Source organism: Acomys minous (genome assembly GCF_964271855.1).
Source record: "Acomys minous genome assembly, chromosome: 8".
NCBI classification, from domain to species: domain Eukaryota; kingdom Metazoa; phylum Chordata; class Mammalia; order Rodentia; family Muridae; genus Acomys; species Acomys minous.
In genome coordinates, this window is record NC_140489.1 from 47,948,891 (window position 1) to 48,020,979 (window position 72,089).

Here is a 72,089-nt window from a genome sequence, read left to right on the forward strand (position 1 = left end):
CCTGGTGCGATTGGCTATTCTTGCCTGTCAACTTGACTGCATTTGGAACAAACTACAGTCCACAAATGGAGGGCGCATGTATGAGAGACTTTTTTTTTTTTTGCCTTTAATCTGGCTCTTGAGGCAGGAAGACATACACTTTTATTTCTGGATCTTGGGGTGGGAACACACACCGTTAGTTTGGACCATACTTCTGCTGGAAGTTTCTATAAGGTCATAAAGAAAAAAGTTTTTGCTCTTTGCCTGCTTGTCCCCACCTTGTTAGCACTTGCAGTCCTTCACTGACATTGGAGCCTACTTCTTCAGAGTTCCAGCATATGCTGGAGGCCGGCTGAGACATCCAGCCTTGTGGACTGAGCAGCTACTAGGTTCTTGGACATTCCATTCACAGACAGCCATTGTTGGATTAGCTAGACTGCAGCTTGTAAGTCATACCAATAAACCAACCACTCTTATCTATCTATCTATCTATCTATCATCTGTCTGTCTATCATCTGTCTGTCTGTCTATGGAGATTCATTCTATAAGTTCTGTATTCTAGAACACAACCCTGACTAACACACCTAGACACTACCCTCAATGCGTTTGTCACTTTCATGGTTCACTTCTAATTAGGTTTTCCTTTCTACTCTATTTTCTAAGGTGCTCACCACCTCCTCTCCACGCCTGCTTCTTCTCCTCTGAGTTTAGACCTTTCTGGCTTCCTCTTTTCAAAAGAGGTTTATGAAGCTGTGGGACCTGCCTCCTGCAGCTGTCTCCCCTGCCCACCACCAGGCCTGTTCAGAGTCTCAGGGCTCCCTCCTGGGTACCACACACCAGCTGAAGGCTGGTTCAAGGCTCTCAAGAAACCACCCATGGGGGGCTTTTGACTGAAAAGAAAAAAAAATCTGTTACTTGACTTTTTCAGGGATCAAAGAGGCCAATAGAATGGATGAAAGCAGAAGAACCCTGACCCTTTTTCTATTAAAACCCAATTCAAAGGCTCTGGCTCCTTAAGACCCCTGGAAGACGATCTTACTGTCGGACTCAAAAGTAGACCCAAGTGGAGTGCCTCTGGACTAGTCACACCTTCATATTCTGCTGGTTTTTTTTTTTTTAAATCTTAGTGGGAGAAACTGCTGGAAGTTTAGGTTCACGATATACCTTATTCATCATTTTTCTTCTTAAATCTTAGCGTGTCACCCATCGTCCTGCTTCCCATTTCTCAGTGTCGTCTCTACCATCTCCCCAACATGTAATCAGGGAGTGTATACTTCCAGTGCAAAATTGAGAACTCTGTAATGTCTTCCCTCACGCCATGAGGCCAAGCTCTGGTCGTTCTTCCTGAGCCTCCTCCATGACCCTCCTAGCATGTCACCCTTGGCCCTCAATCATCAACACTGTGCCAGCTTCATTTGCTTTCCAGCAACTCTTTGCCTGGGTGCTTTGCCATGGCAGTATAAGTTCCACAAGGGCCAGGACAGACTTTTTAATCATGATGCTATTAAGGTCAATCATGTCCTGTGTACTTTATTAAACTGGTTTAGTGAACAAGTCAAACCTCCTACCCCTATCCACTAATGATGCAAAAGTTAAATCAACCAGAAACCTGATAGCATATTTTTTTTTATTAGATGCATCAGCATCTATTTGGTTACCTAATTAGAAATCCTCAGATTCTTTTCCTTATTTCCTAAATCCCAAAATCAACATTCATTGTTTTCTTCCTCTTCTTCTTCTTAAATGGCCTGGAGTCCATTCTGTATTGTCTACAACACCAATACCATGCTTTATTTACCCAGGCTCTGATTCCTTTTTCTTTGTATTTTTTCCTCCCTTTTCTCTCCCCCCCTCAACATGGCATCATTGTATAGCCTAGGTTAGTCTCTAACTTGTGATCCTCCAACCCCAGCCTCCTGAGTGATCCACCTCCCGAGTGATCCACCTCCCGAGTGATCCACCTCCTGAGTGATCCACCTCCTGAGTGATCCACCTCCTGAGTGATCCACCTCCCGAGTGATGGGCTTACAAGCATATGCCACTGTACTTGGATGCAGTACTGTCCTGATTAATTCAGGATGCTATCATAAAAATGCTACAGACTCGGTGGTATTTTTTATTTGTCATGGCTCTGGAGAGTTCTGGGAAGTCTAAGATCAAGGCGCCAGCAGATTTCACTTTTGCTGAGGGCTTCTTTTCTGGCTTGTAACTGTTTGCTTTATTGCTGTGACCTTACATGGGGAAGACAAGAATCTAAGACGTCTCTCTGCTTATGAAGCCACTAATTTCAACCATGGGCTCTCTAGCCTTTTGACCTCATCTACACCTAATTATTTCCCAAAGGTCTGGCTTTCTGATACACGTATCACTAGGACTTTCGCAGGGTTCTGGGAGGATGTACACATTCACAACAACGCAAGGGCCTACTCTATAGCAGGTGCTGATTGCCTTTAAAATTCGAATTCAAGGTTTTGAACCAGGAGTTCAGGGGTTGCCCCTGACACTTTTTACTCGTAATCTAAAATGTCTGTCAAGGTGCTGAAATGCTTTGCAAAGCTCAGGCTGTGCGACCCTTGCTGTTCTTCTCAATCATCATCTTCCCGAATTCCAACGAGAAGATCCCCTCCTCAAGAATCGCCCTGTCCTGCTAGTCCCCAGGCTGGTCTTGGCTTTCTCTTTCTAAAGCCCATTGATTTGCTTGCATCCTGTTGTTCTAGCCTTTCTTTATTTTTGCTTACCAGTACTGTTATTGTGTGTCTGCACATATGGTGTGTGTGTGTGTGTGTGTGTGTGTGTGTGTGTGTGTGTGTACGTGTGTGTGTGTGTACATGCAGACACATGGCATGGCACATGTGTGGACGTTAGAGGACAACTTCCCGGGGTTCGTTTTCTCCTTCCACAGTGGGTTATGGGTCATCAGGCTTGCTTGATAAGTACCTTTACCCACCAAGCTACCATTCTGTCCCCCAGCCTTATTTTATGTTTTTCTCTCACTGCCATCCTTGGTAGCCTGATTTTTTAAAAATCATAGTCCCAGCTCTTCTGCATTTGGAATGGATTTTGGGCGCTGGGATGAAATGAGGGGACATTCACAGGAGTACTCATGAATTTCTGCCTAGGGCAGTACAGACAGTGTGAACACATCACTAAGTGCAGCCAGTGGATCCTTGTCTGATCTTAAGGGGCAGCATTTTACATCAGGAGAACCATGGTCTGTGTGTTCTGGAGAAAGGCTCTAGAGATTTAACAACCTCCATTATTTAGCCAAGAAAGAGGAATAAAAAAGTGTTTGGCTGGTGTTCATGGAGGGGGACTGAGAACTGAGAACTTAGATGCAGGCAGTGAAAAGCAGATACCCAGTTCAAATAGAGACACAGAGGATGATGGCCATGGGGCACCACTCTGGGTCAGCACCATGGAGGCCAGAGGAAGGTAGCTGGTCAGTCAGCCAACTCATATTAATTGTCAGCCAAATAACTGGTAGCTGGCTGGCCTCCATACAGCTGGACTTTAATCCAGTTCCTGAAGAAAGTGACAGAGGAGTTGAGTTGGTAGTTAGCAGAATTGGACATTGGGCAGATTTTCAAGGCAGGTTTAGTTACAGGGAGGGGCCTGACATGAGAATTCCATCCATCATAGAAGAGAGAAGGAGAACAAACGAACTTCTTAGCCTGGCAATATGGCTAGAGTAGGAGCAAGTACTCACTATGTCCTAGATGTGTGTGGTTCACAGCACTCCGTGTGTATTATTTCATTTGATCCTGCAATCCTGTACCTTAGCATCCTCGTATTTTAAAGGAGGAAACCCAGACATAGAATGGTTAAGAAATAGCTTATCATTGCTGGGCTGTGGTGGCAAACGCCTTTCATCCCAGAACTCTGAGAGGCAGGGGCAGAGGCAGGTGGATCTCTGAGAATTCGAGGCTAGCCTGGTCTACAAATTGAGTACAGGACAGCCAATGCTACACAGAGAAACCCTGTCCAAAACAAACAAACAAACAAACAAACAAACAAATAGTTTATCAAAGATCACACATACATTTTATTAGCGGTGGAGATGACATTGAACCCTACCTAGGCACTTTTAAGCAGGAGACTTATCTTTAGTCCTCAAACCCACCACATAGGCAGTTGCCAGGTTTACAAATCTGGCCTCAGGGTGTCCTTCAGCCATTAGGGCACAGCAAATAAATGCCCAGACAACTTTGCTGTCTTAGTAATGTGATTTGTTCCCATTGCCCCACAATCTGACTCAAAATCCCTACCCTGTGCACAATATTTACATTAACTATTGGAAAAGCAAAGACAGATTGGGGAAGCCAGATGTGGCGGCATGTGCCTTTAATCCCAGTACTCAGGGAGGCAGAGGCAGGTGGATCTCTGTGAGTTCGAGGCCAGCCTGGTCTACAAAGCAAGCCCAGGACAGCCAGGGTTACACAGAGAAACCCTGTCTTGAAAAACAAAACAAAACAAAACAAAACAAAAAGACAGACTGGGGAATGTTCAGAGAAAAATAACAGAAATGATTTGGGAGAGAAAGGGATTGACACACGTGGAAAGATAAAAAGAGATGTATTCACCTGACTGAGCTGGGTGATAGCTGAGAAAGGATGTGAACACCCAAGAGGGCAAATAATGGGCCAGATCTGTCTGTTTTTAGGCACTTTACAACTCCAGCATCAATACTTCTCCCTGTGTGTTCTTATGTTGAAATCCAGCAAGGATTTATTGAGTGTAGGAGGCTTTTCTTTTAGATTCAATGTGTTTCCAGAGGCATCGTCTTAAGTGGATCAGTTGTAAGGTAAAAACCCGAGGGCACCTTGCTTGTGCCTTCATCTGAATGGATGTGCTTTGGCAGCAGTGTCGCAAGTCACCGGATGAGTGGGATGAGACAGCAAGATATGACTTTTATGCCTGGAAGAGATCTTAAAATCAAATCATCTTTATTTTGTAGATGTGAGACCTAAGGCTCCAAGCTCTCGTGTGAGCTGTGTCAAGTCAAATGGGGGAGTTGGAGACAGGGAGGCAGATAGATATCCAGGCTCACGTGAGCGTGAAAGAGCTGGGGTCAACCCAACGAGGACACATTGAGGGGCCCTTTGATCAGCTTTGACCTCTGAGATTTAGCTACGTCACACAGAAGTCCTTCCGTCATAGTGCTTATGGGAGGACTGTTGATGAACTCTACGGTAAACAGACCATGTTCTTCCTGCATCCTCTCCCAACAAGCCTCAAGCCAACGGGCAAGAACATAACCTCCAACCAGACTCTCTGGTTCATGACCACGTATCCCAAAAGAACACCCCGTGTAGCCCTGACATTTCCTCCTCCTCCTCCTCCTCTTCCTCCTCCTCTTCCTCCTCCTCCTCCTCAGTCTTTCTTTTTTCTACTGGTAGTGCTTTAGAACTACTTCTGCAAATTCTTTGACATTTCTTACACTGAGAGACCTTTTCCCTCGAGTCTAGAAAGGGCTTCACTACTCAGAATCGAAGGACTTACTTTGCCATGAGTAGAATATAGCAGAATGAACCTTATGTGTCTTCTGAGGCCAGGTTAGAAAAGGCCACAAAGGGGTTGCAAAGATGGCTCAGAGGTTAAGAGAACTGGCTGTTCTTCCAGAGGTCCTAAGTTCAATTCCCAGCAACCACATGGTGGCTCACAACCATCTATAATGAGATCTGGTGCCCTCTTCTGGTATGTATATGTTTAAAAAAAAAAGTCCACAAAGATGCTGCTGTTTTTTTCTTGGGCTGTTGAGAGCCTTCAGTTTCTCTGTGAATGTGCACATAAATACAAATATCTGCAACTTGTAGAAGTGTATATATACACATGTGTACATGTATGTTATATATGCATATACAAGTAAAATAAGTATATGCACGTATGTATTATATATGTAAATCCAGAGACAGAAGGATTAGGAGGGAGAGAATCTGAGGTGCTTCATTGTTACCTTCCTATCCCAGGGCCAGAATTATGTCTGAACAACCCTTCAGGATGACATCAGCTCCACCACCATCTCACTACAATCATGTGAGGAACGCTGAAGGAGAACTTCTGGATTCATGGGCAAATAAGTGGTTACAGACCACTGTTTTGGGGGTAGTTTACCATGTGGGTAAGTGGGAGACTATCCCCTACAGTGCTATTCCACATCCTTTTTCTCCTGAAATCTGCAGTGCTATCGTCTCTATCAGTTGATGGTCATTGTCATAATGCATGAAGAAAACAGAAGCAGCCAATCAGATTTCTTCATCCTTCCACTCTAAGCCCACCTTTTTAACTTGCCCTCCTATTGCAGTGAGCGAGGGAGTGAGACATCCCTGACCCTACAGGCTCTTCTTCTTGGGTACGAGTCTTCATCTTGTTTGATTGGCTGGTCCTGCACTAAACTTTGAACCTTGAGGTTGTTACATGAAAACAGGGAAGGCTCAGAAAGCTAAGGACCCAGTGGCTGTCAAGGCTGTGCAAGGGCATCAGGAGTGGTGGTCATGTGCAGCAGTGTTGTCACCCTCAGTGTCTGTGTCATCATGATAGCAGCTCAGGGTTGCCTTGAATTCTGTTCAAGTTTTGCCTAGCCCCCAGTCTCCTCGTGTATCAGCATTTGGTGTCTTAAGATGTATTTCTTGGCTGAGTCAGTTAAGAGCTTGCTAAAAAGCATGAGGAATTGAATTAAGATCCCCAGCATCCATATTAAAAAGCTCAGTGTGGCAGAGCAGACCTATAATACTGGTCCTGGGGCAGCAGAGACTGGAGGATCCCTGGGTACTTGCTGGCTAGCTGGTCTAGCTACACGGCGAACTCCATGCTCAATGAGACCCTATCTCAAACAATGTGACTGAAGAAGACATTGCCAACTTGTATCCACATGCACATATACATTCTTTATCTATTTAATATACCTAGGGTTTTGCTATTTGAAACCTAGAAAACTGATGTGTTCAGGCCTAGCACTTCTGGGCACAAACCCAAAGGACTCTGTATCCACGACAGAGACACATGCACAGCTGTGTTCACTGCTGCTTTATTCCAATAGCTAGGAAGTGGAGCCCACCCAGATGTCAATCAGCTGACATATGGCAAATGAAAATATGGCTCATACATACAATGGAATTTTAGCTCTGTACCTAGATGAACATTCTTGGTTGCATCCTGGAACTTGGTGGTGAGAGTCTGTTGCTGAAGGTGTTGTATACAGTGGATACAGGACACAGAGAAATCAAGCTGGAACTGCGATGGAAGATTCCTTTCTGCTGTCTGGTGCTCCTGGTGCCAGGAGGTGCCTGTAGGCTGCTGGGAAAGAAAGGCCATCTATGGTCTTGCGTAGCTGCAGACCCTGTGTGCTATGATACTAACCTGCCACACAACGTGTGTTCACTGCTGTACGGGTGGCTAAACCTGAGGAGGTCACAGGCCCTAGAGGAGAAATCTATACCTGATGTTTTGCTAAAAGGACAGATAGTCAAAGAACTCTGCCTCCAGGTGCTTATGTTTATACCTACAGACTGGTGCATGCCTCAGCCGTGCTCAGAGAAGCAGCAAACACAGAGACTTATAACGAATAGAAGTTGGGTTGGAGAGATGGCTCGGCCATTAAAGGCTAGGCTCACAACCAAAAATAACTACTAAAAATCGAAAACAAGTGACTACTGAGTGCTAAGTCCTAATGGAACATCTATAGTGTGTCCTCCGAGGTCAGGGGATGGTGTGGAAGAGGGGGTGAAAGGATCATAAAGGCCAGAGAGGTTGGGGAGAGTGCTATGAAATGCTGACCTCTGGGTATGACACGGACTTTGCAATAACGAACACCCAGCAGATGTGGCTACACGCAAAGATTTGGAAGAAGGAGAATATTGGATTGGTTGGGAAGATAGGTGTCATCAGGAGTGGGGGGGGGCGATAAGAGAGGGCAAAGGGAGGGGGCTGAATGTGGTCACAACATATAGTATACATGTAACAAACAAACCAGCACCCAAATCTCCAAACAAACAAACAAACAAGCAAAACTGAGATGTACATGTGATTGCTCATTCTGTAAAAAGATTTACTATGGGTTCACCCCACCCTACATACCTTCCAAAAATTTCCCTTAAAAATACTTATTTTTACAAAACATCTAACAACAACAAAAAAGCTGTTCATAGTTATTTTCAGTAACTTTTAATGGATGGGTTCTGTCAAATGACAATGCTAAAAGTATTGTTAGAAAAGCCCCTCCAACCCCAACTTTCACCAGTTTTTAATTTTGCGTTTTGGGGTCAAGAACATACTATGCAGGAATGGCTAACCTCAAGCACGCACTCTTTCTGTCTGGGATTACAGGCCTGCACAACTACCTTGTTTCATTACACGATTATGAGTAACACTACTCGTGTGGTTCATCCACTCATTTTGAAGGCTAGGATCCATTCTAAGTATACAGTAGGAGACAAGAAGGCATCCCCACTACCAAAGACTGTAGGCTCTGTTTCTTAACAAGTAAACTTTATTATACAACCCAACTAGCTTACACAAGAGGGAAAAAAGGTTAAAGGGAAAAAAGAGTGAACCTTCCAGTATCCATTCCACGGGATGGGTCCCTAGGTGTCTCTGGCCTGTGTGCTGGTCCAGCCTGTTGGCTGATCCACGTGCCTCAAGCCCGATCTGAACCTGCTGCTGCTCTCTCCTCTCTGCCTGCCGGTGTCACGTGCTCAGGGCGGTCTCCTTCTCCCATTGAGGATCGATTAGAAAACCAATAGTCCAGGTAGAGTCCCCAGGTCTGCTTCCTGAATTCCAGGTCCAGGATGGCTCCACCCAGTCTATCTTAAAGTATCTATGGGGTGTCCAAGGGTAAAGCCAGCCAAGACTGCTTTCACCTGTGACAAAGCTTACAGTCTTTCCCACAAAAGACTTTTCATTTTGGGGACCTGTCGTGGTCTTCACAAGGTCCTTCAAACATCATCAGTTTTTTTTCTTGTTCATAATTCAATCAAATATAAGTATAAAAAGAAAATGTAAGGGGAGACTATCACCTCCCTCTATTGTTTTTAAAGGTAATGCTGAAAGAAACAAGAAAGCCTGCACATCATGAGGCTGATGGCATATGTCCCAATTTGGGCACCGAATCCCAGGGGAGGCTGACCACAGTGGGTTTCCCATCAGAAGAACTGCTGAGGAGAAAGGGCTCCTGCTTGCTGTGGAAAGGGGCCTTGAGGAGATCATGTCTGATTGTTCTTCCTTAGCCACCAGACACACCAGAGTCACACGCATGAAGAGACAGGAAAGAGCCACAGTTTATTGTGCCCCAGGCTCCCACCACTCAGCACACTTTAGAAGGGAGGGAAAGTGCCCTCTTGTCACCAATAAGGAAGCCAGTAAGCTTATCATCAAACACACAAAGGTAAAATTTCTATTGTGACAAGTCCCATAAGTGGGAGTTTATGGTAATTAATGTAATCATTTACTGATGAACATCTAAACTGCCCCCCATGGCACAGAGAGGCAGCAGTAAACATCTTGGGACATTGATCTAGTGACACATTTATCAACTAGTTAGTGATAGATAAACTCCCTGTGGCATAGTTGCTGGACCAAAAGAAATGTGCACGTCCAATTTTGATAGCTATGATCAAATTGCTCTCCAAGAATGCTACCCCAATCTATACCCCCATGTATATGAGAGCAATTACAGGCTGTAGACAGTGGCTGCTCAAAGCCTGCTTTAAATGACTACAATGGAACTTTCAGTTTATGCAAAGCCATATATAGGTTTTGTATAGATCATATGATCTTATTTAACCTCAATCTTATGAATACGGTATTATGATTTCTAGTTCACAAATGGTGAGTTGGAAGGCAAACACAGTTAAAGTACCCCAGGTCACAGAGATGTAAAAGTTGGAGGCCGTTGGAACCCTAGGCGGTCTTGTGCTTTGGGTTCTGTTCAGACCCCACGGACACCATAATGCCACACAGTAAAAGGCTGCAAAGAAGGAAAGGCTGTAACAAAATGGCAGTGCCGTGGGATGTGTTCCTTCTCTGGAGAAAGACTCTGCTTTCTCACAAAAGCTCCTTATGATATAGGGCATGGAGGAAGCATCATTAACAATGTGTGCTGGATTTAGGAAGAACTGCTAAATAAAGTGTTTTCCAAAGATTTGCATGAAACATCAGCTGGGTTTTGATGCTTGCTGGTTGTTTAAAATGTTTATTCATGTTGAACAATGTTTATTTATAGAAAGTACCATCTATTTAAATCAAATTATCTCCATAGTTGAATATTTATATGAATGCTTTATTGAGTATTCCTAAACATTTGCCTAAACCACAAACAATTTATTCAGTTATAAATGTTCGTTTCTTTAGAGTAAAAAAAAAAAAAAAAAAAAAAAAAAAAAAAAAAAAAAAAAAAAAAACAGCCGGGCGTGGTGGCGCATGCCTTTAATCCCAGCACTCGGGAGGCAGAGGCAGGCGGATCGCTGTGAGTTCGAGGCCAGCCTGGTCTACAAAGTGAGTCCAGGATGGCCAAGGCTACATAGAGAAACCCTGTCTCGAAAAACCAAAAAAAAAAAAAAAAAAAACAATGTTTAAAAGGAACTCAGAAGCAAATGGACATTTCTACAGTTTGTGAACATCTGCAATGCTTTCTGCATGTTAGTTGTCAGATATTCCTACCTTTAAAAATGGCTAGATATTTTAATTATTTATGTTCAATAAAATATTAAAAATTTACATAGCATCTCTTTTATTGTGTCATATAACAGTAGCAGTTCTTGGCTTTGGGACAGGCCAATAGATGGATTTTTGAGATTTTTTTTCAAGCACCTCAGCTTTATGCAGGCATTTAATTAGCCAAAACCCCATTTATTTCACTGTACACTACAGCACCACGAACATTAGGCCTTTAATAACCCTGGGCTCAACAGATGCCAGTATGAAGCGTGAAAAAAGCAATAACCAAAGTGATGGAGGGCTTCACAGTTTTATTCAGAGTACTGCTGGTTCCACGCAGTGGGATTTGGAGAGTTTACTGATGTCGATAAAGGATCATTGACTCCGGATGTATACACACACCTAGCAGTCGCCTCACTTGGAAGAAGCTGAGTGGATCAGAAGTCTGCAGATCTTGTCTTGATGCTCTCATCTGTAGGACTGGGTGCCAGGGAAGGCTGAGTACCTGGGTCATGTTCTCTGCATGATGCCCACAGTCTCCCTTTAGTTGCCCAGCTATGATTCTGTGACCCTAAACATCATTGAGTACAAAGGCCGAGAAGGACTGTGGTGGTCCTCCTCTTTCTGCTTGTGCCAGTTTTTATTATTGGCATCACGGTTGTTTGCTGGGGAGTGGCCTTATGGTAGTGTAGTATTCTAGGCAAGGGCTCTGCCACTCAGCCACCTTTCCACTCCCAATGTTTTGTTGTCTCAGTGAACACCATTCTTCTTCTTCCTCTTCTTCTTTTTTTAAAAAAATATTTATTTATTATGTATACAGCGCTCTGCCTGCTTGTACCCCTGCAGGCCAGAAAAGGGCATCAGATCACATTATAGATGGTTGTGAGCTACCATGTGGTTGCTGGGAATTGAACTTAGGACCTCTGGAAGGGCAGTCAGTGCTCTTAACTGTGGAGCCATCTCTCCAGCCTCTTCCTTCTCCTCTTCCTCCTCCTCCTCCTCCTCCACCTCCTCTACCTCCTCCTCCTTCATCTTTGAAACAGCCTCTTGCTATGTATATCTGGCCTGGAATTCTGTGTAGAATGAGCTGGTCTTGAACTCACAGAGATCTTCTTGCCTCTGTCTTCTGAGTTCTGAGATTAAAGACATGCACTAGCATGCCTTGTTTTTGAATCTACCAGGCCCAGTTTCAAGGAACATATGTATAGACAACATTTATCATAATCTTTTACCAGTTTTTTTTTTTTTTTTTTTTTGACAGGGTTTCTCTGTGTAACAGCTCAGGCTGTCCTGGAACTTACTCTGTAGATCAGGTTCACCTCAAATTCACAAAGATCTGCCCCCCCTTTGCTTCCTGAGTGCTGGGATTAAAGGCATGCACCACCACTGCCTGGCTTCTCCGGGCACTCTTCAGTGCTTTTTAAGACACCCAATGTGTTGCTACAGCAGCAGGAGAAAGCTTTAAATATTCTTCTTTTCTAATGTGTGGTATATAACAAACGTCTTGGATATCCTTTTGTGAACATCCACACTGTCACCCAGCAAGTCCCTTCTCACCAAACACATTCACACCCTTTTCTCTAGGACTCAGAAAGAGAGTGGCCCCTGCACGTTGATATTTTCCAAGTATACTATCAAGAACTTTCAAGTTTTTAATAGCAAAAGCAACTTCAGCCTGTCAACAAAAATGAGAACTATGTTTCTCCCAAATACCTTTACTTTGACAAAATATTTACAATGTTACATTATTGCTGTCTGACAGCTGCTGCCTGCAGATACCAGGAAAAAATAATGAACTCTATGTTCTCTAAAGACAATAACCTGACTTCAAGGCTGCATGTGACACGATTTTCCACCTGAGCTCCTAGGAGAGAGATGTCTCGTGTGTTGAATGCTTCACGTACAGTTTTACATCAAACACAAAGTTGTTTCCTAAAACAATGAAACCCCTCCAGAAAAATCTACTCAGGATATGCTTAATTTTTTACACAACGGTTAAAATAGTTACATTAAAAACATTAAATATAAGCAAGTAATATAAGCACTGAATATTTTGTCGGAATGGGGCTGAAGAGGTGGCCAGGCTGTTAAGACTCCTTGCTGTTCTTGCAGAGCACCATCTCCTGGTTCTCAGAACAGCACGGTGGCTCACTGTAACATGGATTCCGGAGGATTTGATGCCTTCTTCTGGCCTCTGTGGCACCCACTACATGCATGCGATACACTTACATACAGGCAGAACATTAATATGTATAAAATAAAGTGTGTTAAGAAAAGAATATTTGGGGGCTAGAGAGGTGGCTCCGTCGTTGAGAGCATTTGTCGCTCTTGCAGGGGATGTGGGTTCGAATTCCAGCATGGTGGTTCAGAACCCCTTGTAACTCCAGACAGTTTAATACCCTCTTCTGATCTCTTAGAGCATGCACATAGTATGCGCACAAACACACAGACAAAACAGTCATGCACAGGAAATAAAAGTAAATAAATTATTTTAAGAAGTTTTTTTTTTTTTTAAAAAGAAAACTAAAGTCACTAATGTGGGGCATACTTTTGAAGTTCAGAGACAGGAATTTTTCAAATACCTCATTTTCTTGAGCTAAGTTCTTTAGCTTGGATTTTTATTTTTGTTTTTTGAAGGGTTGTTTGAGATGCTTGGGATGGAACCCAACAGCCTTGCACATGCTAAGCATGTTTTCTACTCTGAGAACAGTTCTGCCATTGGCTGAGTGCTGTTTGTTCAAGAAGTAATATGTGGTCTTGTGGCAGTCTGATTGGTTTCACACAATAAAACCAGAAAGTCAGAAAGTGCCTGCCCACACTCGGGAGGCAGAGGCACATGGATCTCTGGGTCTGAGGCCAGCCTGGGCTACGGAGTGAGTTCCAGGACTGCACAGAGAAACCCTGTCTCAATATGCCCTCTCAAAAAAAAAAGCCATATCTGTTGTCTGTACACATTAGGATTTTTCTGTTCATATAGAACTGGACATCAAAGGGGCAGGCAGAGCACAGCGGAAGTGTGGCTGCAGGAAATGGTCAAGGCTCCAGGCTTCTGACCTCCTGCTCCATCCACGGCAGCGTGTGGCTTCTGTTCCCACCATAGCAAGACAACTTCCCTCCAGGCGTTGGATCTTTCTGCCAAGGAGAGAGGAAAGGGAAAAAAAATGGTAAAGATGATGGCTCCTGAACTGTTCTTTTTACCTGTAGTTGTAAGAAATACGGAGGAGAACTGCATGGCTTAGTGGTCAGGGGCTTGTTAGAAAAACTTACTGCAAAGAACGAATAACAAAAACCAGATGTGTTTGTTCTTAAATCTCAAACTGCCCCTGCTCTTAGGGGACAGCATCACAAATGATATCATTTCGCCTTATGGCAAGAGGAAAAAACACTTAGGGCAAATGGGCTGGGTTTTCTTTCTTTCTTTCTTTTTTTCGTTCTTTCTTTCTTTCGTTTCTTTTGGACTGGAATTTCTAAGACTGTTTTAGATGGGAAATAAGCAGGAACTTCTTAAAGAGAATTAAAATTACAATGAACAATATATAGTTCTTCTTAGATAGGATGAGACCACACCTTAAAAATGTCTGTAAATGTGCACAGAGATACATGTGCAAGGATGTTAAATCCAGCACATGGAAAAGTTAAACTTGTAAAAAAAACTTTAAATACAACCAATACTGAAGGAACATTTCTAATTTTTTGTATGTGTGATCTATATGTGTGTACATGTCCATGGATGTGTACACGAGGGTGTGCTTGGGCAGGTATGTGGAGGCCAAAGGTGGGCATCAGGTGCCTTCGTCAGTCACTCGCCACTGTATTTTCTGAGACAGGGTCTCTCACTGAATGTGGTGCTCACCAACTTGGATGGGCTGGCTGGGCAACATTCACCACCAGCCACCTTGTTTCTGCCACTCTAGACATGGTATCACCAACATGTCTGGCTTTACACATGGATGCTGGGGACTGAACTTAAGCCTTCATGTGCACATGGCAAACCCTTTAACATTACCATGCTTCCATTTCTCCTTTTGGAATGGGAATGTTTACTTCGCGCCACAGTGTGTTGGAAACACATAACTTGCTCTGTGACGTCATGGAGACCTCAGTTAGATTTCTCAGGCTTCTGCACGTACATTTCAAAGAGTATTTGAACTGTTACGGACCCTGGGTACTTTTGAAGTTGGACTGAATGCATTTGATTTATGAGATGGCCACAAGCCTGTGGGGATGGCAGTTATCGCCTGAAGTCAGTGTTTGGGTGACAAGTTGACAAGGGACGCCCTAGTAATGGTTAATATTGACTGTCTGCTTGAGGGGATCTATAACCATTGCATAGCCAAGCTTCTGGGCATGTGTCTGAGGGGCTATATAGAAGAGGTTACCCGAGTGTGGGTGTCACTATTTCATCTATGCCTTTCTCTAGCATCGCCTCATGCTTTTAGTTTCTCCTGACTCCCTCCTTCCCATCATGATGGCTACGTTGTGGGGTCCAGCTCCAATGGACACATCTACAAAACACTCCCCCACTTAGGGCTCAGGAGACACTTCAGAAGAAGGAGTGAAAAGAGCCAGAGGATCAGAATGTTTGCTGTGGCATTGTGTCTTTTAGGACTGTCAGAAGCCACACCTATCAAGTCTAACCAACATGACTGCCAAAACATGAACTGAGCAACACACAATGACAGCAACGGACATATCACAGTGGATGGGGGAAAAGCCCATGATGCCTTAACCCTACACAAAGAAGTACAGGCAACTGAGGGAAGCTGGGTGTGGGAGAGGTCGCTGCCCTAGGGACGAGCACACCAACTGGTTGTTAGTGCCAAACAGTCAGCCCTGAGAACATACATACAATAAAATTATATAGACTTAGTGGGTTATATTTATGAATATATATGTTTATACACACATATATGCATAAGAGAGGCCACAAATTTGAAGGAGAGTGGAAAAGGGTATATGTGAGGGCTTGGGGGGATGGAAGGAAAGGAAGAAATGTAATTATATCATAATCTCAAAATTTAAAAGACTAACTATTTAAAGGCATCCCTGTTGTTGTTGGCCCTCCTGATTGGGTGGGAAGGTGGCCAGAAAACCTACAACTCTGAGGCCTGGGAAGGTATCCCGCTCTGAGGGAGGTGGTGTCCCGAAGGAAGGGTATCTGAGTCATAGCACCAGATGTTGTTGTTTGGTTGGCCTTCCTGGTACTCAGATAGAAGCGTGTCCTGGGACTTGGAAACCCAGGAACCATACGATCTGAAGTGGGACAGTGTCCTAGTGGCAAGACATCCTTAGGCGTGGAACCATACAGCTCTGAGAGGAGGCCTCCTCTGTAGAGAGATTTCAGCTCGAAGAGGAGGGTAACCCAACCTCTGATGAGCGGAGGGGCTTAGGAGCCTGAGCCCTGCTCCTTCTTTGTTGCTTCTTCTGATGAGTCACACAAAGCAGTAAATCTCTTAAAAGAGATTTTATTGGAGGGACGAATCCAGGAGTGACTGCCTCTGCTCCTGGGAGAAGGCAGCAGGGAACTGGGCAGACACAGACTTCATATAGGATTCCTTAGGGGGCAGAGCTTTCTAGGGCAGCGAATTTCCAGAGTGAGGATTGGTGGGATTTTAAGTCCTGAGCTTGAGAAGCTCAGGGATTGGTGGTGACTCATCCTAAATTAGCATAATCTAGGATGAGTCCTGAGGGACTGGAGATGACAGTTACAGAGGTCTGTAGGAGGAACTAGGCTGCTGGAACTTTCTAAGGCAGGGGTCTGGCAACTTTTTTCCTTGAGAGGTTATAAAGTTTACAAAGTTTACAAAATTTACAAAAAGTCCATGGCAGGAAACCTTTTCCCTACAGTATGAACAGCCAACAGAGACTGAAGAGGAGGTGTACCCTCATGGGCAGCTCCCATGGCATCAGTAGGCACTCTGAGGCAGGAAAGGTGTTGGCTTCCATCATAGCAGTTGGCTAAGGCAGGAAAAGCCAGTATGGACAGCTGCAGCTGAGGAACTGACAGGAGGGCCATTTTGTCTCCTGTCTCCACAGCCTCAGAGCGGAAAGGAGGGGATGGCAGCTCACCACTTGAAGTTTCAGTGGCTCAAGGGTAAGACACAGCTTGTGGTGGTGGTGGTGGTGGTGGTGGTGGTGGTGATGGTGGTGGTAGTGGCACATTGGCTGATCAGGTCTTTTCCTGCTGCGGCAGGGGTGGTAGCAGCAGGCAGCTGTGGTGAGTAGGCAGTGGACTGCTGCTTCAGTTAGGGACCCAGCGGGATGTCACTGCTGCCGTGGCTATGAGTGGGGGGGGGGGGGACAGCTCTGGCGCGGAGGTGATGGGGCACGAGGTGGCTGCAGCAGCGGCGGGTGCAGGGACAAAAGCCTTACATAAGTAGCCCATATGGAACCTGCCAGGTTATACATGATTTAAAAAAGACCTAAAAATAAAAGAGGGGCTGGCTAGGAAGTCAGCTTGGAGTTGGGGAGAAAGATGAGAGGGTAATGTAGGGTGTATGATGAAAACACCTTATTTACATACATAAAAGGTCACAGTGAAGCGCACTATATAATTAATAAGTAATAAAATATTAATAAAAGAAAAAAATCGCTGCCCCTCTCCATGCTAGTACCATGGGGCTAGCTTGCATTACTGTCTTATCTTCCGTTTTTTATTCTGAGGCCTTTCCATCAGTGGGGAGTTACCCTTGTCCCTACCTGCAACTTTAGGTTTCTTTTCTTCTCTCTCTTTCTCAACTTTTCCTGTTGAGTAATTTAGAGACTTAACTATATACTGATGTTGTGACAAATAACCACAAACTTGGTGGCTCTAAAAACAAAGCCAGAAATGTAATTTCTTTAAGTTATCAAGTCTAGGAATCATGTAAATTGTGTCACAGGAATCTAAATTATGTCACAGGACTCTAATGAAGGGACAGGCAGGTCTGAGTTCCAGCCTCTGGTGGCTTCTGGCACCCCTTGGCTTGTGGCCACATCTTATTCATCTCTATTTCTCTGATCACATGTTTTTTTCCCCTGTGTATGTCAGGTCACCTGCCCCTTAAGGGTACTTGTCATTTGTATTAGGTACACAGATAAGACAGGATAATTTCTCCACTTAAAATCCTTAACCACGCCAGGCACAGTGGTGCACACCTATAATCCCAGCACTTGGGGAGGCAGAAGCAGGTGGAGCTCTGTGAGTTTAAGGCCAGCTTGCTCTATAAAATGAGTTCAGAACAGCCAAGGCTACACAGAGGAACCCTGTCTCAAGAAACCAACCAGTGAACCAACCAACCAACAAACAAACCTTAATCAAACCTGCAAAGCCTTTGTCCTATAAGGTGCGATTTACTGGTTCCACAGATTTGGACCTGATGCCTTTGAATGCTGTCACTCAACCTTCCAACAGATAAAATGTGATAGACATGCAACTGCCTCAGAGTCAGGGACCTGCTCCTGCTGGGCGGCCTATCCTGCATAGGCCTTGTAGCAGAGTGTGTGGGTCCTGTCTCTGTCATTAGTGTGTTTTTTGCTTTCTCCTGGCCAGTGATGTGCTAGCAGAAGGAATTCAAGTTTGATCTTCACGTTGCCAGAAATCTCCATCTTTTAAGCAAAGCCACAGTTAGCAAAACTGGCAGAGTGGAGGATTTTGGGTAATCTCCTCAGCCCCGAGGAGTAAACCGAAGGGTGTGTTGGGGTTGAGTGTCACCATCTGACTGCAGAAGGGCTCAGAACTCTCACCCTAACTCTGAAGTCCTTACTGGTCAACTGTGGAGTAAAACACAAACACTTCAAGCTTCTGGTACCCTTCCTTTTCCACTGCCTGGATGCCCCAGGAGGGAGGACCACACTGCAAACTGTGCTCAGTGGAGCTGGGCCCTCGCTCAGCACAGTACTACTGTGTGGGTCCCTGGGAGAGACTTGCAGTGTCAAGCCTTCCTTGAGGTCTTGTTGAAAGCTTCAGGAAACACAATTGCCTTCATCGCCATTCCTCAAGCTGATAAGGTTTTGTGGGGGTGGAGGTGGGAGTGGGCGTGAGTGGGTGCACTTTAACGAGGGTTATTGGCTTTATTGCCAAGGGGCTTCCTTAATTAGGCTGTCATCAAACGAGGCAGGGTTCCGACTTTCAGATCAGGGTTAGCGCTGTTGTGGTTAGATCCCCTGACTTTGAGTCACCGAGGACCTTGGAAGTAACTGTCCTGTTTCCAATTAGCATTTAAATTCGAATTAATCAATTTGGCTCACAGCATGGAGAATGTCCCTCCTCACTGTACCTTTTCCAAACAGGAACCTCAGAGGCAGGGGGAGTTATCAGTATGTTGACAACAAAACCGACAACCTCCTCTCCTTTCTTTGCTCCCCTGCTGCCCCCTCTTCTTGTCGCCCCCCCCCCCGTTTTCCGGAAGTGTTAGTTCTTAAGGCTCACATACGGGCTGCTCTGAGTTCTCCCTCTTTCTCCCACGCTCCGGAAGTCACTTAATCCTTTGCCCTGGGCTACGTCCATCATGTAGCTAATATCCCTTGATTCATTACACGCAGTGGCCAAATATTGTCTTCGGAGGGCGGCTGCACCTTCCCAGGTGTAGCCCTCTTGGATTAATTACGGTCAGTCATTGCCTAACGGCACTCTAGACGCGGTTTCCGGTTGAGAAATGTAACAAGTTGAGGACACTGCCAATGGTATACGAGCTGCTGCTGCTCCCAGGCTGTGATCCTGGGAGACCCCGGTGCTTTACCTCTGACAACAGATAATAACCACAGTAAAGAAGTGAATGGATAGGGTTATCTCTGCCATGAGGTCTCCCACACTAGTTCTTAAATCATCGGCATCTGCTGCTGCGAGACAACTGTGCAGGCGGGGATGGGCAAAGCGCTGGGGAGGCGGAGACTGACTCCTAAACTGGTTTGAAACGGCACAGGGCTTTTCCTGGGGACCCAGGCTCATGCTAGGACCCGCTCAAGTGTCTGAAGTTGCTGTGGCCAACTGTACTCAGCTGGTTGCGCATCAGGGAAGCCCTCACAGGTGAGGCACGGCCAGGGCTCATAATCTAGGGGCGGGGACAGGGGCACAGTTGAATTTGAGTAGAAAAACCAAGTTCTTCAGCCACATGTTGTCTCGCGGTGGGTGGGGTAGGGGGATGGGGTTATCAGAGACCTGCAGTTGGGCTTTCTTATTTTCATATCCACTGTTTTGTGGGGGGCATAACCAGGCACCAGCATTCGGGTGTTTTGCAAGCGCTTTTATTTGATAAGCCTTTCCGTTCACAGGGTGAGAGAAAAATGTCAGGGCAGAGCTGAGGGTGCGGGACCGTGTTTGCCTTAGTCTTTTGTGAGATGTGGGAAGAACGTGAAGGCGGACAGTCACCTTCTGCTTTCCTGTCTTTGAGAATTGGCAGGACGCAGATTGCCTTTAAGTGAACCAAGTGGAAGGCCACTCATGAGCTTCTCAGACCCAATTGTTAGCATTTAATCATGTGGCTGTCTTAGACATTCAATTTCCCCCTAGAACAGAGGTATTAATTCAACCCCGCTCAGCATAAGTGATGATGTTTATTGAACATCTATTTCCATCCTGGAAGTCATGCATCTATTTTAAAGATGACCTTTAGTTTAGATCTCCACCATCATGGACCAAAGTGCTGAGCAGGGCAGGTGCAGTGACAGTGCGTAACAGGTGCATCTCGAATTTATACAGGACACAAGCCACTCTATCACCTGCAATGTGAAAGGCCCCATGTGACTCCGACTCCTTGTTGGTCAGAAAGAGGGGCTCAGAGGCCTCTTTGAACTTGGTGCTTGCTAGCTCCTGGATATCTACCACTTGGGCCATGAGACTGTCTGCAGTTGTTAAGTAAAGCATTTTCATGGTTTAAAAAAGAAGATGACATATTTGCAAAGTAAAAAGCCTGATAAACATCGTCCCTGTTTTAGACATGGTCTCATGTATCCCAGTTTGGCTTTGAACTTGATATTTAGCTGGAGATGGCCTTTACATCCTGGGTACCGGGCTTATAGGTGTGCCATACCTCCTTGAGTTTATGTCATGTGCGGAGTCAAGTCCCTAGTCCTCGCCTTTCTCCTCAGTGGTTTTGAAGTGGTTGTGAGTGGCAGTTTTCACCTCAAGGTGGTGCTCATGGTGTCCCCGGCCCTCGGTTCGCTTTCTGTATTGCACAGAAATGTATTTCATTCTATACATTATTTTACAATTTATAGATTTATTGTCACATATTTTCCTGGCAATTCTATTGTCTGCTTTACCCTTCCAAAAGTTATGTGTCTCTTTTGGGTTTGACAAAACATTACCTTGTCATTGTCCTAGGGGTGTAAATTGTGGTCTTGGCTCTTTCTTTTTATGACCTGTACCCCTGATTTATGCATCTGCTGGAAATTATCAAAGCGCCTGTCTTCTAAAGAGATCCCCGGGGAGTGGACGGTCCACATTTATTCTACTCGGTTGTTACGTAAACATAACAGGACGCTCTGAGTCTGCCTTCAGAGCTAGCATGAAGCACACGTATTTAAAATCCAGTCTCATTGCTGTATGGTCATTTGGATGAAAAAGTGGTTTTAATAAGCTTCACTGTTCACATTAGTTATACACTTTGTGGCTTCCATTTCACTGTTCTCAGTCATGAAGTTTCTTAAAGGAAAACACATGGTACTACATAGGACAAAGGACACAGGACCGAGCCTCAGAGGCACCTGTATGCAGGAATTCTCCACAGGGTTTTTGCATATCAGCAGGTGGCATTGTCAGAACAGCATGCTACAGTGAAAGTATGTGTTTGTTTTACACACACACACACACACACACACACACACACACACTCAGACATGCATGCGTAGACACATACATACGCAGGCCTACCATTAATAAGGAGGTGCAGGGTCCCTACGTAAGTTGAGGTGTTGGGTTGCAGTACAGAGTCAAGGGCAGGAAGGAAGTACAAGAGGAGAGGTGTGTGGGTTTTGGGGGCAGGAGACACAGAAGAGCAGCTGAAGTGGTGAAACACAATCGTCTTAACATTGGGATTCTGGGAATAGTGACAGCTCACTACCTATGGTGTTTTGAATAAAAATGGCCTCCATAGGCTCATAGAGAGTGGCACTATTAGGAGGCGTGGCCTTGTTGGAGTAGGTGTGGCCTACTTGGAGGAAGTGTGTCACTTAGTGTGGGCTTTGAGTTTCTCTCGGTTTCTGCTGCCTGCTGATCCAGGTGTAGAACTCTCAGCTCCACTCCAACACCGTGTCTGCCTGCTTGCTGCCATGCTTCTCGCCGTCAAGATGATGGACTAAAACCTCTGAAATGGTAAGCCAGGGCCAATTAAGGTTTTTCCTTTATAAGAGTTGCTGTGGTCATAGTGTCTATTCACAGCAATGGAAACCTAAAGACACCACCACACCTGCCAATTTGCACACGTGTGGTGTCCACTTGAACACATTACAACTGGTTGAAGAACTTAATCGAAAGGGGTTATTTAGTCCTATAAAAAAGCTGATTGGTTAGTGCAACAGTTTGTGCAAGTCCCTGATAGATCCAGATCTGCTGGCCTTGATGGTCTCCTTGTGGGGCGCCTGAGCCCTCTGAGTTCTTCTATCTCTCTATTCTTCCATACTATTCTAGAACTCTGGCGCCCCATGATTTGATCACTTCCCCTTGTTGGGGGAGGCCTGGCAGCATACAGAGGAAGGGAAGCAGGCTATCTGGCTGAGGTCTCATAGGCTGTGGTCATCTGGTGGGGGAGGAGGTCCCCTTCTGTCAGAGGTCTAGCTGAGCAAGCTGGAATACGGCAGAAGAGGGAGGGTGAAATGGGAAGATACAAGTGAGGGGATAACATCTGGGATGTAATCTAAATAAATTATAATACTTTAAAGTAATAAAAAAAAAGAAAAGTGAAGCTGGGGTTAGGGTTAGGGTTAGGGTTAGGGTTAGGGGTTAGGGTTAGGGTTAGGGTTAGGGTTAGGGTTAGGGTTAGGGGTTAGGGTTAGGGCTAGGGTTAGGGTTAGGGTTAGGGTTAGGGTTAGGGCTAGGGTTAGAGTTAGGGTTAGGGCTAGGGTTAGGGTTAGGGTTAGGGTTAGGGTTAGGGGTTAGGGTTAGGGTTAGGGTTAGGGTTAGGGGTTAGGGTTAGGGTTAGGGTTAGGGTTAGGGTTAGGGGTTAGGGTTAGGGTTAGGGTTAGGGTTAGGGTTAGGGTTAGGGTTAGGGTTAGGGTTAGGGTTAGTTCCAACTCCCTCTGGTGAAGCCACTTGGGAACTGCCTGGTTTTCCAGACCCCTAATAAATAATGTGGAGCATGAAATCTTTAATATCAGAAGGGAAAACTTTACATTTAGGAAATGCTGCCATTTAATGAAACAAGAGCACGTGTTTCCCCACTATTTCCAGGTATGATTATAACATAGGACACAACTGGTCTTGAGAAGCCACAGCTGTTGTAAAAACTACTGATCGTTGAATTGAAGGAATTGTAGACTGACATGAAGGCTTAGGAAGTAAGAGAGAGAGAGAGAGAGAGAGAGAGAGAGAGAGAGAGAGAGAGAGAAGCGATCCCAGAGTGTACGTTGTCCAGTCTGTCCTCAAGGCCGTATTTACAGAAGAGCAGCACACTGTCCCAGCACGGTCTTCTCTCACGGTCCTGCAGCTCTGTGCTTGCTGTACTAACTTATGGCTCTGTATCTAGCCCCAAGCATCTCCCCCACTCTTTTTTTTTTTCCAGTCTAAGGATGTACAATTAGTGGTTGTCAGCACAATCATTTCAGTTTTGCAACAATTACCATGACCTGATTCTTGCTTTATGACATTTTAGCACATGTGTAGATTTGTACTAAATGCTTGTACTGAGCTGTTGCCCTTTCACTGGCTGCGTTTATCTTCCTTCTTATACCCACCCCAAATCTTGCCCCCTCAGATCACCATAGCACCTCTGCTAATTCTTAAGAACTGAACTCTGAGTTATAAAGGAAAGCCTCCGAAGCTATGGCTCTGCGGTTCTTAGTCACACTCCTATTTGGGGCTCTAGGCACTGGGTCTGAAAAAGACATTTGAATGGGAACCTTGGTCTTTCATTGACTCTGTCTTTAATTTCCCTCTTTTCTAAGAACCTACAGCTGAGCACCTCTGACCCTGTGCATCCCTTCCCAGGCTGTAGTGACAGGCAGTGAAGGAGGTGCACCTTGTGTGGCCACTGTTTCAGACAGACCTAAAGTCCAATTCACGGACTGCAGCTCAGGGAGTCAGGCCTGGTAGCCCTTCTAGGTGTTTGTATAACACCATGGACAATTACCAAGTATAATTGGCTTAAAAATTGTAATTGACTTTTGACTAGTCTGCATGCCCCATTAGACTAAGCACCAGGAGGTCAGACCCTGTATTTTAATGCTTAGCTTAGCACCTATATCATGCCAACAACAACGGCAACATTATATAGCACTTACTGAGCATATAAGGTGGTGTTTCACTCATGACGTTGCTTCGTGTGTTTTCTATGAAGTATCATCTTTACTGATTTTATAGAAAAAAAATGAGTGCTTATAAATTCAGCCACTTGTCCACGGTTGCTTGGCAAACAAACTAGATGTTTCTGGCTTCATTATTAGCATTGTTCTTACAAGCTCCGCTTTGTGGCCTTGGTGGGGGGCAGAACTGTTTCTTTCTGGAGCTGACGTTGGTCTTTACTGTCTACTACTGTGTCTCATAGTTAAGGCATACCGTTTCAATAGCAAGCCAAAGTTTTGTCAGTATTTTGTTAGAAACTATTTTAGAAGATAGAGCCTCATTCTCTTGTAGCCCAGGATGGGCTGGAACTCAATATGTTGCCCAGCTGGCTTTGAGGTCTATAAACTTCTCTTGCCTCAGATTTCCAAATGCTGAAATTGCAGGCATGAACCAAAGTGCCTGGCTTAAAAGACACTTTTTTTCCTGTTGAAAGTATAATTTTAACTAGTTGCCTGAATTTTGTCTGTTTTTATTGATTATTTTTTTCTTTTATCTCTCTGTCTCTTATCTATCTGTATCTTTATTTATTTTTGTGTGTCTTTATATGTAGGATGCATGTATCATGATGTATATGTGGATCTCAGGACAACTTGGAGGGAGTCTGTTATCACCTGGGGTATCAAATTCATGTTGTTAGGCATGTCAGTAAATGCTAGCATTTCATGGAGCAGGGCCATTGGTTATCACACCAATGTGTTGTAGTCTTAACTCATAGAAGGGGGGAAAAGCATGAAGTTCCAAATTCAAACACTAGGCGGTGCTCTTGTAAGGCAAACACAGGCTTTCCTACTGAAAAGACCAGCAGGGTGCTGGTAAAGCATAGTTGCCAAGTGGATGCTCTCCCTTAGTACTAAGCCAGTCAACCTGCAGAGCACGAGAAACAAAGAATAAATGACATATTCAGATTGGTTTTTTTTTTTTTTTGAGACAGGGTTTCTCTGTGTGGCCTTGGCTGTCCTGGATTCTCTCTGTAGACTAGGCTGGCCTTGAACTCACAGTGATCTGCCTGCCTCTGCCTCCCAAGTGCTGGGATTAAAGGTGTGAGCCACCATGCCTGGCTCTTATTCTGATTCTTTGTGTGTGTGTGTGTGTGTGTGTGTGTGTGTGTGTGTGTGTGTGTGTGTATGTGTGTGTGTGAGCTTGTACATGCTATTCAAGCACTCTGCTACCGATCTGTATCCTCAGGTCTCACTTTTTAAAATAATGTTGCTCTGGTGCATCTGACATAGTATGAGAGGTAATTCAGGTTTTTTTTTTGTTTGTTTGTTTGTTATAGGGCGTTTTGGTATTCAGAAAGAATTTGTCCTAATGGTAGGGGACCTGCTCTATTTTGTCTCTTCATCCTCTCTGCATCATATGGAGTTTCCCCTGGTTGCTGGATCTGCTTAATATCCTTTCTGTTTTATTTATCACCCATCCATCCCCATCCACCCTTCCATCTCCTTCACTCTGCTTTCCTTCTTTTTCTTTTGTGTACACACACACACACATACACACACACACACACACTTCATTGTATCTTATACAACCACTGCTCCAGGTGAGATCTTACTGAGTCAAAGGTGCTTCTATTATTATTATTATTATTATTATTATTATTATTATTATTATTAAATTTATACTCCAGATTTTGCATCATCGTTCCAGAGCCATTTCTTACCAAGTTAACCACTAAGTGACACAGGACACTTAGCCTTCCAGAACAAAAAGTCCAAGGGCGTGGGGGAGACTACAGATGTGTTGTATTGTGAAGAGTGATGTCAGAATATGTAAGACCTATCGGCCAAGTTCCTGCTCCTTTCTAGTTAGGAGGAATTGAAGGAGTCCATGTACCTGCCTCTGCCCTAATCCTGAGCTTGATTTGAGCTCCGAAGTGGGAGATTCCACTATTTCTTAGTAGGCATGGCAGGTAAGTCAGGAGACCTGAAGGCAGGACCCAAGTCCATGTTTAACCCACAGGTCCTGGCCAATGTTGGCAGTGGTGTCAGTTCTCTCTCAGGTTAGTTTGGGCAGAGACTTCCAGTGCTGAGCGTTTAAGTCACAGTCTTTCGTCTTTCTTTCATTCCCTTTTGTGGAGGCATTGATCAGGAAGAGCCTGTCAATATGTAAATCTCAGACTTGAGGACATTGTCCTCATTATCACCCATTAACAGAGAGGTTCAGCCATCAGGAAATCTAGTTGTCAGAGAACCAGGTTCTGGGAAAAACAAACTCCTGAGCAGGAAGATTGGACAGAGGAGGGGGAAAATCTTCCAGGCACAGAGTCTAAGGAAGAGACAGGCTTAGAGATGAACCTTCCAGAAGGCTCTGGGAGTCTGGGAGCGACAGAAAGTAAAGTCAATCCGCCGGGAGACTGATAGGAGTCAAGAATGAAATGTAATATGAATAAATTAATAATAATAATAATAATAATAATAATAATAATAATAATAATAATAATAAAAGAACAGATCCCGGTGTCCACCTGTAGTCCGTCTAGCTGGCTTCTGGGCGAAAACTGGACCCGTGCTCGGGTTACCTTCAGCCTTGCCTTCTGCCTCTCTCCCATGCCTTCCTCTGCGCACTTGGTTTGCTCCCACCTCTGGACGGCAGCAGTAACAGTTTTCATGAACACCTCGCAATGATTCTGTGTGCACCGGATCATGGTTTAGACACTATGACAAAGCTGAGGCAGGGGCATCCCAGCTGTGCGCAGCAGCCTCTGAATCCCTAGATATGTCTCAAGACTCTTGCTGCTCTGCGTCTCAGCATCTCCCCCCCTCCCCTGGAGCTGTTCCACTCGGGATTTCCTCCAGCAAAACCAAAGCTCCCATTGGTGAAGTTATTTTTCGTTTGCGGTTCTCTCTCCCACAGCTCTGAGACTCATCCCGAGGCTCTTGGCTGGTTAAGGCTTCTCCTGGGAGGCAAGGAAGAGTTTAATTGGAAAAAGATCTCGTCCCTCTGGCGGCGATTATCATTCCTTGATCCAGGGGGCGCGGTCCTGACCTCAGGCTGCTCCCCAGTTTTAGTACTTTGTAGGAGAAGCCGGTCATCAGACCTCCACTGCAGTTCAGGCTTACTTACTGCTGCTTCTTAGTTAGAAGTGGTAAAGCACCCCTCTCTCCACTTCCACCCCTCCAGCCAAACTAAATGGTTCTGAGAAAGGCTTTAAAACCACTCTCCAGTGCTTCAGGTGAGGTCAGGGAGAGAGTTTTTAGCGAGGGTTTTATTAGCCTGAACTCGGAGGCTTTCATTGCTTTTTTTTTTTTTTTTAAACCAGGAACCAGGGCCTTCAAAGCGCATCCTCTCTGGGTGCCTCGGAGGTCGCAGCTGCTGAAGTGCACAGCCGGGGCTCACAATTCCGTCTTCTGATTAAATGTGGGTAGCTGAAGGCTAAACATTTCTAAAGATGCAGCCTGTGTGCTTAAAGAGCAAGTCTGGGCGGAACAGGGTGAGCAGAAGTCTGTGGGTCTGGGAACAGGAGGTCACACGGGTCCTGCCTCGGTCTTGCGTCTGTGATTTATAGGCCGTGCACTTTGTCTTTTTGTTTTATTATTATTATTTTTTAAAAGACCATGTGAAACCGTTGCAAAGGAAATTGCTTGGCTGCTGGTTGGCTCAAGCAGAGCTCCTCAAAGGCAGCTTAACATGGGAGCATCCTTTCTTTGTGCATCTGCCATGGAGAGGCTCTAATGGGTCAGGGGCCACTGAGGCCAGGTCTTCCCTTTCTCTTTGTATCCCTCTAAGCTGGACAGCTCCGGTCTACGCCACACCTCCGTGCTCACAGTACACTGCTCCCCCTCCCCCTGCTTACCCTCTACCCGCACTCGACATGGTCATTTCAAAAACAGTGAGGCTTAGATGGGGTGTAGATCAGGGCGCAATTTGTTCAAAAGTCCCCAGTGTTCTGCATGTCAGGACAACAATTTGGGGGGGGGGCCTGCCATGGTGTTTCCCTTTTGCTTTCTCTAGGAAAGCATGGATGGCTGCCTGTGCATTGTGTTTTGAGATAAGGGGGTTTTGTGTGAATTTTTTTGGGGGAGACTGAACAAAAGTCTACTCAGCACAGAGAAGGCACCAATGACAAAGCAAAGTAATTATTGCACGCAGGTCTACCTTGATGAGCTGATGAGTGACTCCAGGAGTGTGGGTAGCCTCACAGCTTATATGTCACTAAAGAGACTCATCCGGCACAGCTACAGAGGTGGCGTCCCCTGTTTCGTTAACCTTCCACCTTATACACAATTGTCTGGCATCTCATGAGACCACAAAGCCACCTGCAGCTGGAACAGAATTGCATACAGCTGGGAGCGAGACACAGGCACAGAGGAGGATGGGCTCCCGGCTGGGGGTTTAATACCTCCCACTCTTCTTCTAGGAGGTAAAGCCAACACTCCTGATATTCAGGGTCACTTGTGTCTCATCGCGGTTGCTCCGATGAAGGTGATAGTGCCTGTTACGTTCGGAGGATATTACGACATGGAAGCTCCCTGACTGAATATCTAAAAAGGCCCATTTATTCCCCTCCCTGTTGTAGGATCTCTCACTGGATAAAGGAATTTCTTTTTTCCAGGGAGCCATTAAACATTCTCAAACATATGAGAAGCAGAAGACAAGCAGTTATCTACTGGTGTTCATGAACACTTTAGCCTGAATTAGTTTGGCTTATATGTTTTGAATGGGAGCTAGCCGAGTGCTGCCAGGGCGGGGGACACATTTGGATTGGTGTGTGCATGGGCACAGGTGTGTTGGAGGAGTGGCAGTAGCTAGGAGGATCTTGGTACCTCTGTTGGGAGGGGTGGATGTTTCCAAGGAAATTTCTTCCTCTGAGGCAATTTTCATCTCCTCCCCACGAGGTGCACAAAGCATCACAATCTCTCTGCTCAACTCCACTACTGAGTCACAGGGCCAAGTAATTAGAGAGGGACCCAGTGGGAAACATTCCATCCTGCCCTCTTCTGTTCATACTTTCATATGGCCTTTAAAGTTGCTAATTGTGCTGTCTTCTTGTGGTTTTTTAATCTTTCCCTTTTATGTATTTATTTAGTTGTTGTAAGTGAGTCAGTTGTTTTTTTTGTTTTAGAGTTTTTGGAGGATGAGGGTAAAAAAAAAATCATTTAAGAAAGATTAAAGAATTAGTCTCTCCCAAGGATGGTCAGCCCTGAAATCATATACATGCAACACTAAACAGACACAGCAGGTTGTATTTATATAGTTATTAGTATACACACATCTGTAACAGTAGTAATCAGAGAAAACGAAACTCAATTTGAAAAGGAGTTGGGAGCATGGGAGGTGCTGGAGGGAGGAAAGGGATGTAATTATATTTCAATTACTATAAAAAAGTAAAAAAAAAAAAAGAATTCTTTTTCTCTTTCTTTCTTCTTTTAGGTTTTCGAGACAGGGTTTCTCTGTGTAGCCTTGGCTGTCTTGGACTTGCTTTGTAGACCAGGCTGGCCTCAAACTCACAGAGCTGCCTGCCTCTGCCTCACTGAGTGCTGGGATTACAGGTGCATGCCACTGTGCCCTGTTAGAAATATTTTTCTTAATGTATTGGTATCACAACTTGGGAGTCCAGGCTGTATTGGGCTGTTGTTAGCTGACACTCACCATCATGGTTTTAAATTATTAAGTTATTAAAATGTTGGTAACCAGCCAGACAGTGGTGGCATATGTCTTTAAATCCAGCACTGGGGATACAGAGGCCAACCTGGTCTACAGAGTGTAGACCAATTTGAGGCCAGCCTGGGTTCTAGGACAGCCAAGGCTACACAGAGAAACTGTCTCAACCCCCCCCCCCAATCCACGAAAGCCATATGTTCAGTGTTTATAGAGACCAGAAAAGGGTGCCAGATCCTCTGGGACTTGAGTTAGGACAGTTATGAGTTGCCATGTGGGTGCCAGGATTCAAACTCACATCCGCTGGGACAGCAGCTCCTGCCTCTAACTGTAAAGCCATCTCTTATGTCTAACTTGAAGTGCAACACGGAGCTTGCTGCTACCTGAAGCTCTCAAATAACCCACTGATTTTTCCCTTCTCCAGAAGCTATCATGACCGCACAATTTAGTAACAGAAGAGGTTACTATAAGGGCCTTCTTTGGCCAGTACCAGCCCTGGGGGTGATGTTTTTTGGACTCTATTGTTCCTTGCAAAGCATTACTATTTAAATATGACACTCACACTTACCTTGGAGTCCATGGGCAATCTATTTCTTCCCTATTTTTTTTTAATAAAGTTTTATTCAAACGCAATTGCATTCAGGTTCCACCTCAGATTCCGTTGTCTGAAGAGCCTACACTGGTTTTCAGTGTAAGGTCACTGGTCTGTTTATCTGTTCTTCAGCCCATTGTACAGAGCATTCTGTAACCACAGAACCTGAGCTGGTCGGAGAGACCCTTGTCTTCCTGACTCTCCCTTGGCCCTTCTAGCCGTGCTTCTTGTAGCAGCCTAGTGCTGACAATAAATGAAAAATGCAATGGAGGGAAGCTGGTAACTGTTCTTAAAAAATTATATATATATATATGAAAAACCCCTTTGAGTATTTCTGACATTAAAGACAAAACAAAACAAAAAACAGAAACCAAAAGCAAAACACAGTAAAACAATACAAAACAAAAACTGTCTTAGTGGCTTCTCATTTGCATGGAGCCCTCTGTGGCTCAGAGAGCCCATCTGTGATCCATTTGAGTTAAAGTCCCATTTGTCACTGCTGTCAGGGTGGAAAAATATATTTGAAACCTTTTTGCTTTAAGGAAAACATAAGGCTTGGCTGCACTTGACATAAAAGCTGAGACTTTGCCACTCTCTGAGAGATGTCAGTTCTGAGAAAGATGTGTGCAAAATCAGAGTCAGACAAAATAATCATCCTTGGAGAGGGAGTTTGCATTGTGCTCAAACAGGATCTATTTTCTGGAAGCCCATAGGTCCCCCAAACAGCAAGAAGCTGTGAGTAGGTTACTGTTTCAGTCCTCTTTATAAACAGTCTGGATATCACCCTTTTAATGGAGAGATCTGTATCATGGACTGTCCAAGATAGCAGAGCTTGGCTGTGGCTCCAGGCAGCTCATAGACGTGCTTTGTGTTCACTTTTAGACTAATGGCTTTATTAATTTATTAACTAAAATTGGTAACTGTTCCCCATTGAAAATTACACGTCTGACAATACAGCAAGGCACGGTGAAGAAATGACACCTGGCACTTCTTGGTCGCCACCTTCCACCCAGAATAGCAACTGCCATCTCACTGGTAAAGTCTTCCCCTCTTGGTTTTCCTGGATGGGAATTATAGGATTATCTTTCCACCTTTCTGCTTCATTATTTCAAGAAAGAGCCTGTTTAGGGGTCTGTTTAATCTATCCTTCAGAATACAAGACACATACATTCAAGGTTAGGGTTCCCAGTTGAGAAGATAATTAGTAAATACCCATGACTTAGGAGTCCCGGCCTCAGGAGAGATACCTCTACCAGAGAAGAGGAAGGAGACCAGCAAGCATCCTATTTCCCATGTGGTCTAATATGCGCTCAGTGCAGACTGTCCATGCAGGTGCACTGTAAGTGAGACAAGGCATAGAGGGACCTGGCTTGCAATTTACACATGATCTGAATGTCCCTAAAAAAAAAAATTAGTCTCTTCTCGGGCAAGTATTACATTATTACGTTGTTGCTTCTCAAATGGTCCCTGCCATTGCTTACCCAGTTGCTCTCGTGCACTTACTCACTTTCACTAAGACGTAGAAAGAGCTGGGAGGAAAAAGGAAAAAGGAAAAAGGAAAGAAGAGAAGGCATGGAAGAGTGTGGGATTAGAAAGGTGAGAAAGGGCTGGGACTACACAAGGCCCCGGGTTAAAGGAAAGAGAAGAGAAGAGGGGGGTGGGAGGGAAGAAGGGAGGGAGAGGGAGGGAGAGAGAGCCACTCTCACTTTTAGAAACAAGACGACCATTAGAATGCATGTGACAGCAGGGCAGTTCTAAAGACAGTGGCTCACAGGGGATTACTGCAGGCCTGCAGAATCTTCAGGGAGAGGCCAGAAACAGGCAATTTTTATAGGTCATTGGTTTGTTTTTAACCTCTAGAGTTTGAAATTAAGGGCACTGAAGAAAGCAGGTGAGTGTGTGTGTGTGTGTGTGTGTGTGTGTGTGTGTGTGTGTGTGTAATGTGTCTTGGGAGAGGAGAGGAAATAGTCCCAAGGCAATATAAAAGCCGGCATCAAGAAGGGTGGGCCTGGGCTCAAATCCCAGTTTTTGCCAACTGGGCAGTGGTGGCACACGCCTTTAATTCCAGTACTCGGGAGGCAGAGGCAGGCAGATCTCTGGGTTTGAGGTCAACCTGGTCAATGGAGTGAATTCCAGGACATCTAGAGCCACACAGAAAAAAACCTTGTCTCAAAAACCAAAATCAAAAAAAGAAATTACATTACTCTTTGTGTCTGAATTTTGGTCATGTAGAAAATGGAGCTAATAGGTGGGCGTGGTGGCTCATGCTTGTAGCCTCAACAGTTGGAAGACGGAAGCAGTAAGGTCAGGGGTTTGGGGCAATTCTGCATTACATGAGACCCAGTCTCAAAAAAAAAAAAAAAAATCAGGACTAATAAAAAAAACACACACATTGTACAGGGTATTGTGACGGTTGAAATAAAACACCTGACGTACTTTAAAGCATCAAAGATCTGACATATAGTTTGCGTTCCTCTTCCCTCAGCACAAGCAGAGACCAGACAGGCTCAGATCTCACTCATATGGTAGATCTAGGAAAACTTCTCACTGGATACATTTAAAGCAGCATCCCTTTTTCAGAAGAGATACCTACGGAGGAGTCAGCACTCTCCCGGGGATGAGGAGCCTGGAAAAAGCCAGAATTGTAGCAAAAGAGGATTGCTAACCTGAGTGTGAGGAGAAAACAAAGCTTGGGCCAACATCTTCGAGCTAAGTTTAGGGTGTTTAGTACTCCCAAGAATCTAGTCTTTGCTTGTAAAATCCCAAGAGGCTCAGCTCTTTGGGAACTTGAAGATGGAAAATGCTAGTCTGGGTCAGCCCTGCAAGGAGAGTGGGTGGAGCCTCTGCAGACCACTCCCACTTGATGTCCTTATGTCAGGGGACTCCTCTGTCATCTTTGTTGTTGTTTGTATAGCTCTGGCTGTCTTGGAACTCTGCTGACCAGACTGGCCTTGAACTCACAGAGATCCACCAGCCTCTGCCTCTGGAGTGCTGGGATTAAAGGTGTGCACCACCACAGCCAGCGACTCCTCTGTCTTTAAACCCTTAGGAAGGAGCATCCTTGGGAAGAGTTTTTAATTTTTTAAAAAATATTTTATTTTATTAATTTATTCATATTACATCTCAATGGTTATCCCATCCCTTGTATCCTCCCATTCTTCCCTCCCTCCCATTTTTCCCTTACTCCCCTCCCCTATAACTGTGACTGAGGGGGACCTCCTCCCCCTGTATATGCTCATAGGGTATCAAGTCTCTTCTTGGTAGCCTGTTATTCTTCCTCTGAGTGCCACCAGGCCTCCCCATCTAGGGGACGTTGTCAAATATGGGGCACCAGAGTTCGTGTGAAAGTCAGACCCTCTTGGGAAGAGTTTTTAACCCACCAACTTTGTTGCATATTCTATGTGGCTTGTGCCTTGTTTTCCTTCACCCATGGAAAGTATATCAACTCATTTTGGAAACAGAAAGCGCTGTGAATCTGCTCCAAGATCCTAGTGGGCCTGTGTAGAATTTAGGCCCCGCAGAAGGGAGTTGTGTTTCAGTCTGAAAACCGGAAACTTAAAACACTAAGAGCCAGGAAGGATGCCTTTCAAGGACTGTGCAGCTGAAAATGTGTTTGGTTGGAGGCAAGAAAGAACTCAGGCTTACGGAAGCTCGAGGAAATGGGAGTTCATTTTTCTCACAAGAGCTTCCACTCCTAGTTCATTAGCTCAGTGATGTCAGGCTGGCGTCTCTGACAGTCCCCTAGCCTTTTTTCCCCTTTGCCATTCTTTATTGCTTCTTGTATGCAAGACTAGTTGCCTTCATTCCGAACATCTCAACAAGCCGGTCGGAAGACAGTGCTGGCCACCCCCATCTTGATCAAGGGAGCAGGAACTTTCCCAGCAGCTTCCTTCGATTGCTCATGTCTGTCTGTCTGGCCACATCCATGCCGTACGCCTCTCACAGACTGTACAAGAGGCTCAGCAACAAAATAGAGAGAGGCATCCAAAATAAAGTCCACAGAAGTTGAAAGTGACTCTCTTAGAGGTAAAGAGTAGGTGTGTCTCAGCATCTCATTTGTTACTGAGGCGATTGGCAGTGCAGGTGAAGGTGATTCAAAGGAGATTTCAAAGAATAAGTTTGCTGAAATCAGTGTGCTGGGTTAGACACAAAGCTGTTTAATGTCCAACAGGATAGGAAAACCATAACCTTTGATGTTATCCTCTTAAATAGCCATCCTGCCTATGTGGAAACATGTAAGTCCTCACATAATATCATAGAACAGGGTAGAAAGTTAGCAGCACAGAAAATGAAAAAGTTTTGGGCTGGAGAGATGGCTCAGAGGTTAAGAGCACTGACTGTTCTTCCAAAGGTCTTGAGTTCAATTCCTAGCAACCTCATGGTGGCTCACAACCATCTATGATGAGATGTGGGGTCTTCTCTAGATGTGCAAGTGTACATGCAGGCAGAACATTGTATACATAATAATAAAGAAATACATCTAAAAAAAAGAAATTGAAATAGTTTTATATTCTGATAAAGAATTAAATAATCCAAGAAGAGGGTCACTCTGCCTTATTATTTTGTTTTAGAAGAGACTTTCTTAAGACCCCTGAGAGAATTTGTTTTGGGTTCACTGGCCCCTTGTGCTTGTTGTAGACGTCATGTGCAAGTGATGTGTCAAACACTAAAATTTTCTTTTAGAATTTGAAGGTTATTATTTGGCTCATAAAACATTTCTGCTAACCTAGAACAGTTATCCCACGTGCTGAAAGAAAAAAATCCATACACACATCCCCTGCTTTCGGAAAACTGAACACTCAAATCCAAACTTAAAACCATTAAATTGGAAGGTATATATTTTCATCAGAAATGGATTTTATACCCCTCAGAAGGATTTGCAACGGGTATTATATCTATTAATGACCACTTCTCTGAACTAATTTAAACTGTTTGATTCCAGCTTTCCAGAACACATTGCTCCCCTGAACTAGACTGACTATGCTTGCACTGTGAACTTTATTATTGTCCAGAGACGTATTTCCTTCTGTTGTACTTATAGATAGATCCCTTTAAATTGTATTTGTAAGGCTTGCTTTGAAATCCCAGCCACAAAGGTGTTAGGGAAAGGATTTCCCATTGAATGAAGAAAGACATATTCACTTGATGTCTACTGGACTTTTTCACATTTCAAGAACTCAGCCACTTGAGAAGGCCTCTTTACATACAGAGAGAATAAGGTTAACTGGCTTATGATTTTTAAAAGGTATGACTGAGTCAGGAACCATGCCTACATAGTTTCAAAGTCCTGAAAAGATACAAATCTTAATTAAATTTCTTTTAAGAGGACATTTGAAACACCAGTTAGATACCAGGCTAATTGATTACACACCTATAGGATCATTGCTTTGACAGAGGCCTGATAAAATAGCTTAGATTTTGGGGGGGGGGGGGGGCGGAAAGCAGGGCCTTGGAACAAGGGCAGTATTGTGAGTCACAGAAACTCGGCAGGGAAGGGGGCCTGTCCCCGTTGGTTATGCAGTATGTAAAGAGAAAAGTGACTAATAAAAATAAGGACAAGGGCTGGAAAGATGGTCGAGTGGTTAAGAGTGCTTGCTGCTCTTCCAGAGGACCTAAATTCAATTCACACTCAGTCCAGTTCACTACTCACATGGGGCTAACAGCCACCTGTGACTCCAGTTCTGGGGGATCTGATGTTCTCTTCTGGTCCCCATGGGCACTGCATGCACACAGTGCGCAGATGTAAATGCAGGCAAAACACCAGTATACATTAATTCAAAATAAATAAATCTTTAAAGAAGAAATAAAAAGAAATGAGAATGAAAAAAAAAATGGCAGAAGCCACAGTCCCAACCAGCTGGTGGGGGATTAAATAAAGGAAGGAACTTTGCTTTACTATGGAAATGCAGAGAATTTGCTCTGCCAGTGAGCTGAACTCCTGCACTCTGGCTGTCAGGGAAACACTGAGCTTTTCAAGCAGCTAAACTTCTCAGTATGGAACCAGTAGAACCGGCAGAGCTCTAAAGATCTGGCTTGGCATTGTTTAAAAAGAATGGTGGTTTTGACTTTCGGCGTCCTAATGTTTTAAAGTTTTCTTTTCTTTTTTTTTTTTTTTTAACCTGGGAATGAAGAGAAGAGAAAAGAGGCAAAGGAGTCTTCAGTGGGTGAGATGCCAGGAGTGCTCTGTAGTGGATGTTGAGGCCGCTGAGAGGCAGCTTAGAAATAAGACTAATTTTCTCAAAGCTGTGTGAGTACGTTTTCTCCAATAGCTCTTGTGTGCTGTCCCATGTGGTTGGCACTTCCTTTTTTTGTTCTTTGTCCTGGTGACTTCACTTGGAGCATCCTGGATGTGGGTGGGAAGGACAGTGAGGCTACCCTGCTCCTTTTACGCAAACATCCATTTCGGCTGGTCCCCGAACACCACGTTTTGTCCCAGGAGGTGACCTCTCAAAGCCCCTTCTCAGCTGATGTGTTTTAAAAGCTCTGCCGCCTTGGGTGGACGTTTCCAGAGATACGTATCTTAAAGTAGCTCCCAGGGAGGCACTTTGGCTTCTGCGTAGTGTCCTCTTGCTTCCTCATTTCTTTTTCTCCTTTCCCTCTCTGGCGAGCCCAGAGCACATCTTTTCTCCGAAGGACTTAATTACTCCGCCTTTTTTTTTTTTTTTTTTTTTTTTTTTTTTTTTTGGTGTTTTGAGACAGGGTTTCTCTGTGTAGCCTTGGCTGTCCTGGACTCGCTTTGTAGACCAGGCTGGCCTCGAACTCACAGCGATCCGCCTGCCTCTGCCTCCCGAGTGCTGGGATTAAAGGCGTGCGCCACCACGCCCGGCAATTACTCCGCCTTTTACTACACCACAGCTCTGTAGGCGGCTCCTGATTACAGGACACGCCTTGGTCTGTGAGCCTCCCTTTTGGGTGTCCCCAGGGTGACATTATCTAGTCCATCCATCACAGCTCAAGATGAGGAAATGCAAGTTGAGGATGCTCTGATGTCATATGGGAAGTGGACACCTGAGAGCCCTTTCAGAACTTGGATCTTCGTCTTGGTTGACTGCTCTTGTGTTTATATGTTTTTGTTTGTTTGTTTTTTGGCCACAAACACACAGACACACTAGACACATACATCTGTTGGTTAATGAACTTCCCTTGTCAATTTCCATGCCTATCCAAACCCTATGTGGATGCACGAGTGGGTCGTTCTTTTCTTGGGAAGGTGTCACAGAGAAAGCCTGGAAACCATGAACGTGAAATGTGCAGGAGGGATGACGTAGCATATGGAAGATGGGACTGTTGTTTGCAAAGTGATAGTGTAAAATGTGGACTTGCTCTGTGCTTGTTTTTCCAACCAGAAGCTTGTGCTGTGGCATACCGAGACCACTTGAATACATGTTGCTCTGTTTGCGTGAGACTTAAAATTTTTAATTTTAAAATATTTTTAAAAGTATTTTATGTGAGTGGGAGTTTTGCCTACATGTGTGCCTATGTACCCAAAGAGCATGCTGGATTCCCAGGAACTGGAGTTACAGGCTGCTATGAACTACCATTCAGGTTCTCAGAATCAAACCCAGGTTCTCTGCAAAAGCAGCCATTGCTGTGGAATGTGGGTACAGTGAAAGCATCGCCTCAGTCAGCACGGGCACTCTGCTCTAGTTGCTATATGTCTTAAAAAGAACTTTAGTTTTAAAAATTTTATTTATTTTTATGATTATGAGTATTTTTCCTGCACCTATGTCTGTGCATCACTGTGATGCCTGGTGCATAAGGAGACCCAGAGAGGGTGTCAGCCATGCACTTCAGACAGAGAGTCCAGTGGTCCTTGAGCTGGACCTGCATACCTCTTCCCTGAGTATTTGCTTTCATGTTATTAGAAGGCACTATTCAAGCTTCCAAAAGAGGGAAATTCTACCCAGCTATGATGTTGCCTATGAACCACAACAGTGCCATCACGGCACAGTAACCCTAGGGGTGCAACAGTGGCATGGACACCTTGATGGTAACCAACAGCTCTCTGATTGGCCTTAAGACCCACTCAACAAGAAGAAGACCATGCTTGGTATTGGAAACCTAGCCAATACTCGGTGCTGGAGAAGTCATAGACCCAGCAGGAGAACCCACAACCACTGCTTTGCTAAACTAGCACAATCCCTAACTACAATCTGAATGTTTCCCCTCATATGTAGCAATTCATGCCCTCCCCCCTCATTGGGGAAACTTCTCACTGCAACAAAGACCATTACAGAAAACACAACCAATCAAAATATAGAGGCGTAGAGCCTGGTCCCAATAGACACATCTATAAAACGTTCTCACGCCTAAGGCTTGGAGAACATTGAGGAAGAGGGAGCAGAAAGATTGTAAGAGCCAGAGAATCAGAAAGTTTGCTATGAGTTTGTGTCTCCTAGTAATGCCAGAATCTACGCCCATAAAGACTCGCCAACATGACTGCCTAAACGTGAGCTGCGCAGGGACAACAGCGATAGATGTGCCCAAGTGGATGGGGGGGGGGGGAGTCCATGAGACCTCAGCCCTACACAAAGAGCTGCAGGCAACCAAGGGCAGCTGAGGGCTGGAGAAATGCACACGAATGGGTTATAACCAACACTAAACAGTCAGCTTGGAAAATATGCATACCAGTAACATTACTCAGACTGAGCAGGTTACACGTAGGAATAGATATGTATATACGCACGTGCATGTAACAACGATTTACAAAGAGGCTATAAAGTTCAAAGAGCACAAGGAAAGATCTATGGGAGGGTTTGAAGGGAGGATGTAATTATAATCTAAAAAAAAAAAATCCCCTGGGACTGAAGTTGTATAGATAGTTGTGAGCTTCCATGTGCATGCTGGGAAACAAACCCAGCTCCTCCGGAAGAGCAGCCAATGCTCTTAACTCAGGAGCTGTCGCTCTGGTCCTCAGTCATCTGTTGTAAGCGGCAGCTTCTTTTAACTGTGCAGGGACTCCTAATGAGCTTGAGGCCTAACTCCTAATGAGCCTGAGTCATTTTCTCAGGGATGACTGTAAGGTCAGTTTCCCCTTGTCCATCATCTTTTTAAAATTTTTTGTTTTATTCTTAAAATTTGCAGTTGACAATTTAAACCCAAGGGCTTCATTTACTTATCTATCTATCTATCTATCTATCTATCTATCTATCTATTTTTTTTTAAACTAGTAAAGGAATGTTTAATTCTTCATGAAAAATTTGGAGTCATTCTTTTGTTTCTGGCTGCTTCTCACACTTACACCCACTTTTGTCAGCTGGGTCTTTAAAATATGCTGGCCGCAGTTGATGCTCATACGGTCTGTTCGGTCCGTTCGCACCACTCCTTCCTAGCCTCTTCCTTTCTCTGCTGTGCTAATGGGGTAGCCCTATGTGGCCTTTCTGCATCCACCCTGTTCCCTTACAGTCCTTCCTCTTCTGCCTTCCAAGGTTCAGTCCTTTCCTTCTGACAAAAGGGGGAAGGGGGAGCTTTGCGGTGATCTTGCCGCCACACTCCCGCACTGAGAGTCTAAGCGGCAGTAGCCGGAGGAGCGAAGTTTTAGAGGGACAAAGGGTGTGCCTGTCCGTAGGTTCCTCCTTGTTCTGTTCCTCAATCCAGCCTTGACATTCGGTTCCTAGGATACAGAACTGTCTTCTAAAAATGTGTTTATTTTGAGTGACTCAAGCACAGGGATTTCAGTGATCATTGAGACTAATGCTGTGCAGTCAGAGGTTGAGAATGGAGTCTGAGTTAACTCTCAGTGCAGTGATGGAGACTGCACCCCGGTCTGATTAACCATTGGTTTCGTGTGGTGATTAGATAAGTGTCTTGATGTCATCCTACTCTTGCTGTGTAGGGGCCAAAAGGCTCCTGTCAGTGCACCTGGGCCATGCGTGGTCTTTTGTAATTTTTGTTCTTTGCTGTGTCTTACTTAGTGTTTGGAACAGTGTCCTGACAATACTAGGTAGGAATGCAATTGATAAGGTTGGACTTATATTCTGTCTTTAAGATGAAAGAGAAGTCTTTTATTTTTATTTATTTTTTTTACAGAGCACTGGCTGTTGATAAGCAAGGGTTCTAGTCAGGGCCTGTGGTAAGCATGGAGCGAAAGACAGAAAATGGAACTTATTCCAGGTCCTGTTCCAGAGCGTCAGCAATTGTCTGACTTTTAGCCTTTTCTCTGGAAAAAGAGGCAGAAAGCATCTAGTAGCCTCTAGTGTCAGAGGCGGGGGGAGTGAGCTGTGTCACCCACTGGCTAATCGCTGCTGAGCACTGTGCGTTGTACCTGCTGTTTGCTGCTGAAGTGAAGGTGACTAGCCACAGTAAGGACATTTGGGATACTTGGGTCACCCAGGTGCCTATGCAAACAGTCTTAACTACAGAGTTATTGCTGTGCCTGGGGTGAGCATTTAACTCAGCTCTGGAATGTCATAGGGAGATTCCTGGAGGAAGAAAGGCAGAGAAATACGTTGCTTTGGTGAAATGGAAAGTGTAGGACAATAACACCTCAGGCTAGAGAACAGAATGTGCGAAGGCTGGGAGATGGGAGGGGATGTATTTAGAGTTGTCACAAGCAGAAGATACAGGGAAGCAACGAGGCCAGATTAGAGAAATAGACATTCATAAGCCACCGGACTCCATAGTGTAAGACTGTCACCAACTTACTATCCCTGGCCCCTTTTTATTTTGTTTGAGTTGCTTGGGTTTTCTTATTTTCTATCAGTAAACATGTTAGAAATGAATCAAGAACAAATTGGGGCTCACCGCATATTTCTTTCTGATTTTAACAACCTCTGCTCTTCACTTGCCTACTTCAAGCTTGCATCTATATTTTTTTCTCTTCTAGAATGTATAAATACCTGAGAAAGAGAGCCACCATCACAGCTTCCAGCCTGCAGTAAATAAGCTGAGAACAGGACACAATTACACGTGTTATTGGTGAGTCTAGTTTCCTTTTGGTCTTTTATCTCTATGGTTTTGTTTGTATTTTATTAGAAGCCCCCTTTCTTGATCAGAGGAGGAATTATGCTTTGTGTGGGTCCTAGAGACACACAGAGTCACTTACAAAGGCTTGAGAGAGGGCTGGACACTCCAGGTGAAGAAAAACTGCAAACTTCAGTCCAGTAAAATCTACTTGAAGAAGACTACTTACCGTGTTTTACCCTCCCTCCCACAGTTCTCCCTGGGCTTTGTACTTGTTCTTGGCCCCCTGAAGTGAGAACAGATGTTCAGTTGTGCATTTATTACTAGAGGTTTTACATCTGGAAACAATTTTAGAGATTGTATTTGGACTGTAGTTCATCGTCTCCCACTGGACACTGCCCACTAGTAAGGTAATGAACTTGGGGAGGTTTTAGAATTTGCCCAAGGATACCTGTCCTCCTTGGTGCAGAGCCCAGGTGAGCCCTCAGAGGGGACTCACATCTGATTTGGAGTTGAAAGCCCATTCCTTTCAATTGCTGACACTCACTAGAGGCAGACATCAAATGACAAGACACAGCAGTATCAAGATCCTGTGGACTTCCATTTGACATGTTTACTTGTTCAAAACATCAGGCAGTTACATGCCTTTGTTAGGGTACTTGATCCCTAGACATTTATAAAAAGCCACAAAATAGGGAGCATGGCATAAATCCTGATGGAGCTATCGGGAAGTAGTTAGTCACTGGGCACTAAGGATTTTGTTACTTCTGTAATTTGCAGCTAGTCTCTGTATCCATCTCTATGTATATTTATTTCAAATATCAGAAAAATGTAACTATATCTATTTGTAGATATATATCAATGGCTTTCTATCTATCATTCATCTCTAATATTCCAAGCATCTATCTATCTATCTATCTATCTATCTATCTATCTATCTATCATCTATCCATCTTTATCATCACCATCATCTCTGTCCATCCACCTGTCTCTCATCTAACTACTTCATGTGCAACTTTCACTTGTGGCAAGTGAGGCTTGCTCATAGACCAGAATTTTATAACTCACTCTAGCTGTGTTAAAAGGCTCAATGAGAGTTTTTGATTTTCATGCTGAACTCTGCAGCAATTTACAGCAGGTCAATTATGGTTTATCTCCTAGAGATCCTGCTGAGGTAGGACTGCGCTAGCAAACATGGGACTTGGGTAGGAAATAGGAGACACTTCTGTTTTGTGGGGGTGAGAGTAGCTATGGCTTATCCTGTCATTATTGCACTCTGCTGAGCTTTTTTTTAAAAATGAAAGGTTGCTTTGAATCTTCAGGCCAGGACCTATTCTGTGATCATTATAGCTTTTCAGGTCCTGCTATCTACTTATCTCTTTAGTAGGTGCCTGTGCGCTTCAGAATTTTAACTCTTTCTGATGCTGTGATAAGTAGGCGAGCGGTGGGATGCCAACAGAACATATTTTTCTTGGAGCGGCAAAGAGACAAAGGCTCTTAGTCTATCCACACACTCTAGACCCATATTAACTAGTACAGACAATCTTAGTGCTTATATACAATTAAAGGTTCACAGAGTTTTTCAAGCCTGTCAAAATCAAGCGAGGTTTATAAAATAGGCTTTAGGATTATTTATCATAAAAGAAACAGATATCTCCCAAAGTTAGAGTAAGTAGTGAGGCTCAGAGGAAGCTTCTTAACAATGAGCAGATCACAATGACAGACTCAGTCCTGTCTGCTGTTTCTGCTCAGCGGTTGAGATGCTGAGTGCTCATCCTGTCACATTTGAGTCAGTCTATGACATTCCTTCACTTTAGTCTGTTTGGATAGGTGTCGCTATGGTAACTGTGGTGGTTTGAATAGGAATGGTCCCCATAGAGTCAGATGTTTGAATGCTTGGCTATAGGGAGTGGAGCTATTAAGAGGCGTGGCCTTGTTGGTGCAGGTGGAGCTTTGCTGGAGGAAGTGTGTCACTACGGGATGGGCTTTGAGGTCTCAGAAGCTCAAGCCAGGCCAAGTGTGGCCTTCTCTTCCTTGTTGCCTCTGGATCCAGATGAAGAACTCTCAGCTACTGCTCTAGCACCGTGTCTGCTTGCATGCTGCCATGCTTCTTGCCGTGATGATAATGAACTCAACCTCTGAACTATAAGCTGGTCCCAGTTAAATGTTTATTTATTTATTTTTATTATTATTATTATTTTTTATAAGAGTTGCTATGGTCATGGTGTCTCTTCACAGCAATAGAAACCCTAACTAAGACAGGCAGCAACGAACAGCCCTCAGTGTTTATTGGCTAATACAACAAATGCTCTGAGCTACCCCACGTTTCCCCTATGGGCCTAAGCCCTTTTGAATTCCTATATGGGAGGCCATTCCTTCTCAGCCATCACTTCTGGGCTCAGACCCTTCTGCTGGCCGGGTTCCTACCCTACCCCTCTCTCCTACAGTCCCTATTCACTCACATGCTGCCTGCCCCATGCCAAAGGATTCAACTGTTCCTGAGTCTCTTACCTACTCTCTCTGGGGGACTAAGTACTCTTCAAACAATTATCTCCCAGGTCTCTAGAACCTTGGTGGAAAGGACCCTACACTCCAATTCTTACCACTTCTTTAGCTGCCAAACTCTTGGAGTACAAGTGCTGGCACCACCTCTCCAGACTCCAGAGGGCACCTACTCAAGATGAGTGGTCTGTAAAACAACTGGAAAATTCCACTCTCTGATACTTCAGAAAGCCCTCACCCCATGGCTGTCCCTTTGCAGCTGGAATCAAGCAGATATGAATTTGCAGTCCATATACCCAAAGAGGTCTAGATGATTTTTTTTCTTTCTCCCTTGAGCTTAATTCCTATCACCCAGCTAGTCTTGGAAATGAGGCTTTCCTTAGCATGTGGTCAGTCTTCTCCGGGTCACATCATTAAAGAAAACTAACTCTTCATCTCCCAGTAGCTATCAAATGTCCTCAGCTAGAGATGGGATATCATGTCCACCTTTCCCACTCCACACTAGGATTTTTGTCTGAATAGAGCTTGTGTGCATGCTGTCACAATTGTTGTAAGTTCATATATGCATCTCTTATGTTGTGTCTGATGTAATTAACCACCTCTGGATTTTGCAATCTTTCTGACCCTTGTTACTAGAAGACCCCTGAGCTCTTCCAGGAAGGGTATAATATGCATATTCCATTTAGGGTTGAACACTGCACAATCTCTTGTTTTCTGTATATTGGCCATGTGAGGGGTTCTGTGCTAATCACCATCTACTGCAAGGAGAAGCTTCTCTGATGAGAACTGAGAGATGTCCTGATCTATTGATATAGCTATACCTATGGGTATAGCAATGAGTCAGGTGTCATTTCAATACTATAGTCTTTTATCAGAATAATAGTATTGAGTTTTTCCCTATGGCCAATGACCTATCTAGCCACAGATTCTTGGCCCTTTAAACAATGCTAATTATGGGCTCTATCTCACTGAGTGGATTATTCCCGTAATATTTGTGTCACTATTGCACTAATAAGCATATATTGTCAGACCAGTCACTGTTGTAGCTTTCAACATTCTCAGCTGGGTGAGATGGAGAATTGCTTTATCTCCTCTGGCTATGTAAAGAGTTAGAACAAATAACTATGCCCTGACATTTAAAGAAGAAGGAATGAAATTCAGCAACAAAGAATTCTCTAGAGAATATGGACAGAATACCAGGAGTAGACTTTTGGGCAGCTGAAATCAATGCAATTTTTGATAAGAAAAGATAAAACCTCTTACTTTGAATCTCACTTTCTAGAAGCAGGTATAGAAGTGAGCTGCAGAAGGCTCTGTCAAATTTTAGTTGGTTGGTAACCTTTTTTGTTACTCCTTTTCTTAAACTGATATTTCAGAAAGATGTCACCGAATTGCCTAATTAAAACAGATCAGTGCTTAATTTAGTCACCTAAGGAGGATGCTTCATACCTGGGGATGAGCTCCCTCTTTTCTTCTCCCCACACTTAGTGTAGTACCTGGCATGTTGTAAATACATTCTTGGTAAATATATGGAACTGAAAAGGCCACTAGGCAATCTTTCATGGTTGACTTGAGCATTCCTCTAGATAAATTAGGATGGATTCTTATGTCTAAAATTGCAAGTTATTTCTCATTTTAAAAAGTCATGCATATTAGATAAAACTCATGGCTAAGCATAAACAGCAAAGCAGTTTTCAGGAATTTTATTATGTACCCAGAATACACTGGCTTATGCTTTCACCTGTGTATAGTAAAGCTGAGGTGAACTTCCACTCAGAACATAGTTGGACTTTTTCTTGTACTTAGTTTATTTGATGGTTACCCAGATTTCTCCTATTTTATTGCATTGGTTTAAGCTAAAACATGACTGCTATTATAAAGATGCACCAGAAAATCAACAACATTAATGATAGCAGGAAGGAGCTCTCCATTCATGTGCGTGTGTGCCTGCATGTATACGTGGATGTGTGTGTGTGTGTGTGTGTGTGTGTGTGTGTGTGTGTGTGTGTGTGTTTTAAGGAAGGCTCTTCCTCTGCAGCTCACACCTGATCTTGAGTCACAGTCCACCTTCTTTGGCCTCTAGAATGCTAGGAATCACATCTGGGGACCATTATATTTTGTTTTGGAGGAAGGTCCATCTATGTTTTCAGATGCTAATTTCAGTGCCTTGAGATCTGGTTACCACCCTGCCATCGTTATGTATTGTTATGAATGCTGAACTATCTCCTTTAACCGTGTGATGATAAGGAATGTTCCCAGTTATCTCTGATTGGCTAAATAAAGATGCTGAAGCCTGTGACTAGTTGGAGTTTTAGGTACCTGGGTTTGAGAGATGGGGTGGAGGGGTGGGGGTGGGGGGAGAAAAGCAGCAGAGCAGCAGGAGAGGAGGGAGAAGGCAAGAATATTGATTTTTTTCCCTTCCTAGCACCTCCTTTTATTTGTAGTAACTGGTTCTTTCCAAGGGGCTGGGAGACATTAAGACTAAAGGTTATGGGAGTTGAAGCTGGAAAGCTGTCCCGTGCTCACGCATCAGCAGGATCAATACAGTAAAATGTCTATCCTACCACAGTCAGTCTACAGTGTCTATCCTACCACAGTCAGTCTACAGAGTCAATGCACTCCCCATCAAATTTCCAAAAAAATTTGTTCATAGATCTTGAAAGGACAATTTTCAGCTTTATTGTAAACACAAAAAACCCAGAATAGGTAAAACAACTCATATTGCTGTTCATCCTCAAAGAAAGTCAGCAGAGGAACTCAGACAGGGCCAGAACCTGTTACCAGGAGCTGTTTCAGAGGCCATGGAGGAGGAGGGGTGCTGCTCACTGGCTTGCTTAGCCTATTTTCTTTTTCTTTTATCTTTCTTTCCTTCCTTCCTCCTCCTCCTCCTCTTCTTCTTTCTTTCCGAGATAGGGTTTCTCTGTGTAGCCTTGGCTGTTCTGGACTCACTTTGTAGACCAGGCTGACCTCCAACTCAAAGAGATCTGCCCACCTCTGCCTCCCAAGTGCTGGGATTAAAGGCTTGCCCTACCATGCCTGGCTTCTATTTTCTTATAGAACCCAGGACCGCCAGCCCAATCAGGCATGGCACAACCCACAATAGGCTGCCCCTCCCCATCAATCACTAATGAAGAGAATGTCCTAAAGCTAGATATTACAGAGGCATTCCCCCCCCCTTGTTTTTTTTTTTTTCAAGACAGAGTTTCTCTGTGTAACAGCTGTGGCTGTCCTGGACTCACTTTGTAGACTAGGATGGCCTTGAACTCACAGAGATCTGCTTGCCTCTACCTCCTGAGTGTGGGGATTAAAGGCGTCTGACCCACCCAGAAGCATTTTCTCAGTTGAGGTTCTTTACTTTCAGATACCTCTAGTTTGTGTGTCAAGCAGACATAAAACTAGCCAGCACATGATTAATATCTAGACTATACAAAGAACTACAAAACAACAAAACAAAACAAAACAACAACAAAAAAACCCCAAAACAAACCAAAGGAAGAAATTCAGCTAAAGCCATAAACTGTAGAACAGAAAAGAAATATCTCAAAAGAAGAAATACAAATGGCTAATAAGTGTTTTTTTTTTTAAACTATGAAACATCCTTAGCCATCAGTGAAATCAAAACCAAAATTACTTGGAGAGTCAGTCTCCAGTAAGAATGGCTGCAATCAAGAAAATAAATAACAACAAATACTGGCAAGGCTGTTGGGAAAGGAGAATACTTACCCACTGTTAGTGAGAGTATACATTGGTACAGCCATATGAAATCATTGTGGCGATTTCTCACAAAATCTACAAATCTATTCATCACATTATCCAGCTTATACCATTCATGGGCACCTATTCAAAGACTATGTTCTATTTCAGAGATCCTTGCTTCTCTGTGTCCATTGCTGTCCTTTAAATAATAACTAGGACATGGAGAGAACATATCTCAACATAATAAAGACTGTACATGACAAATGTGCTGGCAACATCTTGCTAAATGGAGACATTTTTGATTCATTTTTTACTAAGATAATTAACAAGACAAGGGTGCAATGAAATCAGTCTAGATATCCATCAGTGGATAAATAGATAATTAAAATGTGATACGTGTGCATAATGCCATTTTATTCTGCTACAAAGGAAAATGAAAATATGAAGTTGGCAGGGAAATAGATGAAATGGAAAATGTGGTGATTGAGATAGTAGAAGCCCAGAAAGATAGATGCCACATATTCTCTCTCAAATGCCGAGTCCCATTTCAAATGTTTTAATTTGTGTGTTTAACCTGGAGTGCCTGTAGAGGCCAGGAAGCTAGCTAGGAAGGGGCCACTGGGTTATGGAGATAGAGAGTACTGAAAGGAAGGGAAAGCAACAGAAGAAGTGATATGAAAGTAGAGAGTGGGGCACCACAGGTGGGAAGACTTAAGAGGGATGGAGGTGAGGAGAGAGGGGATTGGAGGAGGTAGAAGGGATGGGAAGTCCATGCTTCTCCTGCAAGCTAATGAAAAATACAATTGTCAGCTGGCTGTGGCGGCACACGCCTATAATCCCAGCACTTGGGGAGGCAGAGCCTGGTGGATCTCTCTGAGTTTGAGGCCAGCCTGGTCTACAAAGTGAGTCGAAGATAGCCAAGGCTACACAGAGAAACCCTGTCTCAGAAAACCAAACCAAACCAAAACACAAAAAATCCAGGTGTTTAAAAATAGGTTGAATGGGTGGATAATGCTATTCCTAGAAGCCACAGGACATTGAACACCAGCACCGGTGTATCTCTGTTGACTGTTCAATCAGAGAGACCCAAACAACAGTCTGTTGCCTTTCCTCTTGGTTGCCCATGATATGATAAGACCCTATTGCCAAAGAAAGCACACACTGTGGTTGCAGAGCGCATAGAAATCAAGCTGGAGCCGAGCTGGATGTTTCCGTCCAATGGACACTGAGAGTTCTGGAAGGCGCTATGTGGCTGTTTGAGGAGAAAAGTCACGGACAATCTTACCTGACAGTGTATTCTGTGGGTTACAAACCAACTTGCTAGATGCAATAGGCACACCCTGCATTGGTGGCACGGCTGACCATCGTGAGGATAACCAGCCTCTTGACAATTAGATCTGAGGCCTGCTCCACAGGAGAATGTTCATGCCTAGTATAATAAACCTAGTTAAACCCCACAGCTCAGGAGTCAAGGCCCCACGGGGAACCTACTACTATTGTGTTGCTAAATAGTCAAGTGTCACGCTGCCTTTTAAATATTTATATGACAGATCAGCGCTGCTCTCTGCCTGTGTCAGAGAAGCTTACGTTGCAGTGGACAGTGTTAATGTGAAGACTATCAACGTCCAAGGTGCTGAGGATAAACGTCTTTTGAGTTCTCTGTCCTTATTCATGATTCGGGGAACAATGTGTCGCATTCGTGAGCTCAACAGTGGCTACCTGCATAAAACCTATCCACGAGTGAGCCTGTCAACATTCCATCACGGCTAGAGGAGAGGTTCATGAGTCCCCACCTCTCCCCAAGTAGATACAGGCAGTTAATGGTTGCTGGGGGTGGGAGTTGTATTCCTCAGTGGTGTAGCCACTTCATACTACAGAAGGAGTGTTTTAACTTCTATCACAAAAAATTAAAAAAAAAAAAGTAACTTCAAAGATAATGTGGCAATCATGTGGATTATAGCATCATATTGCATGCATTGTATGTGCAAATTTATTTAAAAAATGAAGAAATCCATTAATTTCCCAAAATCACACAGAGAAACCAAGTAGACTCACTTTGCTCCTAAACTGGCTGGCTCCTTAGTGAAGTTCTATGCTGACAGTAGTTGGATGCTATCTTACAATGTAAATGAGTGATTTGGACTACTTAAACAACTTTCTGAGTAATGTTTTTCCAGGAGGAAGCTATATAATATATATATGTATATATGTACATCTTATGCATATTATATATACATAAACGCCATGAGTTAGTAAGTACTTAGTATGTGCAAAGAAATTTTTTGATTATTTTGCTTGTGGTTAACTAACTTGATCTGTGTTACAATGACTAATTGACACCATTTTAATTACCATGCCACCGACGAGCTTAAAGCAGTAGGGATATGGAAAAGGCCACATAGCCCCTGAAGACAAAACCCCCGACTTAGAAGCAGGTCAGGTGGATCTAGGGCTCACGCTCTTAACTGCCTTCCCTTGGTGGTTATGGACAGGTTTGGTTATGAAAAAAAAAAAAAAAAGACATATCCTATAGACAGAACTGGGGCGAGTAAAAGCCAGACTATGGACTAGTCCAGCTGAGTCTACATACAAAATTACTAGGATTTTGGGAATTCCAAGGTAGGACTGAAGAATGGGATCCTGTCTGGAGCCCTTTGTGTAGGGACCTGCTCAGTGCTGTCTAGAAGTTAAACAAGTCCCAGGTCTGGGAAAACACAGAGAACCTTTCAAACACTGGATGTGTCCCAATTTAAACAAGCTTGTTGGGATGCTTCACTAAATAACCGTTCTCTGACAGACGGGGCCTTGAGATGGAATACGCTGGGTAAGGATTCAATTGGGATGGTGTCCAGCAGGGAGCTTCAATACAGAAAAGGTCCAGCAGGCACAGGGAATAAATTGTAAGAGGTCAGCTGAGCTACCCAGGAGAAATGTAACACCCTCCAACGGCCTGGAGAGATTAGATTGCTCGGCTCAAGTGGGATGGAAAAATCAAGCCAATTTCTTTCTGTCTCAGTGGATGTTCTCAATGCAACAAGCAGAGAACTTGGGAACACCCAAACAGCTGAAATTCAGACTGGGCTGAAGTGAAAAGTTTTTGATGTGTAAAAGTAAACACTCTTTCAGTAAGTGTGTATTGAGTACCTACTTTCTGCCAGGTCTTGTTCAAGGTGCTGAAGATACAACACTGAGCAAAACTGCCATGGTCTCTGCCTGTCGAAGGCTTGATTGACACCCAATGCAGAAGGCCGACAAGCTGGCAGCAGTGCACACAAAGTGCAATCAATGGTTGGACAGGAGGGTCTGGCGTAGTCAGGAAGGAGAGGGCCGAGAGCCTCTTAAGTATTTCAAAGGGGTTGCAGAAGAGGTGATGCTCAAATTGAATTGAGAGCCAGAACCTTGTACAGAAGTGTGTTCAGAGAGACAAGGAAAAGAGATGTTTGGAGGAAAGTTAGGGGTGGGCCCTGCGGCTTTAGCAATGAAGGAGAGGGTCTTGCTTGAAACGCCATGCTGAGCAGGGGTCATGACAGAGATGGCTCTTGGGATGGTCATGGGACTCTGGGAGGCATATTAAAGAGGTTGAAATAAGAAGGCTGTGGTGTGATCAAATGAGAGCTACTGATGTAAAACCAAAAAAAAGGGGGGGGGATGTTGTTAAAATTGTGTTTAGTTATTTTAAGCTGAAGGTATATGGTGTTTTTCAATTGATAAGAAAACTTTACTCCTTCAGTGAGCTAGGATATAAACCTGCATCCGATCCATCATAGTGATTGGTCTGTACCATCTAAGGTCGCTGCCCTAGCTACTCACATTTTATCTATTGTGGCAATTCATAGTCTCCAAATTTATTTAATTAAAATATGTCTGTAAGAGCTAGGACATAGCTCAGTGATAGAGTTCATGTTTAGCATGTGAAAAGCCATGGGTTTAATAGTTATCACACATACACACACAAAAGAGATGTTAGCTTATTAAATAAAACATACTTATAGAATTACAATTATTAAGCCAATCCTCATTAAACTCTTTGAGGTCAGCACAGTTTTTCACCCCCACTTCACTAATGAGATGCAGAGCACCATTCAGTTAGTGAGTAGCAGCCATGTAGCTCGGCCAGCCTCGGGACAGACAGCACTCAGCCCACACCGCATGTGGCCTCAGAGGTCATTTACTTTTAAGGGCTTAAATGAAACAGATACAGCATCCCCCTGAGTGGACACCATGAACACTGCTTGTTTGAATAGTCCAGAGCCAGTCTGGGGCTATAACCATGGGCACAGTTAAGTGTCCCCTCTCCAGTCTAGAAGCTGGACAGATCACTCCAAATCACAATCTGTGGGAGATGGCTGATGAGGGAGGGTGACAGCACACGGATATCTCATGTCCTCAGGGACACAAAGCCACCACGAGACAATTCTCACAGAGAAATACACTCTTCACAGGGAAGGAGACATGGAATTTGAGTGTCTGGACAAAGGAGGAAGAGACACTGAATTAGAGAACATTTTTTTTTTCAAGGAATTATAATTTGGAGATGGAAGAGACCAAGGGAGAATGCAGGGCATGAGGCCAGGCAGTGGGCTGAGCCAGGCTCGTCAGAGCAGGACTGTGATGGCAACACACAGCAACAGCCACACTTCCAGCTTGTGCCACGAGCTGAGCAACAAGAACCCATATCACACCGTGCTGGAAATGTCTGTGGGTAGGGGGTTTCCCCAGGCAGGGAACCTTGCTAACGTCATTTCCCCCCTGGGCCTTTGCTTGTGTGTATGTGGTGTGTTTGAAAGGATGCACACATTTGCGCTTGTTTATATCGACATTGGGATTTGTATCTTTAAATTTTTATTGAATTTGTTCCTTAACAATGGCACGCACGTATAAAGCATGTATATATGCTACTGCAGCCCTCATCCTCTCTAGTCTTCCTTTCACCTCTGTTAGCACACCTCTCTGTTATTCCCTTTTAAACACAACAGTGTTGAGGAGTATTTTACATATAAAAATGTTCATGCTGTCTTAGGTTCCTATCACTCTGATAAGATAAGAACGTGGAGGCAGGAGTTGATGCAGAAGCACCGAGGGATGCTGCTCACTGATTTGGTCCTCATGGTTTGCTCAACCTGCTTACAGCACCAGGACCACCAGCCCAGGCATGGCACCACCCGTATCAACCGTCAATCGAGAAGCTGCACCGCAGACTTGTGTACAGGCCAACCTGGTTGGGGGCATTTTCTCAACTGAGGTTCCTTCTTCCAGGATGATTCTAGCTCATGTCAATGTCAGGTTTCCTTAAAATTAGCCAGCCCACTGATCACCAGCATAAAATTCAGTAATTTTTAATAACTATAAAATAAATGATATAACTATCAAGAAACCATGTCTCAACATTTTCACTCACACCTCCTTTAGGGATGCTCAAGTGTACTTACAGCCTCCACCTCTGGCCTCAGGCAATATTTCATGCAAATTCTATGGTGTCCTTATGGTACCTTTCACTCCTCCCCCACCCCCATAGAGCATGTTTTTGAGGTTCATCCCTGGCATAGAAAAAAACCCCCAGAAGTTCCATGTTTTTTATTGCTAAATACCATGACATTACACTCATTAGCTTCTAAAATTAGAAATGTACACACAATGTAATAAATACAGCTGATAAATAGGATTCTATTCATTTCTCAAACATGAACTAAAGCTGAGTGCTCAGTTTTGAACTGTCTTCCTGCAAGTCATTTCACCATAGAAATTTCTTGTGAGATTGTACATTATCCCATTTAAGGTGCAAGAGGGACTTATAAAAAGAGTAAGCACTCTGCTTCAGGATTCTACCCCTCTAAAAACAAGAAGAAGAAAAATAAATTCATAAATCCCAACACACACACACACACACACACACACGCACAGAGGGAGAGGGAGAAAGAGAGAAAGGGGAGGGGAGAGAGAGAGAGAGAGAAAGAGAGAGAGAGAGAGAGAGAGAGAGAGAGAGAGAGAGAGAGAGAGAGAGAGAGAGAGAGATTTTTAAAATAAATCCAACAGAACAAACAGAATTTTGAGATTTTCCATCATAAATTAAAATTCCCAAGACGGTGATGAGTTGAAATACTGCCCTTGATCTCATCTCGACACAGACAATACATTTTAGAAAATATTCCACCTTATATAATTACTTCCATGTTGATTGTACAAATACACATATCAAAGAAGGCAGCCATCCCAGCATGCAAAGGAGTAAAGGAAATCAGGTGATTCTGGGATTTAGTTTGACTCTTCATATGTCACCATAGCAACCAGCAGCAGCGCCACCAAAAAGACCAGTTCCTTCCTCATTCAGGTAGCAATTAAGTTATACATAAAGCAGCAGAACAGCATGTCTACTACAAAAAATTAGGGCCTAACATGGTTTTCAATGACACTGATTTTATATCTGAGCCAAGAGAAAGAAGTCTGAGTTGTCAAATGAAGGCTTTTGCCAAGAGTTTTAAAGTACAGCTTTTCCTAGGTAATAAAAAACCATGTAACTACACCATACAGGCCACTTTGCAGACGCTCTGTAGTTCAAGCATACTATAGGATTTAATTTTCAACCAGTATTGCTAATAGTTTTAACTGAAGCAGCTTCGGCTTCTAGCACTTTCTTCCTATTTTAGAAACTACTTCAGGCAGCTTTGGTATAGAGGGAAGAAATATAAGGACTAGAAAGAGCCACATCCTTTGCTCCTTGTCAGATGGTCTCCGTCCAGTTCCTTAAGCTAGAGGAAATCTTCATTTGTCTTGATGGGGCACCTGGTCAACTTAGGACCATTTCTGGGCATAGAACCAGATTTCCCCTAATATTTGCTATAGTCTCCAATGTAATGCCTAGCAGAAGATAGTGGCTTTATGCTTTCCAAATCCTGTTTCATAAGTGAGAAATGCCGTAATGGATCTGACTGACGATCTTACTCCATTGCTTCATGTAATATGTTAGACCACCAAAGTCCAGAAAATTAAAATGACCTACTCATGTGACCTACTCAAGTCATCTGATGTATTACCAGAGTAAGACCTAGTCTTCTTTACCCTGTGGAGAGCACATCTTGTTGTGTTTCAGTGTCTTCAGGTTCATCTCTTGGTGATGCATGGTTGTATTACTTGGCATCTGATAGGCTTTACCACTCATTGCAACTGAATGAAGCATCGTCACATTTACTCAAAAATGGTTGAGTTTCTTCATCAGTATTTGTATATGTGAATGGCACTACTGATGCTATTTTGATCACCATTTGGGTTGTTGTTGTTGTTGTTATTATTATTATTATTATTATTATTATTATTATCATCATCATCATCATCATCATCATCATCATCATCTCATATATTATATCCCCATCATAACCTCTCCTGCCCATCTCTCCCTCTTATCTTCCCCCTCCACACCCACTTCTCCTCTGTTTCCCCACAGAACAGGGTAGGCCTCCCAGGGACATCAATCAAATATGTCCTACCAAGTTGCAATAAGACTAGGCACCTCCCCTCATATCAAGGCTGGATGAGGCAACACAGTAGGAAGACAAGGGTTCCAAAAGCAGGCAAAAACATCGGGAACAGTCCCACTCTCACTAGTAGGAGTCCCACAGAAACATCAAGCTACACAACTCTAACATATATACAGAGGGCTTAGGTTAGACTTGCGCAGGCTCCCTAGTTGTTGGTTTATTCTGAGTGAGCCCATGTGAGTTCAGGCTTGTTGATTTGGTTGGTCTAGGTATGGACCAGTAATTGGTTAGCCACTCCCACAATTTCTGTGCCACCTTCACCCCAGCACATCTTGTGGGCAGGACAAATTGTAGGCCAAAGGTTTTGTGACTGGGTTGGTGTTCCAATCTCCCCACTGGAAGTCTTGCTTGGTTATAGGAGATGGCCAGTTCAGGAGCCATATCCCGAGTGCTAGGAGTCTTAGCTAGGGTCACCCTAATAGATTCCGGGGGGTTTCCATTGCACTAGATTTCTATCTTGCTTGGAATTGCTCCCCAATTCTAGCTGTCTCTCCCAGTACTCTCTTCCCCATCCTCCCCCTGAACCTGCTCCTTCCTGTTCCCATTTGCACCCACCCTCAGTCCAACTGCAATATCTACTCTATTTTGCCTTCCCAGGGAGATCCATGTGTTCTCACCTGGACTATTATTTTAACAACTCAGTATTGAGAGAGAGAGAGGTCTTGTGAATAAAAAAACATGAAGGAGATCCTCAAGCATTTGTCTCATGGGTGAAGGCTGGTGCCCATCCAGAAAGCTGTAATTCCAGCAGGGCAAGGCTAGGTGGTGAGTGTGACTTGACTATTTTCAGTTACTTGCCTATGTGAATGACCGGGTTGCACTTAACCACTGAGAGCAATATTCTATTGATTTCTCTTTCAGATCTTAGCACCTCCTGTCAATCACAGAGCAAGGATTCCTGGGACGTGCAGGGTTCAATGGAGATGCTTTATCGTTTCTATTTATCAGCTTTTTACTTTCCTTGCTAACCTCTTAGACTTGGGGGGTGAATGTGTCATATGTTTACAAGACTTTATTGAATTTATTGTTTGTTTATTTGCTCTAACTGACGTTTGTATTGGGCTCGAATAGTGGGCAAGCCTGTAGGTCTTTCAGACCTTTGTTGGCAGCATCCTGTTTAGCCTTCCTTCTTTCTCTCATCCTTGTGGGGAACCTTTATGCCTGCTGATGATGCTAAGGTTTTCCTTCAGCTCCATTTCCTCATGTTTCACTTGCATTCTGGCCCAACTTTATAAACCAGAGACCTTGAGTAGGGCACATACCTGTTAACAATGCTGCAGGACGGATCCTGTTGTGATCTCCATTTTATTGATAGGATGAGTGAGATTTCAGATACAATTGTTAGTAAGTGGAAGATGAAGGGATTTAGATGCCAGGCTTTCGACTAGTATATTATTCTAGGCGCATCCACCTTAATAGACTCCTTCTAGAATCTAGCTGTCTGAGTTATGCATACATCCCAGGGGCTATTAGTAGCAAAACCAAGTGAGGACCCTGGGATTATTTCTGGACTTAACTCTCAAATAAAAAAACCCTCATATCAGTTTTTTTTTTTTTGGTATTTGAAGTTTCATCCCCCTATTAGAAGAATCTCTGGTGTTGAACTAGGGCTATTATTATTCATTTCTGCCCTCTATTCCCATTGTCTATAGGATATATGTATCACCACAGAAAGAGCCTAGCAGGAGTATGAAGTTAATAGTCCATTTTACTTATGGATACCTTTAAAATGCCATGGAAAGAAACCACAGATTCAAGTTCAATGATTGGGAAGTCCATTTCTGCTGCTGTAATGGAATAGTCCAAAATGCATGTTTGAACATGCTCCCCGCAAAGTTCATGTATTATAAACATAATGATACATTAATAGTATTTGGAGGCAGAGCCTTTGGGGTAATTAGAGTTAGATGAAGCCATGTGTATAGGGCACGATGAGGAAGACAGACTCAAGCTGGCTTGCTTGCCATGTCTAGCCATGCTATTCCTTCTACTATGTTATGGTGCAGCAAGAAGATTCTTAACAGATGCCAACCAGATCCTGCCACCACACTGTTGAGGGTCCCAGTCTCTAGTACCATGAACCAAATAAACTTCTGGTCTTAGGTATTTTGCTATCATTGGTTACCCAGTAAAGACATTGGGTAACATAAAGTACAGGAATTTCTGGAACTTTGCAAGTTCAAGACCAAGGTACTGGCCTTAAAAAAATTCTATTCATTTTATTTTCTGTGTATGTATGTGCACCATGTGTGTGCAAAGGCCTCCAGAGGTCAGAAGAGGGTGTTAGATTCCCCTGAAACTAGTTACAGCTGGTTGTGGATTGCCATATGGGGGCTGGAAACTGACCCTGGGTCCTTCTAAGAGCAGTAGTTGGTCTTAACCCACTGAGACATCTTTCCAGACCATGCTATAGCCTTCTTCTTGTGTCCACATAGGATGGAAGATGGAGTCACAAAAGAAAGTAAGCTCTGACTTCATGCCACAGAAGAGCAAACTCATGCCATCAGCCTTCTTTTTTTTTTCCTATAATTTAGTTTGTTTTGGTATGTATGTTTTTTATTTTTTATTTTATTTATTTAATATATTTTATTAATTTATTCATATTACATCTAAATTGTTATCCCATCCCTTGTATCCTCCCATTCCTCCCTCCTTCCCATTTTCCCCTTACTCCCCTCTCCTATGACTGTGACTGAGGGGGACCTCCTCCCCCTGTATATGCTCATAGGATATCAAGTCTCTTCTTGGTAGCCTGCTATCCTTCCTCTGAGTGCCACCAGGCATCCCCATCCAGGGGACGTGGTCAAATATGGGGCACCAGAGTTCCTGTGAAAGTCAGTCCCCACTCTCCACTCAACTGTGGAGAATGTCCTGTCCATTGGCTAGATCTGAGTAGAGGTTTGAAGTTTACTGCACGTATTGTCCTTGGCTGGTGCCATAGTTTGAGCAGGACTCCTGGGCCCAGATCCACCTATCATAATGTTCTTCTTGTAGATTTCTAGGACCCTCTGGATCCTTCTATTTCCCCGTTCTCCCATGCTTCTCCCACCTAGAGTCCCAATAGTATGTTGACACTACCCTCTGTCCTAGTTTCCTGGTAAGTGAAGACATTCATGGGACATGCCCCTTGGTGTAAATGATCATAATGAGTGAGTTAACCCAGAAGCAGAAAGAGTCAAATGGTATATACTCACTTATATCTGGACATCAGCCTTCTTATAGCAGTATCAATGATTCCATTCATGAGGGCACGGCCTTCCCAAAGACCTCACCTTCCCAAAGACCTCACCTTCCTAAAGACCTCACCTTCCCAAATACTTCACCTTCCCAAAGACCTGACCTCCATACTGGTATATTGAAGAGCAAGTTTCCAAGGCAGGAGTTACTTTAAAGCTTTATAAAATTCAAGAATAGATTTTGTGTAGTTTGAGAGTAGTGTTTTCTAGCAGAGAAGTAGAGAAAATGTCTATATTTATCTTTTGGTCTTGACTTTCAGCTAATCTGATTTGGTGCTGTAGCTAATGCTATGTGGTTTATGGCTTATTTTTAAGTTGATGTGAACTATGATGATGTTACTTTCTTCACTGAAAATTTCAGTGCTGGTAGCAAGACTGTGCTGCTTTAGGTGTGTGAAGTTGAGCACTGGCTGGTTTCACCCTCTGTTTGGGAGGGCATTTTATTGGTGTCAGGACTAGTAAAATAGAGAGTTTGGAATTTGGGATGATCCCTAAGTGTCTGATTCCTACAGTAGTGACATTCAGAGAACTTCCTTTCAGGCTAGTTTTGGAGAAGTTAGACAGACTGAGTAGAAAGAAGCTTTCCCTGACATTTGTGTCTTAATAAAAACCCTGCTTGCTGAAAGACTGCACCACCACGTCGGTGCTTTACCCCAGAGAGATGGAGTAAGTGTGCAGTCACGTAACACTGACTCTGAAGTCTCCAGATGTGCCTATGGTTTGGTTTCTCTTGTGCATGCTCTGATTATATTTAGACAAAACTTCCCAGAAGGTGCCTTTCTGTTATGGCCCAGATTAATGAGAATGCTTGGCTATACTCCCTGAAAGGAGGCTAAGTAAGATTAGCTATGCATTAATTTACTTGGAATGGTAATTAGGGAGATCTCTCACTACAATCACCCTGGGCTCTGTCATCTGTCAATTTGCCAAATATGAAAAATAAAATGTGACCAGTCTACAGTCCCGGAAGGGAAAAAATTGAATTCTCCTCAAATCTGTAACATTTTTTATCTGCATCATGAAACCCGAAGGGAAGCTGCTACATGCAGTTCTGTGAGCTCAGTTGGTTTTTGAAAAGAACAAATGCAACCAAGAAATTTCACATTACGGAGCCAATTATGCAGAAACTCCACTAAATCTAGACTCTAACAACTCCTGCCTTTACTGTGTAAGTATACAATTTGGGGGACTCACAGGATGCACTAATAGTTTGATTAAGAGCTTCTAGGAAGGAAGATCTGTCACACACAAGTGTTAAGGGAACAAACCTTAAACCTACACTGATTGTGCAATGCTGAACTTGAGTTTGTATGATTTGAAGAAATAAATCCAGCCTCCAGGTGTGTCTGTCCAATTAGCAGTGACTGACTACCCTGTGAGGCCGCACTTAGGATTCTTGGCTTTATAATCTTTCCCATCCCTCCCTGAGCCCTCTTTCTTTCCATCCCAAATGGAAAGGCCTGAGATCAACCAGGCTCATGTGATTGCTCATTAATCTTTTCATTATGATGCTCCTCAACTATTTGTCATACTATGTAATTCAAGCTGGCTTCCAACTTGTGATCCCTTCCCGAGTGCTGAGATTGTAGGTTTGTTAGACAAGTCTTTTACAGTAGACCAAGATGAGGGAGAGAGAGAGAGAGAGAGAGAGAGAGAGAGAGAGAGAGAGAGAGAGAGAGAGAGAGAGAGAGAGGCACTCCTTAGTTCTGTTCCTTCCCCCATCCTCAAAGCCAGCGATGGCAGACAGTGCTCACATTGCCTTTCTCTGGTACTGCTTATCTCTATAACTACAACTGGGAATGATTCCCACCTTTAGTCTTAATGAGTGTTTTGTGTATGGTTGGGTATGGGTACCACATGTGTGGCTGGTGCTCATGGAGGCTAGGAGAGGCCATTGAATACCCTGGAAGTGGAGTTACAGACTGTTATGAGCCATGTGGGTGGGTGCTGGGAGCCAAACCTGGATCCTCTGGGAGAGCAGCTAGGGTTCTTAAATCCCTGAACCAAGAGAGCCCACTTTAAAAGATCCATATGATTAGCAGAGAGCCTTTGCCAAGAAATAAGAAAAACATCTCTTCATCTCAGGGCCCTGGAACCATTGTTCCTGCTGCACGTTCGGTAACGTGTACACAGGCTCTGCGGAGTAGGATGCAGATAGCCTTGGACCGTCATTCTCCTCACCACAGCGGGGGGGGGGGGGGGGAGAGGAGGAAGGAGAGGCCAGGCAATCCTCACGCACCCCCTGAAACCTTTATGCTATGAAAGCAGCTTCATTAATAACTAAATGATAAAGTTACACTCTTTGCTAATTTACTGAAGAGTGTGTTACTAGATCTTTGCCATGTGATATTTTGGCTCCTATAAAGCAAAGTGTTTTTTCCATTATGACAGCAGAAACATACTGGGAGAGAAAAATATTAACCATAGAGTCCATAAGTGGAGACCAAAACAAGGTCCAAAGGCATGCCAGAGTCCAGTAAAACTGAACCTACAGCAGTGCTCTGTAGGTTGTACATTTTGATTTGTAAATGAAAAGACAAAACACAAAAGTCCTAACTGAGCACAAAGACAAGTGTCCAGTTTTTCAATATATCTACATATGGTATATTGTTTTTTTCTAAATAATTCACTTTCTGAGTAAATCTTGGCCAAAATGGAAGACACTAGAACGCTTCACTATCCTGGGACACATGACATATTGATTATTCTTCTTGCTGCTGGCACAAAATAGCTGACAAAACCAACTTAAACGAGGAAGGGTTTATTCTTATCTCACAGGTTGAGGAAGCGCAGTGCATCCTGGGAAGGAAGGCGTGGGCAGTGGAAGCATGTGGTCTCTGGATGCATGAGTCTGCGGGTGGGGGCAGAGAGAGAAAGATGGATGTTAGTGTGCAGTGGCTTCCTTTTTTATGGAGTCTGAGACCCCAGCCATGGATTGATGCTGCCCACATTCAGCCTGGGTCTTCCTATCTCAGTTCCTAGGTGTGTCTCCTGGGTGATTTCAAAGCCCGCCCCCCCTCCCCGCCCCAGTGTGAAAAAGAATATTAACAGTGGGACGCTGAATGAGAAGACGTCTTTAGTGCATCCTAACTGAGGGGCACATCTGGGAGAGCAGTCTGCTTGTGGAGACGTTAAGGAGTTCCTAGTGCAGAGACAACAGTGATGGGACTGAACAAATGGGACAGGGGATGGAGCTGCAGGAGGTGTGTGTGTGTGTGTGTGTGTGTGTGTGTGTGTGTATCCATAAGCTCCTTTAGGTTCAAGTGTGATTTCATAAAAAGTCATTTTGTGCTTTACTGGTTATAGGAAAGAGTGAAGATGGAAGGGCAGAAAAAGCAGAAGATGAGGAGGAGGAGGAAGCTAGTTTTTGTCAGGGGAGAAGAGCAGTGGGTTGATGGAGTCACAGGCACTGTGTTAAGTGTATTGTTTGGCTTATTAGATTCTTCATATTCAGATATTATGACCTCGCTTTTAGATGAGACAATCAAGAGAAAAATTTCAAACCATCTTATTTATTTATTGCCCCTTATCACCCACAGAATGACTTGGATCTGACGGGGAAAGTAATACATCAAGGCTAAATACCTTCTGCCCAGCTGGCCTCCCCGGGGTACCCTGAAAGTTGGGGCTATACTGAAGTTGCCCCATATGACTTTTTTTTTTAAATATAAAATTTCTGTTCTCACAGAGGACTTTGGTACACATCAGTGTTTGGGTAAGGATACCCATGGCAGTCAGGCACATGTGCAGGGGTAGATGAAGGAGAGGTCTTCCCTCCCTGCCTCACCCAGGATACTGCACCATCACCCCCCTGCTTCATCTGTGTAGTTTCCAGGCCATCATGTGAGAGTCAGGACCCTCAGAAGCCGAGTGGGTGGGATCATGCTTCTTTCATGCCAGGTCTGCAAGCTGGCTCCTCATCTCATGCAGTGTAGTAGATGAGAGAGAGCCTGAGACTCCCTCTCCCCGTACAGGGCGCGACTTACTTCCTTACTTACCGGTGGCTTAAACTGGGCTCAGTGCTTCAAGTGAGTCCATCCTTGCTTATGCAAAGGTAGCATTCTGAATGTTAAAAACGTAAGGAGGGAATGTGTGCGCTTAGTCACTCCCTTCCCCAACATAAAGAACTACAAAATCAAAATGAGCCAGGTGGATTCTTAGCTCACTAAGTCGGTCAGCACTAGCCTAGGTATTCAGCCAGTGCTCTACAGCGAACACCATCCTCCGTTATTTGAGTGACAGCATGACTAGGAGATACGTGGTTGGCATACGTGACAGTGAGATGAGGCCCCACTAAAGAAGGGAAAAGATGCTTTCTAGCTCTTAGATGAGACAGTATATATTCGAAGCCTAAGGGATCAGTTATTTTCGAATGGGGCAAAGGCCAGAACAGGTAGAGCATTGCAGGTCATAGATTACAGCAAAGGTTTGGTGAAGGTGGAAAAGAAAATGCAGGAATAAATTGGGAGAGAATTGGAAGTGGTGTAGTCCAGGCAGTGCTTGCTGGTGCTGTGTGGAGCGGGGCAGGGGGTGGGGGTGTGTGTGGGGGTGTGTGAGGGGAGGGGGTTGTGGGGGAGGGAGGTGTCGGGGGGGGTGTTCAGCTGGAATAGGTGAGGGCGTTGCTGCACACCGTGTGGGCTTGTCCTTGGTCTCTAATGGGAAGACAGAGGTTCATTAAAACATCTAGTCCACATATGCTAAACTGAGCGGGCCAGATCTGGAAGGGAAACTAACGCGAATCAAAAGGGCTTTTTTATGTTTGCAGTTTGTATTTGACCATATTAACTCAGGTGATACTGAAAAATCAGAGGGGTCCTTTAAAAATAGTTTGGATTTGATAATACGATTGAACAATTTCCCAGAGATTTCAGCCCTAAAGACGCCCCTCCCCCGTCACCCTACAATTAATCACGTATATACTGACTTCACAGCCAGGCTCCCTCCCGTACATTGCTGTTGAGTGGAAGCTGTTAAGCAGACAGTGGTGTTTCTGAGGAAGCGGTTGATGGCGCATGAGGCTGCGGCAGAGAGATTTAGCAAAGCGCATGTTGAGAAACCCGGTGTCACCGACTTGTTTTGTCACAGATGCACAGTGGCCGTAGGAGAACAATCTAGTGTGGACCTCAGGAGTTCCCTGAGCCCACGAAGAGGCTTGTGGCTTTCACCGCCTTTTTGCAGGACTCTTCCTTCAAGAGGTGAACAGGCTGGACTGGACAGAAACCTGCACATCTCCTCCGGTGCAGAGCGCTTTTGCTCTACTGGGAGCTCAGCCATGTTTACTTCCCCTGGTACTCCCTCAGCCCAGATATTACTGATGCCCTGCGAGGAAGCCACTCTAAAGACCCGCGTGGGGCCCATTAACGCCTCAGCAGCGGCTCCCCGCAAGCGCTACAACAGCAAGACATCATTTCAGGACTCCAGGCTGTACCTCAGCGTGAGAGCCGTTTTAATCTAGACTCTGCCTCCTCATGCTTCGTTGTATTTAGAACCGAGTGGTTTTTTTTCTTCCCTGCCATTATTTGGTGATTTTCTTGCAAAATAAGCCATTTTATAAAAAAAATGCCGGATTATTGCTGCCAGAAAATTCATATCCAACAATTTGCTGTAAATGACAGCCTTAAAAAAAAAAAGAGTTAGCACTGTTTAGACGAATGCAAATATTTTCAACAATTATTCTACATTTAATCACCATACCATCTGCCCCCCGCCCCAAGTCCTCTTCTTTACCTGTGTGCAATAACAGTGTGTTTTAGTGAAGTGAACACAGGACAGAGCCTTAGCTGGATGGTGTTTACCCTTTTCATCCACCCTGTAGGAGGTCTGATCCATTTCAGCAGAAAGCAGTTGACCCTGAGTAAATACTTAGGGCCGCTAGGTCGAGACAGATGATTAAGGGACAACACATTCTCTTGTCAATCAAAGCTCAGAATGCTGTTAGCTTGGAGCAAGAGACACCAGCAGCAGCAGGGAGGTCTGCCTTATGAGCCCTTGGGAGCTTAAGCCTCCCTTTGCAAAGATGGAATGTTTAATCACAGCCCCTCCTTCCCCCCCCCCCCCCAATCAGTCTCCTGGGTAGTAGGACTCCGAGCATACCACTGTGAGGGCTGTGAAACTTTCCTGATGGATTTCCAGCTATGACGTAGGTTATATTTTGCTCACTCAGAGGTCTGTTGGTGCCTCTGAGAGTTCAAGTGGACAGGGTCTAAAAGTTCTCGGCAACTCTCTTGAAAGGGCTGGATGCAAAAGTGTTTTATCTGCTTGTATCTGAGTAAAGAGGAAACCGAAGTCTTCCCAGGGCCTCAGCTCAGTGATGCTGTGTCATCAGAGCAAAGTATTAAGGTATCGGCAGTGTCTCCCGTGTTAGTCAGAGGCTCTACTAAATGCCCAGGGAAATTTTTACCCACAAGATCTTCCCATCTCTCCGTATAAAGCCAAGATGGAGTCTGTTAGAGGGAGGGGGCTTGTCTTTCTCCCGCCTGTCCCCAGAGGAAATGGTGGTGTGTAATAGCAAAACTACAAACAGGTGTGTTTGCTGGGTATCAGTTATTGTTCCTGGTAAGTCTGAATTGATAAAGTTCAGGTCATCTCTGCTTTTCAAAGAGGACAGTCTGCTAACATTGTTTACGGGACATCTACTGAGCCTGCCATTATGACTGACACTTTGCATGTGGCAGAGGCAGGCCTTGTGTGTGCTTATCTTGGCTGGTGAGGACGTTTCTGATGTCTGCATTCTGGTTCTATGTGAGGGTATCTTTAGGCAGACTTGTGACACCCAGGGAGTTGCTTGGGTGGGGCCAAATGGGTCTTGGATTCCTGTGCGCACACTCTCCTCTATGCAGTGGGTAGAAAGCTTCCTTGGCAGTGAGAAGTTTAGCTTCCACTCTTCCCAGGGATGATCTCTGTACCACTTGCACTTTAGTCACCCACTTGCTTGACAGACCCTGGCTTAGCAGCTCTGAGAGTGGAGCTAGGGAGCCATAACTGTAGCAAGTACTCAAGGAAGTGCTGTGTAATCTGAAGTCTGAGGACCAAGGGTGTAGAGGTTGACAGGCTGACATTCAAATTCTTTGCTCCCAAGTAGGTGTCTTCATGCCTCTTAACACTTTCTCCTTTCTCTACTCATTCCCACTTACCCTCCAACACCCGACCAAATACCAGTGGTTTCTGAAACTGTCCGCAAACCCAGTGGGATGAGTTCTTTCATCTGCACTGTTGTTTTCTTCCATGACATTTTCAGGCTGTGAGCTCTTTGGGAGAGGGACAGAATTTTCACACACTGAACTTGGTCTCTCAGATTCCACCACGGTAGGGCCTGCTAATTCCACTAGTATGAATACACTGTAAACGTTGGTAAACTAACAAAATAGCTATTACTTTTGAGTGAAATTATTCTGTTAGTTGTGTACTCACTCCCCTGATCTCTGGACAAAATGGCATGATGAGCAGATCGTCCAGGGATGGGGACAGAGTTCCATAATAAGACCTCATGCTCAGGGCGTGGTGGCACAGGGCATGATGGTGCCTGGCCCGGCATGGTGGTGCATGCCTTTAATTCCAGCACTAGGGAGGTAGAGGCAGGTGGATTGCTGTGAGTTTGAGGCCAGCCTGGTCTACAAAGCGAGTCTAGCACAGCCAAGTCTTCACAGAGAAACCCTGTCTCAAAATAAAAACAAAAACCTCATGCACAGAGCTGACCTCATGTCTTCCATTTGTCCTTAGCAGTCAGGATAACTGTCTGCTCTGGGTAGGCAGGGCTCTGAGAAGAAACACTAAGTGAGAATTGGAGACACTAGAATTGTAAGAACAAAATGTAATCATTAAGTTCACAGTCTTAGTGTAAAATTGGAGAACAAGAGGAAGGGCATATGCTCAGATCCTCTTGCAAAGAGATGAGCTGGTGTACACGACACCATACCCAAAGTAGGGTGACTTGTGGTTTATCATATCCATGAGTTTCAAGAATCCATCTCAAGTGTCAGCTTTGTTTCCTGTTTTATCCAGAACAGGGATCCAAGGATGCACCTCAAGGAATCCTTTGTGCCTTTGCCTTCCACCCACCCCCCACCCCCCAAGTCTGACACAAGTTTAGGTATGTTTTCATAAGGAGATGCTCATTGCTTTCACTTGCCTTAAAAGGATTGATGAGCCGAGCCTGGAGAGTTAGAATCATGTTCTAGAATTCCCCATTAAAAAAAAATTCCTTATTTATTGTTGTGTGTGAGCGTGGGTGCATGTGGAGGTGGGTCAGAAGACAACTTTGTGGATTGGGTTCTGTCCTTCCATCTTTGTGTGGCAGAGATTGAACTCAGGTCATCAGTCGTGTGAAACTAGTGCCTGTACTCACTGAGTCAGCTCACCGGCCTGAGGCTCATTCTTCAGCAGCTGAAAGGAAGGAACTTCAGAGACAGTCTTCATGGTTCAAATTATTGTTGTTGTTATGTGTTCATTTATCCACTGTGTGACCATAGGCGAGTAACTTAAACTTCACTGAGCCTTAAAATCCTCGACAATAAAATGGGCTGACAGTGCTAGCTACTTCACAGAATGGTTTGGAGAATTCAATCAGGAAGTGTGTGTGTGCAAGGTTGTGTGCTTCTTAGTTTTCTTGGGGATGTAAACTAGGGTCACCCAGAAGAGGGAATGACAAGGGAGGAATTGCCCCCAGACTGGCATGTGGGCATTTTTTTGATTAATGATTGATATGGGAGGGCCAAGCCTATTGTGGGTAGTGCCACCCCTGGGCAGATGGTCCTGGCTTATATTAAGAAAGGAGGTTGAACGAGGTGAGAGAAAAAGCCAGCAAGCAACGTACTTCCATGTTCTTTGCATTAGTTCCTGTTTCCAGGTTCTTGCTTGAATTTCCGCTCTGGCTTCCTTCAACGATGGACTGTTATCTGGAGGTATAAGCCATTAATAAAGCCTTTTGTCCCCAGTGGGCTTTGATCAATGTTTTTTTTTTAAATCACAGAAATAGAAAGCAAAGTAGGGGAAAAGTACTTACAACAATGCCTGTTACATGGTACTATTCAGTAAATGTTAGCTGTGTTTTTGTTCTTGTTGTTGGTTTTATAACTTTATTATTACAATGTAGTGACTCTTGCACCAGACAGATCTTTGTATCCCCATTCTCCTTGCAAATTTCTATTTCGTGTATTCCCCAGTGCCTTGTCCCCTCATTTGGTCTGGGCAGTCCTGTCATTTGCATTGAAATACCTATGGTGCCCTTGTACGAACAAGATTCTTTAGTAGGCAGTAGTATTCAGATATATTCCTCCTTTCTTTCCTAGTCTTAATCAATGACGCCTTCTATTCTTCAGGGATGTGCTCTGCATAGATGTTTTGCATAACTTTGCATTTTCTGCATAATTTTGTTTTGCCGCATAACAGCGTGTCAGTTCATCTCCCTCTCTCTGTGCTTTGGAAAGAAAGTTATCAGGAATGGCTGGCAATCTCACAGTGTTTACTTGTTAACATCACATCTTGGAAAGAGTCCCCAGAGGCATGTTAATAGGCAACAAGCAAAATAACAATAAAGAAAATCAATGGAGGAAAAAAAACAACCCCACCAACCATACACTTTTGTAAAACGGATTTGTGGTTGTCAGTGCTTCGTAGGCTCTGTGTCTCTCAGCCTCCAGGCTGCTAAGTGTATGTAATTATGAAGTGCTGAACTATGAATGGTCCTGGCAAAAAGCTGGGAACGCAGAACCAGCCGTATTCAGAAGAGCTATCGATCTGTAAAGAGTGATACACTTTTTATAATCTCAGTGTTAACGATTCTTTGTGTAATATTTTTTCATTGTGGAAAAACTGACTAGAGTACCTTCCACATCAGGAGTTTAGGGAATTGAATAAAATAATATCTGTTTTCATTAGCTTATGCCTCAGAGACAGAGAATTTTCATTTTGATAATTTGGATCTTAATCTTGCTGGGAATACTATGGGAACATTTTTAATGCAGTAGAGACAAAGCCTGGAAACCGTAAAGAGAGCAGGAATGAACTAAGAGCACTGTAAATGGCAGGTTGTGGGATTCAGGAGAAAAACACTGACACATTTGTGGGTGTGTGTGTGTATGTGTGTGTGTGTGTGTGTGTGTGTGTGTGTGTGTGTGTGGCCACATGTGTGTGCCACAGCATGTATGTGGAAGTCAGAAGACAATTTTGTGGGTCAGTTGTCTTCTTAAACTTTTATGTGAACTAAACTTAGACCCTCAACTTCTGTGACAAGTACTTTACCTGCTGAGCCATCTCACCAGCTTAGGAGAGGGTATTTTGAGTGTCCTGAGGGCCAGCAAGATAGCTCACTTGCCAGCAAGCCTGCTAACCTATGTTTGATCCCTAGGGGGTCATATGGTGGAAGGAGAAGACCAACTCCCTCAAGTTGACTTCTGACTCCCCCATGTGCACTGTGGCACATGTGTACTCCCACTCCATATGCTAAAGAAATAAATGTAATAAAAAATAAAAAAGTGTCATGAGTAGCTTGTGTAGCATAGAGGTTTGTTAAATGGCCTGGTGATTCCTTTTCCACTGTAGATATCCTTGAAATAAAGCTTGTGTGTTTGGAGTAGTTGCCATCAGCCAAGATTGTGGAACAATAATAACTATTGCCAATTTTGCTTACCAGTTGCTTATTGTTCTTTCAAAGCCCGAGAATAAAGTATTTCAGACTGGCTCAGCGTAGAGAATAGTGTCAAATATAAGAGGACTATCAGAATCTCCCCAACAGACTTCAGACTCTTTGTTTACTGGGGTCTAGAATCAAAGGCTCTATCTCTGACAAGCTATAGAGGGCTGTAGTCTGCGTAAGCTTCAGTTGGTTCAATCTGCCTATGCGATAGGGCATCACCAGCTTTTCTTCCTGCCTCCCTTCTGTGGTCAGAGCTAGGATAGGCAGACATGGTGGTGATGAGCAAACTGCTTTGGCTAGAGGCTGAAACAACTGCAGAGCTGTATCACAGCAGGACATCATGGAGAGACAGTACCACCCAAGGCCAGCTGGGACCAGCATGGCTAAACAAGACAGCCACCAACTGGCTTTTGCTTGGTTATAATGACCTCTCCATGTGATTGACATTGTAGATTTGAGCATTGTATAATCTTTCTGATGCCATGGTAGATCCAAAACTCCCACTTAAGGAAAAAAAAACTTTATTCTGGAAAAGGATCCCAACATATTCCTAAATTCATCAACCTTTCCCTACCTTAACTTATGTACAATCCTCTTCTTAATTTTTTAACTTTTATTTTATCGTGTATATGGGTGCTTTGACCGCATGTGTGTGTACCATGTGCACACTGCACATTGGATCCCCTAGGGATGGAGTTACGTACAGCATGTCTACAATGCGGGTATTGGGAATTCAGCCTGGGTCTCCTGGAAGAGCATAAAGCTCACTTAATGGCTGAGCCATCATATTTCCAGCCCCAATCTTCTCCTACTTTAAAGTTTGCTCATAAGATGAACAAAATCCAAAACCCCGTGCCATCAACTTCCTTGAAAAGCTTATACTCCCTCGTGTGTACTTTCACTCTAAAACAAACTGTTCCACATTTTTTTACTTTGTCTCATCTATGACAATGATAAGAACCTAGGAACAAATGGCATGGCGTCTCAGTTTTCCTCTCCCTGTGACTTTCTTTCCAGGCTATTGTCGCCAGCAACAAGAAGGTCAAATAAGATGCTTCTATTGAAATTAGTTTGTGAACTAATATTATGCAATTATAAGCTATTACCATAGATATATGTGTCTCTTCGTCCCACTTGTGTAAATTCTCATCTTGTTGAGTTGATATAACAACTGCCATTTTATTGCTTGAAACTGTTAAGAGTGTATGTGTGTGTGTGTGTGTGTGTGTGTGTGTGTGTGTGTGTGTGTACACACATATACACTATTCTAAGTATATTCCTGGAATGATTCTTTGAGACAGGTTATCATACAGATGAAATTGAGGATCAGCAATGCTGGGTTTTGGGGACAGGGAGAACATGAATGGGTATTTGAGAGAAAAAAGCCCTAAATTTCATCTTATTCATCTTATTCACCAAATAAAAGATTTAGCTTAATGCTATACCAGGCAATATAGTGTATATGTGGATCTGAAGTAAAGGTTCAGCCCTGCCAGACTCTTAAGAGTTTCTGAAGACTGCAGAAATAAGAAGTAGGCTCAGTTAGCATGTGCTACTTGCCTGGCGTTCAGCTTGCCTCAGGCAGTATAGGCCATGCACGTCAATATGGCCTCCAGCAGTAGCTTAAGCCTAGGGCATCTCGGTGGTTCCAGCTGCAAATATTTTAAGTATATCTTTGAGGCTCACAAATTCTAACACATCCTATCTCTACATTATTCTATTGGAGGTTGGTTGGTCTGCTGGTGCTAATGTATTTGTTAATTGCTGGCCCCCCAAGATCTGGTTATACCCCACACGTGCACATTCTCAGGTCAGGTACACCAAATGATGTTGTGTAGCTTTGTCTCCCAATGATCCCAATTGGTTAATAAAGTTGCTGCCAGCCTGGGCTGGCAGAAGAGACGTAGGTGGGGCTTAGGTTGGGGTAGGGGTGGGGGTGGGGCAGGGGAGGAGAATGATGAGGTGAGGCAGGAGGAAGCAGAGGAAGCAGAAGATCTAGCAAGGGGAGAGGAAGCAGGAAAGAAGGAAGTTGTCATGGGGCAGAATGAACCATGAGCACGTGGCCAAGAGCAGCTCGCTCTGAGGACTGGCCTGATAGAGCAGAAGCAGCCCAAATGGAACATGTGCAAGTATTTGAGATTTTGGATGAAAAGCAGACAAGATAGCTTAGATGGTTGATGTCTGCCCTGCACTAGTGAGTTAAAGCCTACAAAAATAGATTATAGTTTTTCTGTGTCAATTATTTGGGAGTTAGCTGGAGTAGAGAAACCTTCGAGAATCTAGTATTTTTGTTTACAACATTATTCAATAATTATCACTTATTTCCTGCAAGATGGACACTAGCATCAGTTTGATTCGTGTAACAGCATTAGCCACACCTGACTCAGCCTGCATGAGCTAAAAAGGCTCAAACTGGAAATAAGCTCTGTGCTCAGGACCCTCAAATAGTTGGACTCTCACTATTCCAAAGCATGGTTCGTCCATCAACTAATTCCCTCTGAGAATTCCTGAGGAAGTTTTTTCAAAAGGCAGATTCTGAGGTCTTTCCCATGTCCTAATAATTTATAATTGGAACTACTGAGCCCTAGAGAGTGACACACACTCCTCCAGTGTCTTAGTTGCTGTTCTGTTGCTGTGAAGAGACACCATGACCAAGGCACCTTTTATAAATAAAGCATTTTGTTGAGGGTTTGCTTGTAGTTTTACATGATCATCATGGCGGGAAGCAGATAGGCATGGTGCTGGTGTAGGAGCTGAGAACTTTACAGCCTCATCCACAGGCAGCAAGGAGAGAGAGAGAGAGAGAGAGAGAGAGAGAGAGAGAGAGAGAGAGAGAGAGACAGAGAGACAGAGAGACAGAGAGAGAGAGAGACAGAGAGAGAGAAACAGAGAGAGAGAGACACAGAGAGAGAGAGACAGAGAGACAGAGAGAGACAGAGAGAGAGAGAGAGAGAGAGAGACAGAGAGAGAGAGAGAGAGACAGAGAGAGAGAGAGAGAGAGAGATGGAGACAGACAGAGACAGAGAGAGACAGAGACACAGACTGGTGTTGACAGTGCCTTCTGTAACACCCTCCACCCCAAAGTAATAATCTAGACAGAAAGCCATTGAAGAGAATTCTTGAAAATTGTCATAAGGGGCTGGAGCAATGGCTTGGAGGTTAAGGGCACTGATTGCTCTTCTACAGGTCCTGAGTTCAATTCCCAGCACCCACATGGTGACTCACAACCATTTAGAATGTGATCTGATGTTGTTGTTTTTGTTTTTTTGAGACAGTCCTAGCTATCCTGGAG

General features: G+C 44.1%; 1 long non-coding RNA gene across 1 annotated transcript; it reads left to right on the forward strand.

Moving 5' to 3' along the window:
* Window positions 1-16,359: 16,359 nt before the first annotated feature.
* Window positions 16,360-52,708, forward strand: LOC311603537. Its single transcript, XR_014781116.1, has 3 exons — window positions 16,360-16,723; window positions 41,122-41,213; window positions 52,417-52,708. It is a non-coding gene; the product is annotated as an uncharacterized lncRNA (long non-coding RNA).
* Window positions 52,709-72,089: the final 19,381 nt, after the last annotated feature.